This window comes from Hyaena hyaena, unplaced genomic scaffold (assembly GCF_003009895.1).
Source record: "Hyaena hyaena isolate Hyena2069 unplaced genomic scaffold, ASM300989v1 scaffold_488, whole genome shotgun sequence".
In the NCBI taxonomy this organism is placed as follows: domain Eukaryota; kingdom Metazoa; phylum Chordata; class Mammalia; order Carnivora; family Hyaenidae; genus Hyaena; species Hyaena hyaena.
This window is the reverse complement of record NW_024081122.1, coordinates 1,379,601-1,451,689: the sequence shown is the minus strand read 5'-3', so window position 1 is coordinate 1,451,689 and position 72,089 is coordinate 1,379,601. Positions and strand designations below refer to the sequence as shown.

Here is a 72,089-nt window from a genome sequence, read left to right as displayed (position 1 = left end):
GTCATCTCACTTAACTAAGTCATTGCTAATTGAGCATTTAATGGGCAACTCTAAACAGCCAAGCTTTTGCATATCGGCTCTACAAGTTCATCTTGCTATACGTACAAATATACTTTCAAGGTCTAGCCCCCCCTTTAATCCAAGCTAAAAGATCTTGATTATGTCTTTTATCTGGCACCAAATTAATTATAAAAGCCCTATGTTAATATTAATATTGCTTCACTGTAAATCAATAGCTTGTATTACCTTTGAATCAAACGTTTCCATCTTATAACAAAACTTCACAGGGAAATTCAGAAAATCCAAGCAGACAAATGCATGTAAAGATTTAAACAGAAGTGTTTTATCTTTTAATCATTCAACCAAGCTCCAGTTCAGTGGCATAATCTGCTTAAGTGCACAAGTCCTCACATCCATGGGAATCAAATGAAAGTAAGGTTTATGACATTTTTCTCTCATTTTCTCCAGTAATTCCCCTTGATGGATTGTTGGAATTCACAGGGCTGGGGGGTGGGGATTACTGCACCCCCCCCCCCCCGCAACCATTCAGCCAAATCTAGAATGCATTAGTGCAATTCCAGGATGACCCTCTTCCTTCATGGTTGGGTGATAGCAAGGACTGGGAGTTTCCCATGAATTCATCATACTGTTCTCCCAGAAGGAGAAGGAATAAACAGTACCACTTTAAATAAGTGCAATCTGATGTACAACCTTACCCCACTTTAAGAGGAGCAGTATTTGACTAGTTGGAGGTGGATTTTCCTACATGGTTTTTAGTTTAAGGACTGTTAGTGACAATGTGGCTCTGCTGAGGTCACTTCCATTGAGGGCACCAAACCCTCAGAACGATAGAGATGGATGTCTAGACTTTCTCCCTGCTGAAAGCTCCTTCGGAGGAGAGCAGCAGAAGAGCTCTGGAGGTTGCCCTGCTTGGGGCAAGCACTTCTTTGCTGTACTGCTTATTACAGGCAGGTTCGCATGTGGTGGGTAAAGGATCATGCAAGAGGGTCCTTGTTATAAATCCCTCCCAGTGCTAACAGGTCAGCTGCAAAACAAGTGCCGAAGGATTACCTCTTGGGAATCAATGAGGCAAAGTTTTAGGTATGGCTATGGCTTGGGGCTTCAGGTGGGTCCAAACTAAGTCTCATTTCCAGGCTTGAGTCAATGGCCAGCAGGCTCATGTGGGTCATGCAAACATGAAAAGGAGCACTAACCTATCTTCTTTTATCCTCTTTATTTCTGTTTTTCCTTTAGTTTGTTTTGTTTGCCTTTCTATCATTGCATTTATTCCTTTCTTGTTTATCTTGTATCCAGTTTAGTTTTCCTTTTATTTTCAATTTCTTTATCCTTTTTGGCCACAACTGGGAGTTTTATGAAACATTCCTTTTCATTATAAAGCTACAGATATATTTTCATTTGGTTTTTATTTTTATTTTAAATTTATTTATTTTTGAAAAAAGAGAAAGAGCAAGGAAGGGACAGAGGGAAAAGAGAGAGAATCCAAAGCAGGCTCCTCATTGTCAGCTCAGATTCTGATGTGAAGCTTGAACTCATGAACCACGAGATCATGACCTGAACCCAAGTCAAATGCTTCAATGGCTGAGCCACCCTGGCACCCCTAGTTTTGTTCCTTTAACAGTGGCAAAGAGTGCAGATAGCACAAATAGCTTTTGTCTCACTGAAGATTTAATGGCCAGAAACTAATTTTTTTAAAAGACAGATTAGGGAATATCTGCTTTTGTCTCTGTATCCAGAACCCTTGTTGTTAGACCCGTTCCTGAGATTAGGTTCGAAGACAGTGCAAATTAGTTCCAGTGTTTTAATTATCAATCTGTCACTTTCAACAGCAAAAACAACAGTAATGGAGGCACAGAAGACAGCATACAAAGATCCCTTTGGTTACTAAGGGTACTCTAATCCTTGATTGAGCTCCTTTAGTAAGAGTGCAGGTGGGTTTCACATGCAAATGGTACTTCACACGTGTTTCCCTACTGATCAACGTATCCCTATTCAGAGGCTCAATTCCTTCTCATGAAACTGGTATTTGTGGACTCATCTTTGAAAAATAAGTAAAACAAAACAATAATATGTGCTCTGGGACATAGACATTCCGCTAGTCTGCAAAAAGAATACGAGGCAGGAAGTATATTTTCAGTATGCCAGAATGAACATCCGACTGCCATTTATAAAACTCTTGTTGGTGTAAGTGATGGATTTGCCATTAACTAATTTGGGGAAAGACAATTCATCCTTTTAGGCCTCAATTCCCTTAGTCATGAAAGGCAGCGATCAGGATAAGTCATCGTTTAAATTCCTTCTAGCTCTAACATTCTGACTCTAAGAGCAAACTGATATGTACCCCAGACCATTATAACTTCACTACTTTCTTTTTTTTTTTTTAAATGTTTTTTATTTATTTCTAAGAGAGAGAGAGAGAGAGACAGCGTGAGCAGGGGAGGATTAGAGAGAGAGGGAGTCACAGATTGAAACAGGCTCCAGGCTCTGAGCTGGCAGTCAGCACAGAGCCCGACGCGGGGCTCGAACCCACGAACCGCGAGATCATGACCCAAGTGAAAGTCGGATGCTTAACCGACTAAGCCACCCAGGCGCCCCATATAACTTCACTACTTTCTTAAGGCACTAGGTGGCAGAGACTTTGAACACAAACTCATTTCTCTACTGTTTTGACTGTTCATCAATGGTGACTGTTCACCATTGTTAAGGATAGTTTTTACTCAGTTACTTTCTATCTTTACTTGGGTCATATTCTTGGTCTGGGCTGACAGAAAAAGAGGGGTTGCCACAAAATAAGAAAATAAGAATTTTTAGTGTTTACCCTGAGCCTTACTCTGGCTAGAGATGTATACATTTCACAGTAATTTGTGAGTAGAGCATTATTAAATTGAATATATCTATGAGTCAAAGGTCAGCTAACTCAAGACAGTGATGGATTTCTGGCAAGAGCAAACTTCTAATGAGCTAACCTTGCCCAGTAAGTTAACAACGAAATCAAACTTTAAATTTCCCACTCCTGTTTTCACTTTAGGTTCTACTTCCTTTCAGCTAACCACAAAGACACCAAGAGCTTTCAGGGAGGCAGCGCACAGGAAAGGTCTGTACAGTTGAGCTTGTTTATGTGTCACGCAAAAATATTTGTCTCTCAGCAGCAAAGAAAGCCACCATATTGAGGTCACTCTAATTATTCATCTGTATTCAAGAAACAGTCTTCCAAATGAATCTTTTCCACCTCTCTTTTAATAATGATTTGTTCTCCAACACTTAAGAGATTAAATTGAATGTGCCAAATCAAGGTAGAGAAATGACAGCCTTAACGTACATTGAGCCAGTGCTTGAAATTATGATGATAGTTTATCTTTTACCATGAATAAGCTAAGAATTGAGGTAAGAATTTAAAGAGATATCATTTCTGCTATTTTAAAATAGCTTAAACTCATAGCTGCTTCTTATGCCACCAAACATTCCAAAGAGTGATGAAACAGACTTTTTTTATGAATTATGAAAGACAACTTAAGCTACAGAGAGGTTGCAAAATTTTTTCAATGACATATACAGTGAGTTTCAGAAAAACTGGTGTTCCAAAATACAAACTACCATTGTGAAATATCAATAATTATTCTTAAGAATAAAAGGCACTTCACACATACAAATTTTAGGAGTATAAAGCTTCTTAAACTGCATTATTTCAAGGATCCTCTTTGCAACTCTGGAAGACAGATATAATATTTTTTCTAAATGAAGGAATTAGTAGCCCTTTTCACATGAGTTGACTTCTAATATCTAATATCTATAAAATTCTATAACAATTTCATAGATAAGTCAAAATTTGTGACAGTTTGAAGTGGTTGTGTTTTCTTTTACTAGAAAAATATATTTTCCCTCCCAAGGAAATGAGTTGTATAAACAAGACTGTTAATAGAATGGTTAAATTACCTCTTAGAAGGAACACTATTTAACAAGTGTCTTAAAGTACTTGAAAACACTCATTGACTATGCCAAAATTCATGGGCCAGTTGAAAATTATACTAATTAATTGAACAAACTAGTTTTTTGTTTTTGTTTTTTTAGATTTCAATTAAGATATAAACTGTGTGAATGTTTTTCTACTATTTGGACATTTTAGGTATTCTATTCATAGCGTTATTTACTTAGCTATCAGTTAGGGATAGTTTTGCACACATACTATAAGGACAAAGAATTATCTTCTTGATTAGCAACAGCCTATAGAAAACTAAAAATTGAACAACCTGTTTCCACACTTCCTATCCCTTGTGTAAGACACCACTAACTCTAACCATCATATTATTTGACTTTTGTTTAATTCACTGAATGATATGACATTTTTAGGGTGACTTTATCACAACAAACAAAACAAACCTCCATGTTATCCACAATCTTCTTTCTTTTTCTTTCTTTTTTTTTAAATGGTACAGAGATTTCCCATATACCCTTTTCCCACACATGTGTAGCCTCTCTCATTATCCACATTCACTACCATATTGGCATATTTGTTACAACTGATGAACCTACATTGACACAACATTATCACCAAAAGTCCATAGTTTACATCAGAGCTCACCCTTGGTGTTGTACATTCTATAGGTTTGGACAAATGTGTAAGGACACGGATCCATCATTATAGTATATAGTATTGTCACTCTTAAAAGTAAAACAGCCAGTATTTTTACCAGCAAATTTTCCCCCCAGGAATAACACAAGTGACTTAATTTTAGCCATTCTGATTTGCATATAATGATACCTCCTTGTACTTTTTAACTACATCTAATGATGTAGAAAATCATTCTGTGTGCTTATTACAATACCTGTATCCTCTTTGGAGATATATATGCTTTGCAGTTTTGAATATATATATATTCATGAATATCACAGATATATACATATATACACACATGCATATATATACACATACACATTTTATATACATAGTATACATACATATGTGTATATATATACACACATTTTACCTATTTAATTTTTTACTATTGAGTTTTGAATATATATGTATATATATTCATGGATATATATAGCATACATACATATGTGTGTACACACACACACACACACATTCAAGTATTAGTGCTTTGTCAGATATATGGTTTGCAAATATTTCCTCCCACACTTTAGCTGGTCTTGTCATACTCTTAACAGGGTCTTTCATGGAACAAACATTTTTTTTAAATAGGAAAATATTTTAATAATATTTTTGTAGCACAAAATTTTAACTGATGTTAAGAAGAATGTGAGGGAACCTACAAAAGCATTAAATTATGTTGCTTTCAATCTTGAGATAAACTGAATACTGGGCATGAACACGTGTCCTATCTGTAGAGGTTCCATTTCTCCTCTCAAAGGCAGAGTCTGAGTCTGGGTGATATATTAATTATGATCAAATCCAATTTGTTCTTTTTCTTTTTATGACTATAGCTTTCGGTATTAAGTCAAAGTGCTCCTTGCCTTCTCTTAGATGCCGAGGACATTCTCCAACTTTTTTCCTAAAAGGTTTAGAAAACTACATATTACATTTATGTCTATGAACCATTATGAGTTAATTTTTGTATATGGTGTGGGATTAGGTCAAGGCTTAGTTTGTTCATTTGTTGACATTTGGATGTCCAATTGATCCAGCATCATTTGTTGATCTTTCAGTAAATTACTTTTCCTTCAGTAATTACTCTTATACCTCTGCCAAAATTCAGTTGGGAATATTTGTTTTGGTCAATTTGTAGATTCTCTATTATATTCCATTAATGCATATTTCTATCCCTCCACTGATAGCAAACTTGATTTGCCTTGATAACAGTAACTGTATCAGTCTCAATTTGGTAGTCTGATTATTCCCAATATATTTTTTCAAAATTGTTTTAGCTATTTTAATTCTTATAACCATAGAAATTTTAGAACAATATTGTCTGTTAATACCAAATGAAAGCAAAAAACAAAAACCAAGACCTCTCTAGGGTTTTGAAAAAATTTGCCAATTTGAGGAGAGCTGACAGCTTTACTACATTCGCTTTTCTAATCTATGAATATAGTATATCTTTCCATTTAGATCTACTTTGATTTTTTGGTCAGCATTGTATAATTTTCAGCATGCAAGTCCTGTACATGCTTTGATAGGTATATACTCAATCATTTCATATTTTTATCCATTGTAATTATTGTATTATTTTATATTTTTAAAATCCTTTTTAATGTTTACTTTTGAGAGACAGAGAGACAAAGCATGAGTGGGGGAGGGGCAGAGAGAGACACACACACAGAATCTAAAGCAGGCTTTAGGCTCTGAGCTATCAGCACAGAGCCCCGATGTGGGATGTGAACTCACAAACCACGAGATTATGACCTGACCTGAAGTCAGGTGCTTAACCAATTGAGCTACCGAGGCACCCTATAAATATTATATTTTAAATTTAGTGTCCATTTGTTTATTACCAATAAATAAAACATAATTTTTCTATGTTAATCTTGTAACCTATCTTGTTTAACTCACTTATTAATTCTAGATTCTGTTTTTTTTTTTTAATTGTGGAGCTTTTATCTAGGCAATTATGTTATCAGCCAATATGAACAGTTTCATTTCCTCCTTTCCAATCCTTTTATTTACTCTTCCTGTCTTATGGTACTGGAAAGACTTCCAGGACATTTTGGGACAAAAGTGGTGAGAGTGAACATCCCTGTCTTCTTCCTGAATTAGGAGAAAATCCTTCAGTTTTTCATCATTAAACATAATATTAGCTGTATGATTTTATAGATACTGTTTACCAAGTTGAAGACATTTGCCTCTCTTATTACCTTTATCATGAACATGTATTAAATTATGTCAAATACATTTCTGCATTGACAGATATAATCATTTGATTTTTTTCCTTTAACAAATTAACATGTTGAATTACATTGTTTATTTTTTTTTAAGACTGATCCAGTCTTGAATCTGTGGAATAAAATCTACTTAGTCATGGTGTATAATTCTTTTTCTATGTTGCCGAAGTCTATTTGTTAATATTTCATTAAGAATTTTTTGTTTAAAACTAGTAATCAAAACAGTGTGGTACTGGCACAAAAATAGAAACATAGATCAGCAGAACTGAATAGAGAGCTCAGAAGGAAACCCACAATTATATGGTCAACTAATGTTCAACAAAGGAGGCAAGAATATCCAATGAGAAAATGACAGTCTCTTCAACAAATTAGGTTGGGAAAACTGGACAGCTACATGCAAAAGAACGAAACTGGACCACTGTCTTACACTATACACAATAAACTCAAAATGGATTAAGGACCTAAATGTGAAATCTGAAACCATACACATTCTAAAAGAGAACACAGGCAGTAACTTCTTTGACATTGGTGAGGGCAAGTTCTTTCTAGATGTATCTCCTGAGACAAGGAAAACAAAAACAAAAGTAAACTATTGAAATTATCTTAAAACTAAATGCTTCTGCACAGCAAAGGAATCAACAAAATTAAAAGGCAACCTACAGAGTCAGAGAAGATATTTGTGAATGATATATTCAATACAGCGTTAGTTTACAAAATATATAAAGAACATATACAACTCAACACCAAAAGACCAAGTAACCCAATTTCAAAAAGGGCAGAAGACACGAACAGATATTTCTCCAAAGAAGACATACAGATGGCCTACAGACATATGAAAAGATGCTCAACATAACTCATCATCAGGGAAATACAAATCAAAACCAGAATGAATTATCACCTCACACCGATCAGAATGAATAAAATCAACAACAAAAGAACAGAAAGTGTTAGCAAGGCTATGGAGAAAAAGGAACACTCCTGCACTGTTGGTGAGAATGCAAACTGGTGCAGCTACTATGGAAAACAGTATTGGGTTCCTCAAAAAGTTAAAAATAGAACTACCTTACAAATCAGCAATCACAGTACTGGGTATTTACACAAAGAATATAGGTATGCTAATTCAAAGGGATACATGCACCTCTATGCTTATAGCATCATTATTTACAATAACCAATGTATGAGAGCAACCCAAGTGTCCACTGATTGATAACTGGATAAAGAATATGTTATGTATATATAATGGAATATTACTTAGCCATAAAAAACAATTGCCATTTGCAAAGACATGAATGGAGCCAGAGAGTGAAATGATAAGGAAACAAGTCAGTCAGAGAAAGACACTTTATGATTTCACTCATATGTAAAATTTAAAAACCAAAGAAATAAACAAAGGAAAAAAAGACAACCAAACAAAAAAGCCCCCACAATTCTTAAATATAGAGAACAAACTGATAATTACCAGAGGGAAGTGGGAGAGTTACTAAAGGGGTCGTGGGGGTTGGGTGAAATAGGTGAAGGGGATTAAAAGTACACTTATCATGATAAGCACTGAGTAATGTATAGAATTTGTGAATCATTATATTGTATCCTGAAATTAGCATAACACTCTTAGTTACAATGGAAATTTTAAAAATCCAAAGTTAAAATAATTGAAATTATCTATATCTAGATATTTTATGACAACATTGGACTTATAAGAGAAAAATAACATAAAAATCTTCAAATACATGGAAAAATTTAAAAAAAGTAATAATAACAGTCTTTCACATAGTCCATGGATCATAGGGGAAATCTCATGGGAAACTTAAAAAAAATACATTGAAAAGAATCAAAATGAAATTAAAACATGTCAAATTTGTGGGACATAGCCAAAGCCATGCTGAGAGGGACATTTATGCCACTAAATGCATACATTTAAGAAAAAAATTCAAATCTCAAATTAATAATCTAAATTCCCACCCAGAGACCATAGAAGATGAATAACAAAATAAGCCCAACACAAACAGAAGGAAGGATAAAGATCAGAACATAATATAATGGAATTTACAACATAAAAACAATTTAAAAATCAATGAATCAAAGGAGTGGTTCTTTGAAAAGATCAGTAAATTTGATATCCTTCAAGTAAAACTCTCAGAAAAGAAGACAAAAATTATCAATATCAGGAATTCAAAAGGGGATATCACTACAGATCATGCATAAATAAATAGGAAAATAAGGGTGTACTACATACAACTCTACACACATTAATTTGACAACTTAGAAGAAATGGATAAATTCCTCAAAACACACAAACTACTACAACTCATCCAATATAAAATAGATAATCTGAATTGACCTACAAATATTAAGGATATTGAATTCTGAATTTTAAAGTCCCCAAAAGAAATTTCGAGCATCTGATGATTTCACTGGAGAATTCCATTCAATATTTAGATAATAATTAGCACCATTCCTACACAATCTCTTCCACAAAATAGAAGAGGAAGGAAACCTTGCCAATCCATTTCACGAAGCTAGTATTACCTTGATAACACAACTAGAGAAAGACTGTACAAAAGCTAAAACTACAGACGAGTATCTCCTATGACATAAATGAAAAATACTTCTTTTAAGTGTTTACTAAATTCCAGTTAGTTAACATATAGTGTTATATTAGCTTCATATACAATATAGTGATTTGACACTTCCATACATTACTCTGTGCTCATCACATCAAGTTCATTTCTTAATCTCTATCAGCTATCTGACCAACCCTACCACTCTACTCCCCTCCAGTAACCATCAGATTGTTCTCTAGGATTAAATGTTTCTTGCTTTGTCTCTCTCTTATTTCTTCCCCTTTGTTTGTTTTTTAATTGCACATATGAGTGATATCATATGGTGTTTGCCTCTCTCTGAGTGATTTATTTTGCTTAGCATTTTACTCTCTAGCTCCATCCATGTCTTTGCAAATGGCAAGATTTCATTCTTTTTTATGGCTGATAACAATGTTGAATTATCCTATATCCTTGTTGATTTTTTGTCTAGTTGTTTTATCAAGTGCGGATAGAGGTGCTGAATTCTGTAACTCTAATTGTGGCTTTGTCTATTTCTCTTTTTAGTTCATACGTGCTTCAAATACACTGCAGCTCTGTTTGGTTCACTCACATCTAGCATTCTATATCTTCTAAGTAGATTGACCATTTTATCATTCCATTGTAACTTCTCTGGTGTTGTTTTTTTTTTTTCCTCTGAAGACTACTTTTTTGATATTAAGATAGCCATTTCTTCTTTCCTTTAGTGTTCATATGATATATATTTTTACAAATTTTTACCTTCAACTTCCTGTATTGTTATATTTGAAGTAAATTTCTTACACACATAGACAGCATATTGTTGGGTTACATTTTATAATCCACTCTGCCCATCTCTTTTTCCTTTTAATGTAAGTATTGATATCTTCAGGCTCACAACTGATCTTTTAATTTTCCTTTTTTGTTTGGTTTTTCATTTCTCTATTTTTATTGTGATTCAGTAGGTTACTGGAACAGATTTAGTATTCCATTTCAATGAGCCTATTGTGGTTTTGCATATATTTCTTTTTATGACATTTCAGTAGTTCAAACACACAAAGGTGTATGAGAAAGAGAGAGAAAGAGAGAGAGATAATAATTGTAACTGGTACAATTATTTTACCGTTTTAAGTAAAGTACAGAAATCTCATTTCTGTAATTATATCCTAGGGCTGCCGTAACAAAGTACCAAAAACTTGGTAGATTAAAATAATAGAACATAAGTTTATTCACTCATAGTTTGGGAACCTGGAAGTCTGGTTTCAAGGTGTTGAATGTTCCCTCTGATGTTCCTGCTCCCTCTGATGGCTTCAGGGAAAATAACTTCCTTGCCTCTTAGAGCCCCTGGTGGTTGTTGGCAATCTTTGGTGTTCTTTAGTTTGTGCCAGCATAACTCCAGTCTCTGCCTCCATCTTCATATACTCGCTATCATTCCCCTATGTTTGTGCATTTCTATTTTCTCTTTTTATAAAGATTATTTGTCATTAGAGTCTATCCTAATGCAGTGTGCCCCTATGTTGACTTTACTAATTATATCTGCAAAGGCACCATTTCCAAATAAGGTCACATTATGAGGTTCCTGGTGGACATGAATTTTGGGAGGACATTATTCAATCCATTACCACTTGCTTTACATTCTTTCTTCCTCCCAAATCATAACTGCTCTACTATTTTTTCTAAACTTAGAACCCCATCAGACCATGTTATTTTTCAACCATCAAACATAATTTAGTAAATTCAAAAGGTAAAGGAAATCCTACTGTATGTATGTATTGAAAATTATATATACATTTTATTTTACATTTTTATTTATATATTTTTATATGTATCGCATTTCATTTCATTTTTCCTTTCTCATGTCCCAAGTTTCCTTCTTTCATCATTTATTTTCTGTTTAGAGAACTTAAGTCATTTCTTTGTAGTACATTCTACTGGTGACACATCTTTTTAAATAGATTTGCTTCATCTGAAATGTCTTTATACTCCCTTTAAACCTGAGGATGTTTTCACTGGGTATAGAATTCTACATTGTAGCTTTTCTTTCAGCACTTGAAAAGAATTCTGCCACTTTTTTTGTTTGTTTGTTTGTTTTTGTTTCCATGGTTTCCAGTTAAAAGTGCAGCATCATTTGAATTGATCTTCTCATGCAGGTAAAGTGTTTTCCCTTGACTGCTTTCAAGATTTTTTTCTTGTCTTATTTTTCAGAAGTTTAATTATACTTGATCTTGTAGTAACTTCCTTTAGGTCCTATCCTATTAAGTGTTTGCTCAGTTTCTGTAGAATTATATCTTCTACCAAATGGGAAAACTTTCGGCCTATATTTTTAAAATTACTTTTTCAGTAATAATCTTCTTTCTCTGCTCCTTCTAGGGCTCTCATGACATGAATGCTAGCATTTTTGTTGTAGTGTCAGGTTTTTTAAAGCTTTGTTCATTTAGTTTTCCAATAGATTTTCTTTTTGTTGTTCTTATTAGGAAGACTTCATTGTTCTGTATTCTAGTTGTTGGTTTCCTCTGGTTCCACCACTCTACTGTTGAACTCATCAATTGAATTTGTTGCTGTTTTGTTTTTGTTTTTATGGCTATTACCTTTTTAACGCCAAACTTTTCTATTTTTATATCTTGTATTTATTTGCTAAGACTTCCTAGTTCTTTGCTGAGGTTTTTTAGCTAGTTTGCTTTGAGCAAGCATGTCCAAAATTGCTTGTTGCAGCATTTTTGTCTTGACTGCTTTAAAATTTTTGGCAGGTGAGGTGCCTGGGTGGCTCAGTTGGTTAATTGGCCGACTTTGGCTCAGGTCATTGTCTCACTGTTTATTAGCTTGAGCTCCACATCAGGCTCTGTGCTGACAGCTCAGAGCCTGTAACCTGCTTCAGATTCTATGTTTCCATCTCTCTCTGCCCTTTCCCTATTCACACTGCCTCTCTCTCTCTCTCAAGAAGAAATAAAACAAATTTTATAAATAAATAAATCAAACCTTTGGCAGATCATTTTAACTTGTCGGTTATCTCACTGATGGCATTTATGGATTGTTGTTTTTCATCCTGTTTCAGACTTTTCCCATTCTTGGTATGATGAATGATATTCAGTTGAATCCTAGTCACTTTTCATTATGTATGAAACTCTGGATCTTACTTAAGTCTTCTGTTTAGACTGGACTTTTTTGGACACTATTCTGATAGGGGAAAGTGCCTCCCCTTTTTACTGTCCAATGTCAACAGAAGTCTAGATTTCCCAATTAGCTACTGTTTGTAGTCAAAGGAAGGCAAGTTTCCTAATTACTGCTGGATGTGAGTGGGAATTCAGGCTCCCTACATAGCCTCCACAGACACTTCCATGGGGATGGTCTCATATTTACTGCTGGCCAGGCATTAACGTACTATCTACTAACATCAAACCAGAAAACCCAGGGGACCCAACACCATGTGGCTCCTCATGTCCTGAGGTCCCTAGCTGGTATGCTTTCTCTCCCTTTTCAAATCATCCTAAACTTTTTTTTTTTAATGTTTATTTATTTTTGAGAGAGAGACACTGAGAGCCAGGGAGGGGCAGAGAGAGAGAAAGAGAGACACAGGCTCCAGGTTTGGAGCTGTCAGCACAGAGCCTGATGGAAAGCTTGAACCCACAAACTGTGAGAACATGACCTGAGCCAAAGTTGGATGCTAAATTGACTGAGCCACACAGACACCCCTTCTTTTCAAATCATTCTTAAGCTTGCGATCATAATTTTTAGTTGCATTTAGCAGAAAAAAATAAGAGGAATTATGTCTGCCCCATCTTCTCAAAAGCAAAAGTCTTATCCATCTTTTTTTTTTTTTTTTGATTGAACAGAAGTTTTCGAACCTATATGAGAACTCACTTTGAGTTGTCTTTGTCATTTTTTAATATCAGAGTTCCTTCCTTTCTAGTGAATGTTTCTGCATTTCCCATGGACTAGCTAATAGTTTTCAGCAACCGCTTTTATAGCTTTTTTATTATTTTGTGTTATATTCTAAAGAATAATTTTTTGATGTTTTGTTATTATGAAGTGTTCAAATAAAATTCAACCCATAAACCTTTTTATTTCTCTACCTAGATAAACTTGTGTGATGTGAAATGGTTTTAATATTAGATTTTTGTGTGTTGTTTTTGCAAAGCCAGTTCTACAGCATAACAGGCTATTACTATTTGAATCACATATAAGTCATGGAAGCCAAAGTGAGACACTGTTTAAGGTGTGCACACTTGTGATCAGATGTTAAGTGCTTTTAATATGCTCTAAAATGTTATAGTTAATTAATTCAACAACTTGTTTGCTCTAAGTGGTGACAATATATGTAAGCTTAAGTCTAAGTGGTGCTTTCTGGGCCTCTTTGATTTTACATGACAAGTACATTCCTAAAATGTTAGGATTATTGACTCATGAACTATTAGAGTTGGAAAATCACTCTCAAATTTTGGTATATGTGTTTGGGCACAAGAAAATATACCTGGATTATGTAAAATCAAAATATTGACAGAGAATAGTTTTACATGGGACAAATAATGTCAGAAAATATGGAGAATACTATTTTGAACTTTTATGTTCTTACAAGAACATGCTACTCTGTATAAACAAAATCAGAAGATACTGTTTTTCTACTTTGTCTTGTCTTTTTTAAAAATATTTTTTAATGTTTATTGATTTATTTTGATAAAGGAGGAGGCACAGAGAGAAAGGGAGAGAAAGAATTCCAAGGAGGCTCTGTGCTGTCAGTGCAGAGTCTAATGAAGGGCTCGATCTCACAAACTGTGAGATGATGATCTGAGCTGAAATCAAGAGTCTGATGCTTAACAGAACGAGCCACCCAGGTGCCCCTAATTTGTCTTGTCTTTAAGTATTGCTGTTAATCTCCCTTTTAAAAAAGGCTCAGGGGACACCTGGGTGGCTCAGTAGGTTAAGCATTCAATCTTGATTTCAGCTCAGGTCATGATCTTATAGTTCCTGAGTTCAAGCCCTGTGTCAGGCTCTTCACTGACATTGGGATTCTGTTTCCCTCTCTCTCTGCCTCTCTCTCTAAAAATAAATAAACCTTAAAAAAATTATTTACAAAAAGCCTCAGAAAACTGAACTGTTGTATGTAACCTCAGCTTTTGTGATAATTTGATATCTTGTTATTTTGATGCTAACAAAATCCATTATTTCTGGTGCTTCCATCTGTTCAAAGCAAATAGGATTGATACTGAAGTGAGAGTTTCAGTATGTTGATGTCATTTACAAACAGTACTTATTTGTGACCTTATATAGGTGCCTTACAGCACATATTTTTCAAAAATGTGTCATTTTATGAGTCACTGTTTATTTGCTTTGAGTTATTAAAAAAATCTTACTCTGAAATATAATTCCATGTGCACTCAATCATATCTTTTTATTTGTTCAATTATGCACTTACTCTTTCAAAAATATTTATTTCATGTCTAATGTGTATCAGTAAAGTGTTAGGCAATATGAATAGAGTAACATGATTCTGCTCTTACTAGACCCATTGTGCAACAGGAAAGACAAATATATAAGCAGAAATATAAAATAGAATGTAAGTTATGGGAATTTACAGTAAACTATTGGCTTTCTAACATGTAAATACTAAACAGTTTGTTGGGTGATTGTTGGTGAAATTTGCATATGTGTAATTACAGTTCATACATTTTGCTATTTGCATGTTTCAAATGTATCAATTGTAAACTACATTTTCCTTAAGAACTGTATATTTTTGTATGTACATATACAATTTGAAATACAAAAATTTAAACCAATAAAAATCAAAATGAAAACATTTAGAGCAGTTTGAAGTCAATTAGTGGAACAGGAAGGGGTTTTCCCTAAAAAATCTGGGCAATAAATCTTCCAATAGAAAAGGTTATATGATCCTATGCAGTTATTGGCACAGAGCTCTGGGTAATCCAATAATTGCAGATTATACTAAATACTTCTATGAGAAAGTAATTTTTTGTTATTAATATGAAAATGAACCCCTTCTTTTGTGAATAAACCCTAAATAATAACTCCATGAGAAGATGACACTTTCAGAGATGTTCAAAACATAAAATGAAAGTGATAGGAGAAAATTACCAGCTTTTTGCAAATAAAAATAAAAAGCTTTGTCCAGGTTCAATATAATGAAAAGCAAAATTAAGTAAGCAAGTGAAAACATGATTGAACTCCCTTCAAGGTTTTTCTGGCCTGCCCTAGGAGGTGAAACTTAGGTAACTGGAGAAAATTTGGTGATGTCTTTAACTACAGATACCCAAATCTACTTTTTGGTTAAAAGAGAAAATCAGAGAGCAAGAGTATGAAAGAAAAATAAAAAAAAGTAAGTATCATATCTCCACCCCCAAAATGTACTTTTATAGAATAGGAGCTAAAATAAATTATTATTATTATTATTATTATTATTATTTATTTAGTGTTTATTTTTGAGAGAGACAGAGCACAGCAGGGGAGGGGCAGAGAGAGAGAAGGAGGCACAGAATCTCAAACAGGCCCCAGGCTCTAAGCTTTCAGCACAGAGTTCAACGTGGGGCTTGAACTCGGGATCCTGGAGATCATGACCTGAGCCAAAGTCTGATGCTCAACCAACTGAGCCACCCAGGTGCCCCTAAAATAAATTTTTTTAATGAGCCTTCAAGGATTATTTAGATAAAGGTTTATTTTTATATTTAGGTAGTAAAAACCAGGATATTTAGAAATTACCACTGCAAAATGTTACTACTGGTTAATTTTATTGGTCTTGTTCATTCTGTTTCTAAATATGTTGTTATATTGTTCATGGAAAATGCATTAATTGAAAAATATTTTATAGAAAATTACTAGTAAATTTTTTTCTGCAGGAAAAGTGGATGGACCTGTGCAGAGGTGAAGCCAATTCTGTAACATAAATCATCAGTGGCACCTTCGTATCTTGGAAGAGCAAATCCTGAATGTGTGAACAACTAACCACTACATTCTCTGATTGCCCTTCCTTAGGGAGTCTTCCCCTTAATGTTACTGGCATGCTCAATGTGGCACCAAAATGGTAAATTTCTTAATGTGACCCATATGCCAAAAGTCTATTTAGTCTCTAGGTAAAAAAGTCTCTATTCTTGTTTTCCTTCATTTTACACTCCAGATCCATTCTCCACATTTTCTTTCCTTGCTCTGAACCTACGTCTGTTCCCCACATCTTCCAAGCTACATCCTCATTTGTTTGCGGTAAGAGGGGTGGGATTTAGTCAGTCATGGGAAGTCATATATGTTTTCATCCCTGCTTACTCTCTGCTTTTTATACTGAAACACGGGCACTAGTAGTGTTCTTCTACATTCACAGCACCTCCAGCTCAGTCGGGGCTTCAGTCAAGCATGGAGCCTTGCTAGTGCTAGTCTCTGCTTAACATAACTAACATCCCTTTGTCTTTCTCCCAAAGTACTTACTCCCTTTATGCAAGTCTCTCCATTTCAACGCTCTCACTAGAATTGATTCCTGCTGGGTTAATGACAAATATTTAACTTTCTCAATCATATTTGGCTGTTCACCGAAGACAGAAGAGTTTTTAACCTTCCCTACAGGACAAAAAGAATCTGGTCAAATAGGGAACACACAAGAATCAACATTCATTGAATGGTTACTATATATGAAGGGCCACTCCAAGCACTTCACCTATATAATTTTTTTTGGTCAAATAGCTGTATATAGTGGATGCTATTATAATTGTTAGTTTACAAGTGAGGGGGTGAACAACAAAAGTATTAACAACTTGACAAGGGTGGTAAACTTGGTGAGTGCTAGAGTCAGGCAGTTGAGAATCAGGCACTTAATTTTTGTGCCATGTTACTTCTAACGTAAGTGATTGAACATCTTAGCAAGATGTAGTAATCTATATTTCTGCCAACAGATTTTTTTCTAAGTATTTGACCTCTCATTGCTGAACCACCTCTCTGGTGACACTAAATAGGACTTGAGAGAGATAAAACTCTTACTTGAATTGACACATGTCCTGTAACGGACTTCACTAGCGTTGTGAACTGTGGCTAGCAGAACACATAACTCATTTATTATATTTGCATGCCCAATTGCCCCCTTCTCTACTACTCCAATTACTCTTCAGGGGACAGGGATTATCTCTGTATTGTTCACTGTTGTATTCTTTTTTTAAAAAATGTCTATGTTGAGAGAGAGAAAGAGAATGCAAGCAGGGGAAGAGTAGAGAAAGAAGGGAGAGAGAATCCCAAGCGGTTTTGGTTCTGTCAACCCAGAGCCTGATGTGAGGCTGGACCTCATGAACCATGAGATAATGGCCTGAGCCGAAATCAAGAGTCGCATGCTTAACTGACTGAGCCACCCAGGTACCTTCACTATTGTATTCTTAGTGACGTGTAAAGTGTCTGGCACATTTTATGCACTAAATGGATATTTACTAATTAAATGAATAAACAAATAAATGTACAAGTTTATATATCTTTGGGTCCTCACAATGTCTTAATTATAAAAAAAGAAAAACAAATTACAGAGTTGCTAAACTAATAGAAGTGCTACAACTTTTAGAAGTTAGCTCAATTTTCCAAAATTGATAGATACTAATGCAAGAGATTTTCTCATTAACTCCTGTGATAGGTAGAAACTTTATTCATCAATCATGTCTAATAATTTTTAACATTTTTTTTTGCATTTTAAGAAGAAAATATAGATTAGAATGAAATACTTTCTTGAACTTTTTTCTTACAACAGAAATTTTTCAACTATATAAAAGTTGAAAGAATTATACAGGAAATTGATATACTAAAACTGATTTCACAATGAATATTTTGCTATGTTTTTCTTATCAAAAAACTCTCCTTCTCTCTAGTCTTTCCCCCCCCACTCTCTCTCTCTCTTTTTAATATTTTATTTATTTCTGAGAGAGAGAGAAAGAGACAGCATGAGCTGTGGAAGGGTCAGAGAGAGAGAGGGAGACACAGAATCCAAAACAGGCTCCAGGCTCTGAGCTAGCTGTCAGCACAGAGCTCAAGGCGGGGCTCAAACCCAAGAACCATGAGTTCATGACTTGAGCTGAAATCGACTTCACTTAACAGACTGAGCCACCCAGGCGCCCAATCTTTTTAGTATATATAATAGTAGATTGCTGGTATCATTGAATGATACCCCTAACAACTTTGGGGTACTTGTCATTAACTGGAGTTCAATATATGTTTACATTTTTAGATAAAATTAAAAAATAAAGTAAACTAGCTTCACAAGTGAATTCTACAGACATTTAAATAAGAGTTAATACCTATCCTTCTCAAATTCTTTGAAAAAATAGAAAAGGAAAGAAAGCTTCCAAACTCATTCTACAAAGCTAGCATTACCCCAATATCAAAAGCAGATAAAGACACCACAAAAAAAAGAAAGACAAGAATGCATCCTATCTCTGATAAACTTAGATGAAAAAATCCTCAGGGGAATATTAGCAAACTGAATCACACAATATATTTAAAAAATCATTCACCATAATCAAATGAGATTTATTCCAGGTATACACAACAGTTCAATATTTATAAATCAATGTGATATATCACATTAATGAGAGAAAGGATAAAAACCACATGATCATTTCAATAGATGTAGAAAAAGCACCTGACAAAGTAAAATATCCATTCACAATAGAAAAAAAAGAAATCTCAACAAAGAATGTTGAGAGGAAACATACCTCAATATAGTAAAGGCTGTATCTGAAAAACTACAGCTAGTATCGTATTCAATGGTGAAAAAGTGAGAGCTTTTCCTCTAAGATCAGGAACAAGACAATGATACCCACTCTCACCATTTGTATTCAATATAGTACTGGAAGTCCTCACCACAGCAATTGGACAAAAAAAGAAGCAAAAGGCATCTAGATTTGGTAAGGAAGAAGTAAAGCTTTCACTCTTCACAGAAAGTATGATACTTTACACTGAAAACTCTCAAAGACTTCACCCAAAAAACCCTAGAATGGATAAATGAACTCAGTAAAGTTGCAGGATACCAAATTAATATACAGAAATCTGTTGCATTTCTTTACTCTAACCATGAAATAATAGGAAGAAAAATTAAGAACACAAGCCCATTTACAATTGCATCAAAAATAATAAAATACCTAGGAATACACTTCACCATGAAGGTGAATGACCCATACTCTGAAAACTATAAAACATTGATGAAAGAAATTGAAGATGACACAAAGAAATGGAAAAATATTCTATGCTCATAGTTTGAAGGAAAAATATTGTTAAAATGTTCATATAACCTAAAGCAATCTGTAGATTTAATACAATCCCTATCAAAATACTAAAAATAAAATAAAAGGCAATGTACAGATATCAAGTGTCTTATTTGACAAGTTTTGACAAATCCATGTAACTAAGTAACCCACCATCAATTCAAGATATAATACAATATCATTGCCCCAGAAAATTCTCTTAATGACCCTTCTCTTGCAATCTCCACCTTCACCCACTTCCAGATTATATATATTTAAATATATATAATATATTTTTTTAATTTTTAATGCTTTATTCATTTTTTGAGAGAGACAGAGCACGAGCAGGGGAGGGGCAGAGAAAGAGGGAGACACAGAATCTGAAGCAGGATCCAGGCTCTGAGCTGTCAGCACAGAGCCCAATATGGGGCTCAAACCCACAAACCATAAGACCATGACCTGAGATGAAGTCAGACACTAACCGATTAAGCCACCCGGGCGCCCCAGAGTGATTGATGTATTTCTTCCCAGTAGAGTTTAGTTGTGCATATCCTAGTTTGTCTCAATAGCCATTCTCAGTATTTCCAAATCAGAGTGTTATTTTTCCTGATGGGAATGTTACCTATTCAAACAATACAAGCCTTCCATTGCCTTCTCTTTTTCATAGAGTCTCTGACTTTCAATCTTTCTAATGGAGGTTCCAGAGTGTATTTACTGGCTTCAGAGAGCCGTTTCCCAACTAATACTGAGGTTTGTTAAATAAATATTTTAAAATAAACAACTTGGTCACCTAAACACCACTGATCATGCATGCTCAAGAATAAACATCCACCAAAGCAGAATCGCAGAGCTAATATATAGTGTGTTAATATATTTTTTCTTTGTGTCAAAGAATATCTGTTAATTGACAAACTTTGAGACCATTTCTATAGGCACAAAATGACCATAATACTTGTGTTCATTTTGACTAGCTTAATTACTGATATATATTTTCTTTTGTGATGGTTCAATCATTCCTGTTGATGTCATATTGCTATGGAAAGTAATGTTATTTAAATAAATTGACATTCTAGCCATTTTACAATTGCCTGATTTATAGAGAGACCAATTAAATATTTTAGTTAAAGATGAGTCATTAGGTACAGACCACTAGTTTAGTGAGTAGGGTAGCAGGATGGGGTGAGATAGAAATGATGGTGGGACCTAGTAATAGTGGGGATAGGATAAATGTGTTTAAGATTTCCTTAAAAAATATTTGACTTGGGGTGCCTGAGGGGCTCAGTTGGTTGGGCAGCTGACTTCAATTCAGGTCATGATCTTACAGTTTATGAGTTCAAGTCCCACATAGGGCTCTGCACTGACAGCTCAGAGCCTGGAGCCTGCTTCGCATTCTGTGTCCCCTTCTCTCTCTGCCCCTACTCAGCTTGCACTCTGTCTCTCTTTCTGTCTCTCTCAAGAAAGAAAGAAAGAGAGAAAGAAAGAAAGAAAGAAAGAAAGAAAGAAAGAAAGAAAGAAAGATAGAAAGATAGAAAGATAGAAAGAAAGAGGAAAATAATTGACTTGGGGAAAAATTATGGCAATAGATACATAGCTCCTAAACTCTCTACTTACTAACATTGTTTTGTTTTACTTTATTCCATGTATCAATGTTTTAAAAATGGGAAGTAGTCCTGGATGAATCTTGGTTAGCCATAGCATTATCTCAATAGAGACTCAAGAGAAAGTACAACACTGGGATGGCAAATTTGTGTCACACATTCTCCATGCTTAATGAAATGTATTTTTTATTCATCAGACAACTGGGACCCTCACAAGCCTTCTCTTCAACACTGGACCCTCACAAGATTTCTCTTCATAGTGTTCCCAAAAGACAAAATCAATTAGTTGACATCAACGTTTTGCATTTACAAGAACAGGAAGAAAGAGAAGGAGAAGAAGGAGAAGCAGAATATAGTCATATTATGACTATTATAGAAAATAGTCATCTTTGACTTAGATGTCTAGCAACATTGAGACTAAAGGAATAGCCTCAAGAAGACTATTGTGGAATAATTGTGAAGAATGAGACTCAAACATGGCACTAACTTGATTCAGGAGCAGCTAGAACTTGCTATGATGTGAACCAAGATCAAGTTGGGTTAGGAATAATAAAATTTAAATAGTGGAGCTGGGATCTAAGATGATATGAGAGTTGGCTACTAGTTCTTTGTTTCGGTGGTAGCCACCAATATAGAAAACTTGAAAGCCCCGAAGGTTTTAGCAGCCATTCTGATTTTCCACATCAGGGTCATTGTAATACCCGGGAACTCTTGGAGACGTGCTGGGTAGGACAGCAAGAGTTACATGACCCACAGATTTGCGGCTTGGCTATGGCTACAGAATAGAATAGTCCCTGAGAGAGACAGTGGTTTTACCTGGGAGGAGCCTTCTTTCATTCCCTCTCCTAACCTTCAAGTTACTAAAACAAAAACCTTGGTTTCTTACATCTCCAACCAAGAGATATAAGAAAATATTATCTCTTGGTTAATAGAGATTGGCTGCTTTGATTAAATTCTAAGCAGGTTTGAACAAAACATGACATAATTTCTAACCTGTGGATGGCTGTATATAACCATACTGACAGTTCGCAATGCTACACAAATATATTCGATACTAGGTAGGTACTGTTTCATTACTGCTACTTTTAATGAAACTAGTTATTTTTCACTTGCCTAGTTTCGTAAGCAATACCTCTTTCTAGACAAATTCTGGCTGTGATCAGCAGTCAGAAACATAGAAGAACTATAATTTTATATACTCTTTTCCTACCCTCTTCACCCACATCCTACATCCCTTCTCATTTTTTTCTTTTGGACATAAAGCAATTATATAACCACCACCTATGTGTCTAATTTGATAAACATAGGAAAAGAGGAGAAATAAAATTATAATCTGGCTATTAAGAGAAGTAGTACCTTTTATACCTCCACATTGACTGAGACTACAAGGGGAATATTGTCATTAAGACTTAAATTAACTAGTGTGTGTGTGCATGCAGTGTATAAATTTTATATATTTGAATTACTTTTAACAATGTCTTAATTTATTTTGAAGTGGCAAATTACAGTGGTTGGTAAGAGGTGGAAATTCTTTCCATAAGCAACTTATTGGAAAACATTATGTCAGATCACTGTCATGAATCCTTATATCTGAAAATAAAATTCACTACAAACATTTCTGGTGGGAGCAGGGTGGGGGGTGAGCTCTGATGGGGATGCTGACTCTCAGTTGCAGTCAACATAGTCTTTTCTCACGTACTCAACAGCAAGACAACTGCTGACATTTCTCAGTTTCCAATTAACTCAAATGTATCTTCCTTGAAGATAAAAATACTTCTTTCCAAAAACTGCTTTTCAAATATTTGATAAAATTTCTGTGGGTAAGCAAACATTACATGGGATGAGATAGAGTGAGAAAAACAATTAGTCACAAAATGCCACGAATTGAGATTGGAACTCTAACAAATCATTCGCATTATAGTTCAGGTAGCTTAAAACCCACACAATACTTTTCACGACATGAAGCTGTCTAATTTAGACATTCGTGTTTGCAAAATCGGGCAGAGGTGAAGGTGTGATTAAAATTAGCAAGTTAGAATTTAATTTATGGACATTTCAGGAAAAATGTTTTTTAAATATTTTTGCTTCCAACTACTTAATTTACATATCTTCTCAATTCTATTTACATATCTTCTCAATGCTAAGAATGACAATATGGAAGAAATGAAGTTTCAGTGGTCTAACAATTGAGAAATGTGGATTCTAGTGCTGAATGTGACACCAGCAGTCTAACAGGGTAAAGAGGTAAGAACCTTGAATCTTCTTTTTCTCATCAGGACAATATGAAAGTTGGATGTGATGGCCTCTAAAGTCATTGGAGACTTTGATTCATTAACTCCAGGTGTAAGACCAGGAATGTCATTTTTAAAAAAGTACTTCCAAGTAGCTAAATCTGGGCCCATTGGTCAAATTTTTTTCTCTTTCCCATATTTGATAAGTTATGATCTGAATTTTTGAGAAAGTAAAGGCTCTATACTACAGACGGAATTTTATACCGCCCAAATTCATATGTTGAACCTTAAGTCCAATGTCACTTTTTGGAAATAATGCTTCTTAGGAGGAATTAAGGTTCATTGAGGTTTAGAGATGGGGTACTGATAAGGCTGGTACCTTTATAAAAAGGAAGAAGAGACACTAGAACTCTTTCTCTCCACCATGAGAACCCAGCAAGAAGCCTGCTCTTTGAGAGCTCTCATCAGGAACTGAGTTGGCTGGCATCTTCAGCTTGAAATTCCCAGCCTCTACAATTAACTTCTGTTGTTTAAAACTATGATACTTCCTGTAGCAGCCCTAGTTAATTAGTACACTCAGCAAGTATTTGACAGATGATAGGAGTGAGAGAGGCTGAAACTGTAACAAAGAACCCTCAGATCTCAGAGGCTTAACACAATAAAGTGGATTATTTACTTGCGTAATATCCCAAGGGATGGAAGGATGAAATGTTCCGTTCAGTTATTCAAGGACCCCAAACCCTTTGGTATGATGCCATCATCCTTGACAAATTTCCTTCCTGGTCATAGCAAAAGGGTGGCCTTTTTGTTTTAATTGTTCAAGTCTGGAAGTGACACACATCATGTTCACCAGTATACAATTGGACAACAAGAGCTAAATGGCCCAACTCAACCTAGATACAGAAAACTGAGAAATGTAGTTTTTCTCTGTTTCTAGGGAAAAATAAAATGATTCAGTAAATATTTACAATTTTATCTGCCTTGGAATGGATACACGAAAAGCTTACCCATTTTTTTTTTCTAAATAGAACAAAAACACAAGCATTAAGGTAACATTACTAAACCTATTTGAAAAACTTCTCAGATTGCCTTATATTCTAATTTAATCTATTTTGGCTCTCGTAGATATTTCTCCTAGGACATAGAGTGTCAGATGGATACTAATTTTGATTAAGTTATAGTATCCTTTTCCTCCGTAGTAGGCAGACTATTGCTCCCCCCCCCACAAAGATATTCACATCCTTATCACTAGAACCTATAAATATGTCACCTTACATGGCAAAAGGAAAATAAACTTTAACATGAAATGAAGATTATACTGGGTTATGTGAGTGAGTCCAGTGCAATCACATGGGCTCTTAAAGTAGGAGACAGAATAGTTGGTCAGAGAGATGGAGGAGGAGAGTAACAGAGAAGATTCAGTGAATAAGAGGAAGTCAACTCACCATTACTGGCTTTAAAGAACGTGGAAGGAGCCATAAGCCCAGGTATAAAGGCAACTTCTGAGAAGCTGGAAATCACCTTTAATTGACAGCCAACAAGGAAATCGGGACCTAGGTCCTACACATGCAAGAAACTTAATTCTGCCAATAACCTGAAAAGCCAAGAAAATGGACTATCTCCTAGAGCCTCCAGAAAGAAACAGCCCCCCTGACATCTTGATTTTCACCCAATAAGACCCATGCTAAACTTCTAACCTATATAACAATAAGACAGTAAATGTGTGTTGATTTGAACTGCCTAAGTTTATGGTAATTTGTTATGGCTGTAATAGAAAACAAACACACTCCCTCAGCATACATATTCCTTTTCTTCTTGTCAACTAACAAGCATCAAGGTTCCTGCAGTTCTAGGAAAAAAGAAAATAAAACACTGAAAATCTTTGCCACAGTAAATTATTAATAACATCATGCTATGAATGTCATGATAGTATGTGTATTTTAAAATGAAACTTCCTAGAAATGATAAAGCACATCCAAAATAAAAATTATGGTCACAATTATGATCAGACTCATTTATGGTCAAATATTTTTATAAAAGCTAGGTGGGGCTACCTTCTCACTAGTTCTCCAACTATATTTCTATAAGAATGTCTATACTTTGAGCATAGGACTAATAGAAGCATGCATTCTAAAAAGATACATTTAACACCTAGGTTAGAATGAGAAATAAGAGTAGAAAATGTGAAAATGATCACATGTCAGAAGTAATTGAGAGGATGTGAGGTCTCAGGGAAAGAATGGGATAGGGTATCTATATTCAATTTTTTTCCCTATTACTTCAGAAGTTGTATTTGAGAGGTACATATAAAATGAATTAATGATAAGATTTATGAGAATAATATTTGCCTATATGTGTTAGCACAGCTTTCCCCAGACATATCTGTCTTCAGATTGTCATGTGACTCTCCTTTCTACTCAGATAGATTTTAGGATATTTGATATTATGTCCCAGAAAAAGGGTGATAGGGGATAAGCTAAAAATGGAGATTCAAGGGCTCAGCTTTTGGGCATCAAATAAGATTTTAAGAAATGTGGAAAAGATACTAATTTTGAGCAAAAGCTTCTGAACTTCAAAAGCACTGATTTAGCAGTATCAAGATCCAAACCTACAAGAGATTCACAGCCTGGAAAGGCTGAAGGAGATTAGAAAAACACACATGGGTTCCAAGAGTACAAATAATTTTAAGAACTGGAGAAGAAAATAAATGATGAGATGAGATGTAAAGCAAAGACTCCTGGGTTTAGGATGAAGGAGCAAAGAGGGCAGAATGAATCACCATACAGAGGCATCCCCGCCTTTTAAACAAATGTGGGCCATTCGATGCCCTTCTGAGAGCATGTGGGAATAGATTCAACATCCACTATTTTCTAGTCTTCATGTAATTAAGCATTAGAACCCACCTATTGCAAAGAGTTTTGATAATCTGCCTCCGTTTTGGCATCTACTCTCTGTCATGAAAAACAATAATCTTATTTCTCATTGACCATCTAAGAGGGATTATGCTTATGTGAGAAACTTTATTTTTTTCCAACATCATTCAACTTGTATTTCATATATTTTATAAGCCCATCACAAAGACACGTCCAACAGTTAGGATAATCCAGTAATGGAAAGTGAAAAGCCATGGAATGCCTTGGTATTAGACATCTCTTAGTAGGAGCTAGATATAATATAAAAGATGCCATGTGGGGTGATACCAAGAATTTATCTGTGTTTCACAATGTTTGGTGGAATGCCAGCACTTCTCAAGTTATTGAAATGTGCCCTATTTAAAATGAGTATAATAATTATATGCATTTGAGAAATACTCAGTTATTGTAGGATTTTACAAAACCTTTGATATCCTAATATATTCTGTAAATCTTTGGAAGAGAAAAGCAGTACACAGAATGTCCAAAACTTAATTAATCATAGAAACTCTTTGATTTACTCTTTATTTTTAGAAAAATATCTATTCTTAACCTGCAGACATTATTATTTTTTTAACAGCCAGGAAATTGTGGACCAAATGGCCACTAAGTTCCACTAAGCTCTGAGATTCCCTGATTCTTTGGTCATACATTTTTCTTGAGCTTAAGAAAACAAAAGTGGGGCACCTGGGTGGCTCAGTCCGTTAAGCGTCCGACTTCAGCTAAGGTCATGATCTCATGGCTTGTGGGTTCGAGCCCCACGTAGGACTCTGTGCTGACAGCCAGCTCAGAGCCTGGAGCCTGTTTCAGATTCTGTGTCTCCCTCTCTCTCTGACTCTCCTCTGCTCACGCGGTCTCTCTCTCTCAGAAATAAAGATAACATTAAAAAAATTTTTAAAGAAAAAAGGGAATGAAACATATCAGAGTAGCATAGATAACTCAGAAAAATACATTCGAATATATAAGATTTTAATATATCAAAGCTGGAAATTCAAAAGAAGGAAATTCAATTTATACTGCCTAACAATTTCATTGGCTCTGTAGGAGAAAAATCAGTTTGCTTTATAGAACATAGTAGTTGGAGTAAAGAATAAACTACTGTAACAAACAGTCCCACTACTCCAACAAAAATAAAACAATCAGTTAAGGAATCAAGGACTCACAATTTTCCCATTGTCTGTCTCCTGGAATTTGTTCTTATTTGATTGGACAAAGCTTGGAGTATTAATATTCTTACATTCCTATCTGCTAGTTCATGGAAAGGGAGAAGGACACACATGAGGAAGAATGCATTCACAGACACAGGGAGTTTGGATATGGGACCCATCACCTCTACCCATCATCCATTGGTAATGACTTAGTCACATGGACAAAGCTGATGCAAAGCACACTTAGAAATGGATTCTCTAGTTGAAAAGCTATGTGTTTTCTACAATTATGCACACATATGGGTGGATATGGGTATACAAATAGCAGTTTCCAACACACACATATCAAAATATTTTTAAGTAGTCCAAAGAATTAGCAACACACACACACACACACACACACACACTTTTAAATTCTTTTTAAAAAAATTTAAAAACATTTATTTATTATTGAGAGACAGAGCATGAGCTGGGGAGGGGCAGAAAGAGAGGGAGACACAGAATCCAAAGGAGGCTCCAGGCTCTGAGCTGTCAGCACAGAGCCCTACACAGTACTCGAACTCACAAACCGTGAGATCATAACCTGAGCTGTAGTGGGACGCTTAACAGACTGAGCCACCCAGGTGCCCCACACATTTTTAAAATTAGAAAAAATATGTGATGATCAACCTGATCTTTAAATGGGGGGGGGGAGGGGAGGAAAGGACAATTTTTCAGTATAAAAGTAATGAAACATTGCAAATGAGAGCATTATTTTTTTAGAATTCCTTAATGCTCTAATATATTTTTGGTTATTCTTCATTCTTGTTCCTAAATTTATTTTTCTTTTCTTATTTATTTAATACTATGATAAAGTAAAATCTTTACTTCTAAATATTTGCTAACATATTTTTTGTCAATTATGTGATTGATATGTCTTTTCAGAAATATACATAAAACCATACATTTTCTTTTCAAGACATAAACATTCTCTATGTACTCCTTAAATTGAATTTGCTAATATTTTCATTCAATTTGTCTATCTTTCTCTGTTTTGTTTCTTGTTATGCCTGATAATTCTGAAAGAGGTGTTTTTAAAACTACCAATATAATAATATTTTATGATGATATAAAAATTGATGACATTCTTTTTCTATTTAGTAGGGTCAACTCGAGAAACAGAAACCGTGTCAGGTATTTCAAGTTGGGCAAGATTGAATAAGACTAATTGGGTAGCGACACAACTATCAGAAAGAACAAAAGTCGGGTCATCGCTAATAACCTCTCAGCCGGTTGCTGGTTCACAGAAGCTTGAGAAAATTCACTAACTTCACCAAACCCTTAGTATTGACCATAGATTCCTCCAGGACTAAAGCAGGTGTTTCATAAGAAAGTGTAGAAAGGCCACGGAAATTCTCATGCTTTTAAAGCTGAACAGAAACAATGTGACTTCAACTTCCTTCTTCCTTTCAAACCTTTTCTGTTTCTTGGAAGGAAAGTCTCTGACGACTGCCTCTGCAAGTCAGAGGAGATCCTAAAGGAAAGAGAATTTTGGAGAGTTATAAATAAATAGGGAACCTGTCACATTGTGACTGCATTTCTATTAGTTTTAAAACCTATTTAGTTGCTATGTGGTTTTAGACATACAGTTTTAAATATATTTTATATTCTTCAGAAATTCTTCTCTGATTATGGCATCGTTTTCTCTTCATTCTCTTTGGAGCATTTAACCATAGATTTAGTCTCATGTGATTTTAACATGATCATCTTGAATTCCTCTTCCTTCCTTCCATCCTTTTTTTGCATTTGCCTAGGATCTCTTTGGATACCTACTTTAAAAAGAATTTTTGTTTTGAAAAAGCTTCACATTTACACAAGAGTTGCAAAGATAGAAGAGAGTTCATGTATATCCTTTCCCAGATTCCCATAATGTCAATATATTATGGATTATGGCATATTTAATGAAACTAAAAAAAATTAACACTGTCACAGTACTTAACTAAACTAGAATCTTTATTTGGATTTTATCACTTTTCCATCACATATCCTCTTTATATTCCAAGATCCAATCCAGGTTACCATGCTACACTTAATTATTAGGTGTCCTCATAGACCAATGAAATAGAAGAGAGAACCCAGAATTAGACCCACAAATGTATGGTCAACTAATCTTTGATAAAGCAAGAAAGAATATCCAATGGAAAAACGAGTCTCTTTAACAAATGGTGCTGGGAGAACTGGACAGCAAAATGCAGAAGAATGAAACTAGACCACTTTCTCACACCATACCCAAAAATAAATTCAAAATGTATGAAGAAACTGAATGTGAGACAGGAAACCATCAAAACCCTACAGGAGAAAGCAGGAAACAAACTCCTTGACTTCAACTGTATCAATTTCTTACTTGACACATCCCCACAAAGGCAAAGGAATCAAGAGCAAAAATGAACTATTGGGACCTCATCAATATAAAAATCTTCTGCATGGAAAAGGAAACAATCAAGAGAACTAATAGGCAACAGACGGAATGGGAAAAGATAGTTACAAATGACCGATCAGATAAAGGGATAGTATCCAAAATCTATAAGGACCAAACTTCACACCTGAAAAACAAATAACACAGTGAAGAAATGGGCAGAAGCCATGAACAGACACTTCTTCAAAGAAAACATCCAGATGGCCAACAGACACAGGAAACGATGCTCAGTGTCACTCATCATCAGATAAATGCAAATCAAAACCACACTGAGATACCACCTCACACCAGTGAGAGTGGCTAAAATGAACAAATCAGTAGACTATAGATGCCTGTGAGGATATGGAGCAACAGGAACCCTCTTGCACTGTTGGTGGGAATGCAAACTGGTGCAGCCTCTCTGGAAAACAGTGTGGAGGTTCCTTAAAAAATTAACAATAGAACTACACTATTACCTAGCAATAGCACTGGTAGGAATTTACCCAAGAGATACAGGAATGCTAATGCATAGAGGCACGTGTACCCCAATGTTCATAACAGCACTCTCAACAATACCCAAATTATGGAAAGTGTCTAAATGTCCATCAACTGATGAATGGATAAAGATGTGGTTTATATATACAATGGAATACTACATGGCAATGTGGAAGAATGAAATCTGGCCATTTGCAGCAACACGGGTGGAACTGGAGGGTATTATGTTAAGTGAAATAAGTCAGACCAAGAAAGGCAGACACCATATGTTTTCACTCATATGTGGATCTTGAGAAACTTAGCAGAGACCATGGGGAAAGGGAAGCGGAGAAAAAAAGTTACAGAGAGGGAGGGAGGTAAACCAGAAGATACTCTTAAATACTGAGAACAGACTGAGGGTTGATGAGGGGAGGGTGGAGTAGAGGGGAAAGTCGGTGAGGGGCATTGAGGAGGGCACTTTTTTGGGATGAGCACTGGGTGTTGTATGAAAAATAATTTGACAATAAATTATATTTTAAAAAATAAATTAAAATTCTGTTATTTTAAGAAGTATAAAAAATTATCAGGTATCTTTACTCTCCAATCTGTGACATGTTTCCAGTTTTTCCATGTCATTTATGACCTTGCAACTTTTGAGGAGTACTGGTCAGGCATTTTTAAAATGTCCCTCAATTTTTGTTTGTCTGATATTCTCTCAAGATTTTACTGGACTTACTGATTTTTAGAAAGAATACCACAGAGATTAAATGTCATTCTCATCACATCATATCAGGAAGTTCATGACATCCACACAATTTATTATTGATGATGTTACCATCAGTTAAGATGGTGTCTGCCTGATTTCTGCACTATGAAGTTACTTTTTCCCATTCCATATTCTGTCCATTATATTTTCATTGCTAAACCTAGTTCACGCTTAAGAGAAAGGAAATTAAACTCTTCATTGAGAAGGGAAGAATAACAAAGAATTTGTAGATATGTAATAAAACTCTTACAATAATTAGTAATTTGGGGCAGTTACACCGGGGCTAGGCAAATATTCTGTTTCTCTTTTACTTTTACCCAAAAATTTTGGCATTCATTGTTGATATTGATAGGGTGTTCTAATTGTGATTTTCTATTTCTCTCAATGTTTCTGCATTAATTATTTGGAAATAATCCACAAGCAAGATTTGTTCTGTCTCTTCCAGTTATTTGAACAATTATTTATTTATATTTGTACATACCCGTCAACATTTAATTTATCCTTTGAGTTCTAATCCAATATTAGATTTATTTATTCTGTTGCTCAAATTAGTCTAGCTTTGACCATTGATAGCTCTTTCAAATAAGCTCTTATGCCCTTTTGATATTCTCCCTCCCTTTTATTCAGCACTTTCTTACTTTCTGGAACTACAAAACATCTCCAGGCTTATTCTCCTTGTTCCAAGCCAGAATAATCTATTTCTCTAAGGAGTGCTGGCTTATTCTATTGGGAAATGGCAATTAGTAACCAATATCTGGACCCTGGTTATGTTAATTACTATTGGACATCTCAGTGGACCTAAATAGAAAATATGTATATGTATACTAACCCGTGTATAATTTCCCTTCCTGTTTCCCTCCCTCTTTTTTTTCCTACCTCCCTCTTTCCCGCTCTCTCCATGTGTGTGTATGTGTGTGTTAAAATAAACAAGAATTTATACTAATATGTCCAATTTTACTGCAACATCATTTCAACATGTGAATTTTGGAAGGACAAAATTCAACCGATAATACAAGAGAAATATGAAGAAATCAATAGCGCTTTAAAATTTTGGTCGTAATAATGACATAGAGAAAAATTATTCCTTTAAAAATAACAAAAAATATAAAATATTAGGAATAAACAAGAAGTAACATAACTGACCTAAATAAAAAATAATTAAAAACTTACCAAGGTATACAATTGTTTCAATTATTTGAAGGAAATATTTTGTTTTTGAGTGGATTGTTTCTAATTCATCCAACACTGCTATCTAAATGAATGCAACAGTAATGGGTTGAATTGTGTCTCCCCCAAATTATGTCCAAGTACTAATTCCTGTTGTCTGTGACTGTGACCTTATTTGGGTATAAGGTGTTTAAAGATACAATTAAATTAGGGATCTTATGATGAGATCATTCTGAGCAGCCTAAATCCAATGACTGGTGTGTTTATGATGGAAAGGTGGAGATTGGACACACAAAGACAGGGAGAAGGGCAAGCAGGGAAATCCTTGTGAAGATGGAGATGAGGATCAGAAAAATACTTCTACAAGCTCAGGAACACCAAATACTGGTAGAACCACCAGAAAGTTAGGATAGAAGCATGGGAGGAATTCTCTCTCAGATACTGTGTAAGGAAACAACCCTGCTGACAATTTGTTCTAGGAATTCTGGAATTTGGAACTGTAAGATAATAAATTGCTGTTGTCCTAAATCACCAAGGTTGTGGTAGTTTCTTACAGCAGCCCTAGGAAACTAATATAGTAATTAGAATATACACAGAATTAGATGAATTGGATATAATTATATTAAATTTATGTAAGAATAAATTCCCAAGAACAATAAATATTATTATGAAAAAGGAGTATCATAAAGCACCACATGTTTTACAAGATGTTATAAAGTATTATAAAGCACTTGTCATTAAATAATTACAAAATAATTATGGTTATGACATAGGTATTTTTCATAGTACATGAAATTGAAACAGACCCAGAATATATGAAAAGTATATGTCTAAGGTCCTAACTGGGTTCAGAGACAAAGGTAAATAATTCACAGATAATGCTGGCACAACAGATTTTTATCTGGAGAAGAGAATATTTGGACTCCTACCAAAACTATGCCAAAAATTAAATACAGATGTAGTAAAGATTGAATTTTTTTAAATTTCTGAAACAAAGAACTCTGATATTACATGTAAAATCTATGACATTGAGGGAAATAAGACAAAAATTCCAGCAGCTATCAAAGAAAATATTGACATATTTGAAGATGAAAGTTTAAAACAAATAAAACTTTTGTAGATCTGTAGACATTTGAAACAAAGTCAACAAATAAATATTAAAATGTTATTTGTAAAGCTCCTGCGTGATAAAATATCAACATGTAATATACATACAATACATGTAATAAGACCTCTTCATAATAACAAGAGACAAAATAGTCTAATAGAAAAATGGACAATTTATGGAAGAGAATATTTATTTTAGAAAGCTGACAATTTATGGAAAAGTGCTCCAACTTTCAACTAGAGAAATGCAAAGATGAGTACTAACAAGATAATAATGTATATTCATCAAACTATTAAAAAAATTAAAGGGCAAAAATTTCTACGTCTGACATCAACAAGGGGAAATTGTAACAGGTTCACTGGGAAATTTGATGAGATATGATGAGCACTGGGTGTTGTATGTAAGTGATGAATCACTGGATTCTCTTCCTGAATCTGATATTGCACTGTATGTTAACTAATTAAAATTTAAATTAAGAAAAACTAACTTTTAAAAAGAGTATTCCTTGACTCAGAAAGATCACTTCTTAAAAATATACCTCATATATATATATATATATTTCCTGTGTATGAGGGAAGAGTGTCTTTATTTTAACAGTTTTAGAGTGGTAAGACACTGGGAAAAAGTAAATGTCCATTATCATGTTAATGGTTTAATAAATCATGATGTATTTCTATTACATAATACCACATCACAATTTTAAAAGAATATAGTACAACCATGACTGTGGATTTAAGTGATTTTCCATGATATAATACTAACATCTTTAAAAATCCAGTGAGACATATCTTTATATGAGTGAGAAGAAAAAATGGAAGACTTGATTTTAGAAGTCACCTGAGACAGGATTTGGGGTGTTTGGAAGAGAAGAGAAAGAGGATAGGAGAAAGGCAAAGAAATACAAGAGTGGGGAAATAAAGACTACATTAAAAATAAATGCAAGTTTCTTTCATCTAATAATATAGATGGGTACATTTGCAGGAGAAACTTGAAATAAATCATCTGTAAACGTGTAGACTTGTCCATAAGAAAGTGTTGAGAAAAAAATAGAGGCAAATTGCAGATAGATAGATAGATAGATAGATAGATATAGATAGTACTATTCAGTTTTGTTTAAATTACACAAGCAAAGCACCCTGAATATGTGCATATATGTGTGTATGTACTTGTATCAGAAAAAAAAAATTGTGGAAAGAACAAGGGGCTATTAATATGGGAGGTAGAAAACAATGTATTTCGTCTTCATTCATTTTGTATTGTTTGTTATGCTGGGACCCAGGACACACTACTCCAATAGCATATGCATCTTGGCATATGGAATATCTTAAGCTAAAGAAGTTTGAGACAACAGCAGAAGCAGAAAAATCAACCTAACTCCTCCTCCCCTGCGCATCTTCCCTGAAACAGGTCATGTTCTGCTCTGTGGAATGTACCCTTCTTGTGCCTGGAGGAAGGAAGACATCCTTATCACCAGGCACAGGGAATTAGGGCTAAGAAGCCTGTAGAAACAAACCATGTTAAACTAACCTTTTCTTCCCGGTTACTTCTTCACCATTTAATACCCCTAGCCCAAACGCCTTTGTCTTTTCAAGTCTTCACAAGTTAATTGTTTCCTTGTCTATAAGATATAAGTTTCCTAGCTCTGGTCACTTTTTCAGATCTTCATTCCCTTGTGAAGGCTCCCATGTGCCCATAAAAATTCAACAAATGTGTCAACTTTTCTCCTATTAATCTGTCTTTGTCAATTTAATTTTCAGACCCAGCTAGAGAACCCTAAGAGAGACTCAAAGGGACTCAAAGAAAGCTTTTTGCCCCTCCCCCGCATTATGCATATATTACAGTTACAATGATGAGGAAAAAAATCTCAAAAAACTAATTTGATGATATAAACATTTTAAATTACTTACAGGAAATATAAAAAAAAACCCCAATCAACAAAATGCAAAGAAATGTTTGCTGCAAATAAGACAAAATGTTAAAATTCTTAATGTTTAAGGAGGCAAACTCAATATGCAAAATGAGATCAGCAATAGATAAATCAGAAAAGAAACATTTTCTGACAATTCAGAAAAGAAGAAATATCTAAGTAAATGTTCAAATTTATTGTAAATCAGAGTAATCTATATTATAATACAAAGATATTACTTCTCACTTTTCTAATTAGCAAAGATATTAAAAAATATATTGGTGAGAGCACAGAATAAAAAATGCTATAATATTCTGCTGATAGAATTATAAAGTAGTCGTTATTTTTGGAAAAATGGACAATCCTTTTTAATAATATAAAATATTAATATTCTGTGACCAAATGATTTTAACTTGAAAAAATTATACCTATCTTGAGAAAAAAACAGAATGTAAAAGAAAGCATGAGTAAAGCTAGTGAATAATTACATAACCACTTTGTATAATTATAAACAAAACATGCAATAATGTGGTGGTAAGGAAATAATCTATATCCAACAACATAAAATATACAACATTAACAGAGATACTTCACTGTTTTTAATGACATGGAAATTTTACAATAAAATTAGAAGCATATAAAATAGGATATTTTTTATGTACTGTTGTGGTTTTAGTTATAAAATATTGATGATTACTGAGAGTAAATGTGCTTTATATCACTGGAGTTAGAGATAGAATGTTGTTTTATAAACTTCTATACATTCTACCTGTTTTAAATGAACACATACATTTTATTATAATACAAAATAAAATAATTTGCAAAAGTAAAGGAAAGTTACTGCTTAAATACATATTTGCTTTGTATGGTGTTTACTTATATTAATGTCATCTTCGAAATAACCCTAGTTGATTGATTTAATGATTGTTGTTTTCTGAGTTCAAGAATTTAGTATATATCAGATGCAATTGTACCCAGATCTCCTAGGTCAAATCCCATGCTCTTTTCTTTCTTCTACACCCCTCGTGTGTTGGTTGGGCAAGGACAGTTCCTTTCCTATCTATGTGGGTATCTTACATAGCAATTAAAATCTTTATTCTGATATGCCTACCTGCTTATGGTTATGGATTAAATCACTGCTGCTAGGAAGGCAAAATTAGCTTTGGAAAATGGAGACATTCACAATATCAGTTTTTCATGAATGAGGTAAGAATTTTGTTTTTAAATAAAATTTTGCTAATTACATTAAGAAACTGATCAAAACTTTTACGTTAGGCAAATATGGACATTAGGCATCATTATAATTATGAATTCAGAATTCTTCAAACTCAGGGCAACTTTTCACGACTTTCAAAATTAAATAATGGATCCTAAGTCAAAGGCTACCACAGTAGAGATAAAAACAGAATGTGTCTTTAACTGTGTGAATTGTATGGTGTGAAAATAACCTCTCAATCAAACTTCTTCAAAAACAAAGCAAAATGTGTAACTTTTTAGCGAAGACAAAGAACCATGAATTGGCAATGGAAATGAAGAAAGAAAGTAAACAAAAATATGAAAAAATGATGGGAGAAATAAATTCTAATATAGCACTTAGTGCAAAAACATAAATGGAATCAAAGGCAACATTTCTCAGATTAGATTTATTTTATTTTATTTATTTATTTTATTAGATTTTAAAACATAATAAAATGTTCTCTAAACAAGGAATATTTTTATAAAAGAGACAAAGTTTGAAAAGTAACTAAAATACTGTATAAGGACAATGTGTCACAAGTCATATTCTGTCAAAATAAAATTAAGAATGAAAAATATAAGAGGCAATGAATGATGTGACGTACAGTCAAAAAGAAATACACCACTGTGAACATAATCTCATGATAGAGCCTCAAATTATATTGAACAATTGACAGAACTACAGAAAAATATATAGATCAATAAGTTTAGCTAAAAACCTCAATTCATCTTTCTCAGAAGCTCATTCTCAGAAAAGAGAAGAAAAAAGTAAGCAGAGAGGAGACTTCTAGCTTCAGCTCTGAAATGTAAAAAGCTTGGGAGCTGCCACTCCCAATCTGACAACAGGAAAAGGCTGAACCAGTCAAGCAATGGCTTTTCTTAGACCCATTAGGAGATTGAAGTTGGAGGGTAACCGGCCACCACGAAATCTAGGGAGACAGGTGGATCCAGAAAGCCACAGCCAAGAGTGGCTTATCTGGAGCAGAAACCACTAGAACATAAGGTAGTAGGAACAATTGAAAGGGTAATTTTGATGAATTGCTGGGGACTCAGTGTAGACTAGCATCAAAGCAAGAAAACTTCTGGGAAGCCTGCAGCATTGAAAGAATCCAAACATTTTCTTGGGTTTTACCTACATTATCCCTATCATATTTTACACTGAAACATCAAGAGATCTTAACTGGCTCTGGAGAGAAAAATGGCATTGGCTAGGGCAGAGACACCCATAACAAAGTCATATTTTCCAGTAGAAAAGATTTTAACAGAGCTTTATCCCAGTAAGGAAGGAGTGTTCCTCATACTCAAGTTCACTTATTGTCTTCCTGTCTCTCCTAAACAGAGAGGAGCCATGCCACTGAAGAAACATTCATGAAGGTCCCAAATGGAAGACACAGGCCCACTAAAGGACAGATATTTTCTTGAGATTTTATGATAAGATCATAGAAGTTGTTCCCTCCTCCACAATTTTACAACCACAAGAAAAGGGTTCTAGGGTAATAATGGTGGATTACAGGGGTGCCTGGGTGACTCAGTCGGTTAAGTATCCGACTTCGGCTCAGGTCATGATCACACAGTTCGTGGGTTCAAGTCCCATGCCGGGCTCTGTGCTGACAGCTTGCTCAGAGCCTGGAGCCTGTTTCAGATTCTGTGTCTCCTTCTCTCTGACCCTTCCCTGCTCATGCTGTCTCTTTCTCTCTCAGAAATAAATAAAACATTAAAATAATCTTTAAAAAAATAATAATGGTGGATTACAGTTGAAAAAGTTCCAAGATGCAGATCTATCTGAGAAAAGCACTGAGGAGAGGAGACAAAAACAAGAGCACTAAAGAAATGTGAATATTCTAGTCCTTACAGCTACAGCAAATGTTCTACACAACACAACTCAGCTAAATTAACCTCTACACCTAAAGGCCTATTACCTAATACATGACCAATTTTCTTTATTTTTAATTTTTAAAGTTTATTTGTTTTGAGAGAAACAGAGACAGCATGAGTACAGGAGGAACAGAGAGAGGGGGAGAGAGAGAGAGAGAGAATCCCAAACAGGCTCTGCACTATCCGCACAGAGCCTGATGGGAGGCTTGAACTCATGACCTGAGCCGAAACGAGAGTCAGGAGCTTAACCAACTGAGCCACCGAAGGCCCCCATGACCAATTTTCAACATAAAATAGGAAAGCTGAGGAAAGTGCAAGAAAAGAAATATCTGTAGAGACACAACAAGTATCAGAACTAGACTTACATATAATATACCTGTGGAATTATTGGTTAGGAAACTTAAAATAACTGTGATTGATATGTTAGGGGCTCTGTAGAGTCAGGGTTCTCCAGGGAAGCAGAATTAACAGGGTGTGTGTTGGGGGTGGGTGGGTTTATTTTAAGGAACTGGTTCACATGATTGTGGGGGCTGGCAAATTCACAATCTATAGGGTAGGCCAACAAGCAGGAGACTTAGGAAAGATTTGCAGCATGAGCCTGAAGGCAGTCTGAAGGCAGAATTCCCTCTTCTCTGGGTGGATCTCAGTATTTATTTTTAATGCCTTCAATTGATTAAATAAAACCCGTCCACATTATGGAGAGTAATTTGCTTTATTCAAAGTCAACTGATTTAAATCTCTAATCCTTAGTCTTTATTTTAATCCATAATTGGAATATAAAATACCTTCACAGTGACATCTAGATTGGTGTTTGACCAAATATCTGGGTGCTGTGGCTCATCCAATTTGACATAAAATTAGGCACAATGGGGTCTAATGGCAAAAGTAGATGGCATGCATAAATAGCTGAAGAATCTAGACAGAAAGACTGAAGTTGGAAAAAAGAATAAAAAATAAATGCTGAGGGGAAAAACACTAACAGAAATGAAAAATGTCTTTGATAGGCTCATCAGGACACAAGATAGCTTAAGAAAGAAAGAGTGAGCTTGAAGATAGGTCAACAGAAACTTCTTAATCTGAAATGTAAAGAGAAGAAGAAAAGAATGGTGAAAACAGAATAGAACAGCAAAGACATATGGACAACATCAAAAAGTATACCATACAGGCGAGCCTGGGTGGCTCAGTCGGTTGAGTGTCCTACTTCAGCTCAGGTCATGATCTCACAGTTAGTGGGTTCGAGCCCCATGTTGGGCTCTGTGCTGACAGCCAGCTCAGAGCCTGGAGCCTGCTTCGGATTCTGTGTCTCCCTGTCTCTCTGATCTGCCCCTGCTCGTGCTCGCTCTCTCTCTCTCTCTCAGAAATAAATAAAAAACATGTTTTAAAAAAGTATACCATATATATAATTGTATCAGAAGAGAAGAAGGTAAAAACAAAGCAGAGGAAATATTTAAAGAAATAATGAATGATACTTTTGCAAACTTCATGACAGACATCAAACTAAAGATCTACAATGCTTGGAGCATACCAAGCAAGATAAATACAAACAACAAAACATGACAAAACAAAAATGTATACCTAGATATATTATGTTCACATTGCATGAAACCAAAGACAAAGTTTTATTTTTAAGTTTAATTATTTATTTTGAGAGACAGAGACAGTGCGAGTGGGGAAGGGGCAGGGAGAGAGGGAGACACAGAATCCCAAGCAGGCTCTGCACTGTCAGGGTGGAGCTCAATATGGGGCTCAAACCCATGAAACCATGAGATCATGACCTGAGCTGAAACCAAGAGTTGGACGCATAACTGTCTGAGCCATCCAGATACCCCCAACAAGGAAATTCTTGAAGTAAATTAGGAGGAATACAGCACATTATAAATAAAATAATATGAATTATAGCAGGACGCTCATCAGAAACAATGCAATCAAGACAAGTGTAGAGTAAAAGATTTCACACTTGGAGGTGGGGAAGAACAAGTTGGAATTCTAGATCAAATGAAATTATTCTTTAAAATGAAGGGAAATAAGAACTTTTTTATAAAACAAAAACTGAGGAAATGTACCACCTGAAGACCTACCCTGAAAGAAATGTTAAAAGCAGTTTCTTTAGGTAGAAAGAAATGATATAGATTAGAAAGTCAGATCTACATTAAAAATATAAGAGGATCAGAAAAGGAATCAATGAAGGAAAATAATTTCTTTTGCATTCTTATTATTAAATATTATTTTATTTAAAAATTTTTAATGTTTATTTATTTTTGGGAGAGAGAGAGAAACAGAGCATGAGTGGGGGAGGGGAAGACAGAAGGGGAGACACAGAATATGAAACAGGCTCCAGGCTCCAAGCTGTCAGCATAGGGCCAGAGGCGGGGCTCAAACTCACAGACCATGAGATCATGACTTGAGTGTAAGTTGGACACTTAACCGACTGAGCCACCCAGGCACCCTGATTTTAAAGGTAAGTGTTACAAGCATGTACGTAAGTGAAATAAATTATAGCAGTGTCATAGGGACAGGAAATAGGGATTGGTAATACTGTTATAAGTTTCCTAGATTAGAAACGAAGTTGTATGGTATTATGTGAAGGTGGACCTAGATTCGTTTAAAATTTATATTGAAAACTCTAGAGCAATAATTAATAATTTCTTTGAAAAATAACTATATTGATAGGCTAAGGGTGGAGACAAAACAGAACTGTATAAAATGGTCAAGAGAAACCAATGAAGACAGAAAGGAGGTGGCATCATTGGTTGTAGAGAAAAAAAAAACTGTAATAATGGAAAACAAAGGCAGACATGATGGATAATAATCCAAATGCTAGAGACTGAATTGTATACCTTAATTTTATTAGGTTGAAGTCCTAATCCCCATTATGACTATATTTGGAAATGGGGCGGTTAGGAGAGAATTAAGGTAAAATGAGGTCATAATGTTGTGGCCCTGTTCTGATGGTATTAGTGTCCTTATAATACAAGGCTTCAGAGAGAACTAGCATGCTCAGATGAAAAGCCACATGAGGACAAACCTGCCATCCGAAGGCAAAGAGGTCTCATCAGATGCTAAACCCTGCTGGAATTTTTATCTTGGACTTTTCTACCTCAGAACTGGGAGAAAATAAATTTGTGTTCTGGAAATACCCAGTTTGTGGTATTTTCTTTTTCTTTTACAAATAGTTTATTGTCAGATTAGTTTCCCATTAACACCTAGTGCTCATCCCCACGAGAGCCCTCCTCCATTCCCCTCCCCCCTCCCCCCTACATCCATCAGTTCTCCGTTTTTGTCAGCATTCAAGAGTCTCTCATGGTTTGCCTCTCTCCCTTTCCCCCACCATTTCCGCCCTTCTTCTCCCCCTTGTTCCTCCGTCAAGTTCCTCCTAATCCTCCTATACGTGCAAACATATGATATTTGTCCTTCTCTGCCTGACTTATTTCGCTCAGCATAACACCCTCAAGGTCCATCCATGTTGCTACACATGGCCAGATTTCATTGTTTCTCATTGCCATGTAGTATTCCATGGTATAGATAAACCACATCTTCTTGATCCATTCATCTGTTGATGGACACTTAGGCTCTTTCCATGTTTTAGCTATTGTGGAGAGTGCTGCTATGAACATTGGGGTACATGTGCTCCTATGCCTCAGCATTTCTGTATCCCTTGGGTAAATTCCTAGCAGTGCTATTGCTGGGTCATAAGGGAGTTCTATTGTTAGTTTCCTGAGGAACCTCCACACTGTTTTCCAGAGGGGCTGTACCAGTTTACATTCCCACCAACAGTGTAGGAGGGTGCCCGTTTCTCCACATCCTCGCCAGCATCTAGAGTTCTCTGATTTGCTCATTTTAGCCACTCTGACTGGCGTGAGGTGGTATCTCAGTGTGGTTTTGATTTGTATTTCCCTGATGAGGAGGGATGCTGAGCATCGTTTCATGTGTCTGTTGGCCATCTGGATGTCCTCTTTGGAGAAGTGTCTGTTCATGTCTTCTGCCCATTTCTTCACTGGGTTGTTTGTTTTTCGGGCGTGTAGTTTGGTGAGTTCCTTATAGATTCTGGATATTAACCCTTTATCTGATATGTCATTTGCAACTATCTTTTCCCATTCCGTTGGTTGCCTATTAATTTTCTGGGTTGTTTCCTTGGCTGTGCAGAAGCTTTTAATCTTGATGAGGTCCCAACAGTTTATTTTTGCTCTTGATTCCCTTGCTTTTGGGGATGTGTCAAGTAAGAAGTTGCTGCGGTGGAGGTCAAGGAGGTTGTTTCCTGCTTTCTCCTCTAGGGTGTTGATAGTTTCCTGTCTCACGTTCAGGTCCTTTATCCATTTTGAGTTGATTTTTGTGCATGGTGTGAGAAAATGATCTAGTTTCATTCTTCTGCATGTTGCTGTCCAGTTCTCCCAACACCATCTGTTAAAAAGGCTGTCTTTTTTCCATTGGATATTCTTTCCTGCTTTGTCAAAGATCAGTTGGCTGTATACTTTTGGGTCCACTTCTGAGTTCTCAATTCTGTTCCATTGGTCTATGTGTCTGTTTTTGTGCCAATACCATACTGTCTTGAGGATGACAGCTTTGTAGTAGAGGCTGAAGTCTGGGATGGTGATACCTCCCGTTTTGGTTTTATTTTTCAGTATTACTTTGGCTATTCGGGGTCTTTTGTGGTTCCATACAAATTTTTGGATAGTTTGTTCTAGTTTTGAGAAGTATGCTGGTGCAATTTTGATTGGAATTGCATTGAATGTGTAGAGTGCTTTAGGTAGTAATGACATCTTAACTATATTTATTCTTCCTATCCATGAGCATGGAATGTTTTTCCATTTCTTTGTGTCTTCTTCAATTTCCTTCATAAGTTTTCTATAGTTTTCATCATACAGATCTCTTGTATCCTTGGTTAGGTTTATTCCGAGGTATTTTATGGTTTTTTGTGCAATTGTGAATGGGATCAGTTTCTTGATTTCTCTTTCTGTTGCTTCATTATTGGTGTATAAAAATGCAACCGATTTCTGTACGTTGATTTTGTACCCTGCAACTTGGCTGAATTCTTGGATCAGTTCTAGTAGGCTTCTGGTGGAGTCTGTCGGGTTTTCTATGTAGAGTATCATGTCATCTGCGAAGAGTGAAAGTTTGACTTCCTCTTTGCCAATTCTGATGCCTTTGATTTCCTTTTGTTGTCTGATGGCTGATGCTAGGACTTCCAGCACTATGTTAAACAACAGTGGTGAGAGTGGACATCCCTGTCGTGTTCCTGATCTCAGGGGGAAAGCTCTCAGTTTTTCCCCGTTGAGGATGATGTTAGCTGAAGGCTTCTCATAGATGGCTTTGATGATGTTTAAGTAGGTTCCTTCTATCCCAACTTTCTCGAGAGTCTTTATTAAGAAGGGATGCTGTATTTTGTCAAATGCTTTTTCTGCATCTATTGACAGGATCATATGGTTTTTATCTTTTCTTTTATTGATATGATGGATCACATTGATTGATTTGCGAATGTTGAACCAGCCCTGTAACCCAGGAATGAATCCCACTTGATCTTGGTGGATGATTCTTTTGATATGCTGCTGGATTCGATTTGCAAGGATCTTGTTGAGAATTTTTGCATCCGTATTCATCAAGGATATTGGCCTATAGTTCTCTTTTTTTGCTGGATCTCTGTCTGGCTTGGGAATCAGAGTGATGCTGGCTTCATAAAATGAGTCCGGGAGTTTTCCTTCGACTTCTATTTTTTGGAATAGCTTGAGAAGAATTGGGATTAATTCTGTTTTAAATGTCTGGTAGAATTCCCCAGGGAAACCATCAGGTCCAGGGCTCTTATTTGTTGGGAGATTTTTGATCACTGATTCGATTTCTTCACTCGTTATGGGTCTGTTCAGGTTTTCTATTTCTTCCCGTGTGAATTTTGGTAGTGAGTGTGTGTTTAGGAATTTGTCCATTTCTTCTAAGTTGTCCAATTTGTTGGCATATAATTTTTCATAGTATTCCCTGATAATTGCTTGTATTTCTGAGGGGTTGGTTGTAATAAGTCCATTTTCATTCATAATTTTGTCTATTTGGGTGCTCTCTCTTTTCTTTTTGATAAGCCTGGCTAGAGGTTTGTCAATTTTGTTTACTTTTTCAAAAAACCAACTCTTGGTTTCATTGATCTGTTCAATTGTTTCTTTGGTCTCTATGTTGTTTATTTCTGCTCTAATTTTTACTATTTCTCTTCTTCTACTGGGTTTAGGGCGTTCTTGTTGCTCTGCCTCTAGCTCCTTTAGGTGAGCTGTTAGATTTTGGACTTGTGCTTTTTCTAATCTCTTGAAATAGGCCTGGAGAGCAATGTACTTTCCTCTTAGGACTGCCTTGGCCGCATCCCATAGATTTTGAATTGTTGTGTTTTCATTTTCATTTGTTTCCATATATTTTTTAATTTCCTCTCTAATTGCCTGATTGGCCCATTCATTCTTTAGAAGGGTGTTCTTTAACCTCCATGTTTTTGGCGGTTTTCCAGACTTCTTCCTGTAATTGATTTCAAGTTTCAAAGCATTGTGATCTGACAGTGTGCATGGTATGATCTCTATTCTTTTATATTTATTGAGGGCTGCTTTATGTCCCAGTATGTGATCTATCTTGGAGAATGTGCCATGCGCACTTGAGAAGAAAGTAAATTCCCTGGCCTCAGGATGTAAAGTTCTAAATATATCCGTCAGATCCATCTGGTCCAATGTGTCTTTCAAGTCCATTATTTCTTTAGTGATTTTCTGTCTGGTTGACCTATCCATTGCTGTAAGCGGAGTATTAAAGTCCCCTGCTATTAGCACATTCTTATCTATAAGCTTGTTTCTGTTTGTGATTAATTGTTTTAGATATTTAGGTGCTCCCATATTCGGTGCGTAGACATTTATGATTGTTAGTTCTTCCTGATGGATGGACCCTGTAATTATTATGTAGTGCCCTTCTTCATCTCTTGTGATTGTCTTTAATTTAAAGTCCAGTTTGTCTGATATAAGTATCGCTACTCCGGCTTTCTTTTGATTTCCTGTAGCATGATATATATTTCTCCATCCCCTTACTTTTAATCTGAAGGTATCTTCCCGTCTAAAATGAGTTTCTTGTAGACAGCATATTGATGGATTTTGTTTTTTAATCCATTCTGCTACCCTATGTCTTTTGATTGGAGCATTCAGCCCATTTACATTCAGTGTTATTATTGAAATATGTGGGTTTAGAGTCTTTGTATCTTTTGTAGGGTTCATGTTTGTGGTGGTGTCTCTGGTATCTTTGTTCCTTGCAACCTTTCCTTCAGAGCATCCCCCTCAGGATTTCTTGTAGGGCTGGCTTCGTGGTGACAAATTCTTTCAATTTCTGTTTATTTGGAAAGGTTTTTATCTCTCCTTCTATTTTGAATGACAGGCTTGCTGGATAGAGGATTCTTGGCTGCATATTTTTACCGTTCATCACATTGAAGATTTCCTGCCATTCCTTTCTAGCCTGCCAAGTTTCAGTAGATAGGTCTGTCACCACTCTGATAGGTTTCCCTTTGTATGTTAGGGCCCTTTTCTCCCTAGCTGCTTTCAAAATTCTCTCTTTGTCCTTGTATTTGGCCATTTTCACTATGATATGTCGTGCAGAAGATCGATTCAGGTTACGTCTGAGGGGAGTCCTCTGAGCCTCTTGTACTTCCACATTTACTTCCTTCCCCAGGTCGGGGAAGTTCTCTGCTATAATTTGTTCCAGGACTCCTTCAGCACCTTTCCCTCTCTCTTCCTCTTCTGGGATTCCTATGATACGGATATTGTTGCGTTTGACCGTATCGCTGAGCTCTCGAATTCTTCTTTCCTGTTCCTGGATCAGTTTGTCTCTTTTTTTGTCAGCTTCTTGTTTTTCTATAATGGTGTCTTCTAAATCACTTATTCTCCTTTCTGCCTCTTCAATCCGTGCATTGGAGGCCTCTAATTTATTATGGATCTCATTTATCGCATTTTTTAATTCTTCATGCCTATTTTTATTTTCCATTCTGTCTGTAGCCATAGTTTCTTTGATGTCCCCTATGTTTTTTTCAAGCCTGGCTATTAATTTTACCATTATTATTCTAAAATCTTGTTCAGTGATGCTGCTGATATCTGTTTTGAGCAGTTCATTAGCTGTCATTTCTTCTTGGAGTTTCTTTGGAGGAGAGCTCTTTCGTTTCGTCATTTTAGTTAGCTTTCCGGCTCTTGTTGGTTTTAAAGACCTGTTATGCTCTCTATTTCTATGAGCGCTGCTATATCCAAGAAGACTCTTTGACTTTCCAGGGCCTACCCTTTCAGAGAGTGTTTTTTGAATGGTATCCCTTGGTCTCTCTTGTTGGGACCTTGGTTATTTTATTTTCCTATTCGTAGTGATATTTGGGACTCTCCACCTTGTGTACTCTAGCTTGTTTCTTGAGGTAGTCCTGGAAAAGAAAACAGACAGACAAACACACAGGGAGCAGGAGCACACAAACACACAGGCTAATTCAACTAACATGCAAAGCGATATTTGGGACTCTCCACTTTGTGTACTCTGGCTTGTTTCTTGAGGTAGCCGTTAGAAGTCTTTCTCAGTGGAATCTGCGTCCTTTCTCTCCCAATCTCTTGGGTGTGGTACGGTGTCCTATGGCTTCAGATCTTTTCCGTGTGATGCCTGGGCGCAAGTGTAGGTACGGAACTCCCTACTTCTCCGCCATCTTGCCCCTCCCCTCCTGTGGTATTTTGTTATCGCATTTCATGTAGACTAACACGCCAACTATATCAATGATCACTTTATATTCAATACTCTACACAAATTAAAAGATGGAGAGCCTAGGCATGGAATAAAACAATAATAGAAACTGGAATATACCTGCAGTCTATTAAAAAAAATACACTTTAGGGGCATGTGGGTGGCTCAGTCGGTTAGGCGTCATGATCTCACAGTCCGTGGGTTCAAGCCCCGCGTTGGGCTCTGTGCTGACAGCTCAGAGCCTGTAGCCTGCTTCAGATTCCATGTCTCCCTCTCCCTCTGCCTCTCCCCCACTCACTCTCTGTCTCTGTCTCTCTCAAAAAAAAATACAGACATTAAAATTTTTTTTAAAAATACACTTTAAATGGATTTTTGATGGAGGAAAATATGCCACGTTAATAGTAATCAAAAGAAATCGGGGCAACTATTATATTCCTTTTGCAAGAAACAGACTCCAGAATAAGAACACTTAGGAGAAATAAAAAAGAGCATTACATAATGGTATAGTAGTCAATTATCCATGAAGAAAGACATAACAATCCAATCATCTATACATCTAAAAACAAAACATCAAAAATATGTCAGGCAAAAACTGTTAGAATTGAAAGAAGAAATATACCCATCTAATACTTTAGAAACTCTAAGACCCCTCTTTTAGCAATTGACAGATCAGCAGGCTTAAAATCAGTTAGGATACAGTTGATCTGAACAGTACTATCAATCAACTTGTTTCAGCTGACAGTTGTAGAATACTCCATCCAATAAACAGAATGAGCTAGAATTCTATATCTAATAGATATAGCACATTCCTCAGGGGAGATCACATACTGAGCTACACAAGACACATAACAAACTTAAAAAGGGGAAATCATCAGAATAAATTCTCAGACCAGAGTGGAATTCAACTAGAAATCAGTAACGAAAGAAAGGTGAAATATCACTCAAATAATTTGAAATTAAAAAACACATTTCTAAACAACACATAGCTATAGAGGTCTCAAGAAACATATTTAATATTTCACAACTAAAGGAAATGAAAATACAATTTACAAAATTTATTTAGAGGGGAATGGGTAGCATTAAAGGTATGTATTGGAAATATCTAAAATCAATACCTTTGCTTCACCTTTAGGAATGTGGAAAAAGAACAATTTAATTTAAGTCTAAAGCAAGTAGAAAAGAAATTATAATAATTAAAGCAGAAACCAATGAAATTGAAAACAGGGAAACAATAGAGAAAAATCACCAAAGACAAAAGCCGGATCTGTGACATGGGGCTGTTTGTTACCTTTATGAGCCTTGAAAAGAGAATATTAACTGGAAAACATCTAGTCAGGCTACAAGAGAATAAGATCGATGGCACAAATGTAAAATACCGTAAATGAAAGAACGGCAATGTTCTCATTGCCATTTAAAAGATAACAAAGAATACTACGAAAACCTTGATGTCCCCAAATTTGGTGATTTAGATTACATTGACCAATTTTTTTGAAAGCTAAAAATAGGTAAAACCCACACAAGGAGAAATAGAGTATCTTAATAAACCAGTATCTGTGCAGGAAATTAAATCCAAAACAGAAAAATTCAAACTCAGATGGCCTTACTGGCAAATTCTACCAAACATTTAAAGAATAAACGATTCTAAATCATTAGTATCTCATTTAGAAAATAAAAGCATTCTAGAAGGCTAGCATTGTGTTAATACCAAACCTAAAATCAGACATTACACAAAAGGGAAACTAAACATAAACATGAGGACAAAATCTGTAACAAAATATTAGTAAGTTAAATCCAACAATGTATAAAAATTATTTATACCACCATTAATTCATATCAGCTTTGCGTAAAGCTGACTCAATATTAGAAAATCAATATAATTCACCCTATCAATAGACTAAAGAAAAATTAATTATGATCATATCAACAGATTTAAAATTTTGATAAAATCAAATATCCATTCATGATAAAAATTCTCATCATACTAGAAACTGAGGGGAAATAGAAGTGAAACTTTTTTTTTATGTTTATTTATTTTGAGAGAGAGGACATGTCAGCATGTGCATTGGGGGGAGGGGAGAAGGAAAGGGAGAGAAATCCCAAGCAGGCTCCGCCGCACCCCTACAGGGTTCAAACTAAGAAACAGAATCATGAGATCATGAAATAAGGAGAAATCAAGAGTCCAATGCTTAACTGACTGAGTCCCTAGATGGGCAACTTAACCAGTGAGAAATATCTACAAGAAATCTACAACTAACTTTAAAGTTTAATGGTGAGAACCTGAATGTTTTTCACTTATGGAGCAAGGATTTTTAATTTTTTACCATTTCTACTTAAATCTCAGTGGCAATTCTAACTACTGTGAAAAGACAAGTAGAGGAAATAAAATAAATGTATACACACTAAAAAGAAAGAAAGCTGCCTTTATCCACAGATGGCATGACTGTGTATGAGAAAATCCCAAAGAATTAACCAAAAAAGTACTGCAACTAGTGAGTATCACAAACTTACAGGATACAAGTTTAATAGTGAAAAATTAATAGCTTTCCCCCATAATTCCATTAAAAATTATAATATAAAATAAAGATGCCATTAACAATAGCACCCCCAAAATGAAAATTTGGTTATAAATCTAACAAAATATTTATAGGATTTATATATGGAAAACTACAAATCTCTGATGAAAAATAAATCAAAGTTCAAAATGAATGGGGTGGTATTTTTGTTTCCATGGACTGTAAAACTTAATACTGGTAAGATTCAATTCTACCAATCATATCTATAGATTAAAAACAGTGCCAGTTGAAATGTTATCTATTTTATAGATACGAACAAATTAACTCTAAAGTTGATATGGAAAAACAAAAGATCTAGAATACTCACCATAATATTGAAAAGAAGAAAAAGGTAGAAGAGAAAACTGATTTCAAAATAGTGTATTTGGGTGCAAAATCAGGCATACAGATCAATGGAACATAATGGAGAAATCAGATATAGATGCATACAAATATAGCAAACTATTCTTTGACATAGTGCAAAGGAAATTCAATAGGGAAAGGATTATCTTTTCAATAAATGGTGCTAGAACTGGACAACAATATGCAAAAGCATGAACATAGACACAAACATTATATCTATGAATAAAAACAAAAGTCAATCATATACCTAAATCTAAAAAGCAAAACTAATATTTTTAAAGGAAAATAGGAGAAAACATAGGTGACTTTATATTTGGTGATGAAATTTTAGATACAACATCAAAAGTATGATACATGAAAGTGGAAAGTGATAAATTGGACTTAGTAAAAGTAAAAAAAAATCTGCTCTATGAAAGTGAATGAAAAGTCAAGGCACAGACAGGGTAAAAACATTTGCAAAATGTATCTGATACAGGAATTGTATCCAAAATATTCAAAGAACCATTAAAACTCAACAATAAGAAAACAAACAACCCAATTTAAAAATGGGTGCAAGAAACCAATTTGACAATAAACTATATTATTTTTTTAAATGGGCAGAAGATCTGAACAGATAACTCATCCAAAAATAAATAAATAAATGACAAACACATGAAGAGATATTCAACAACTTGTGACATTAAGGATTTACCAATTAAAGCAAAAATGAGATGTAACTACAAACTATTATAATTACTAATATCTAAAAAAATCTGATAATACAAATTGCTGGCATGGGTTCAGGTCATCAAGAACTCTCATTCATTGCTGATATAAATACAAAATGGTACAGACAGTTTGAAAGATAGTTTGATTATTTCTTACAAAGCTAAGTCTTTCTATATGATCCAGTAATCACACTCCTAGGTATTTACATAATTGATTTAAGAATTTATACCCACAGCCTGGGTGGCTCAGTCAGTTAAGTGTGCCACTCTTGATTTTGGCTCAGATCAGGATTTCATAGTTTGAGTTCAAGCTTACATTGGGCTCTGTGCTCTTGACTTGTCTGCCCCTTCTCCATTCATGCTCTCTTTCTCTCTCTTGCAAAATAAATAAATAAATAAATAAATAAATAAACTTTAAAAAAAGGAACTTATGCCCACACAAAAACCTGTTCACTAATATTTTAGCAGCTTTATTTATAATGCAAAAAAACTGGAAGCAACCAAAATGTGCTTCAACAGGTAAATTAATAAATAACTATGGTTCATCCATACAATAGGGTTGAGAATTTTTAAAAAGTTAAAGTGCCTTAACTCAGTTAAGTGGCTGCCTTCAGCTCAAGTTGTGATCTTGTGGCTTGTGAGTTCGAGCTCCATGTCAGGCTGTGCTGACAGCTGAGAGCCTGGAGCTAGCTTCAAATTCTGTGTCTCCCTCTCTCTCTGCCCCTACCCTGCTTGCACTCTGTCTCTTAAAAATAAATAAACATTCAAAAACTTTTTTTTAAAAAACGTTAGCTATCATACCACCAAAATCCATTAGTGAATATTAAATGCATATTTCTTCTATTCAATAAAGGAAGCTTTGAATAAAGTTTATGGATAGATACCAGTGTATGCTGTATATAAAATTGACAGAAGAGATAAAGCAATTCAGCACACCAACATGAAATATGGTACCTCAATAGAATAATTAGGTAAAATATAAAAATATATTAACAGATAATTCATACGAGGAAACCCAGATGGCTAACATGTTAATACAAAATATGCAAGCTCGTTAACCATAAGAAAAATGTAAATAAATCCAACAATGAAATATCACTTTATATTTGAAAACTTGATACTCCCCAGAGCTGACAGTGATGTGGGACTATTGGAAGTTTCCTACACTGCTGATGGGAACGTGCATTGATGCCTCCATCGGGCAGTGTGGGAAATACCCTGGTAATAGTCATTGAACTGCATATAGAATTGGAAATATAGCAATTCTGTAGAATTCTACTCCTCTATACACCTTATGGGAAAAGTGTATAGATACATGAAGGGACAAGTATGTTTATCAGTGTTATTTGCGGTGGCAAGCATTTGGAGGAGGAAACCTAGTTATCCATCATCAGAAATGTCTAAGTGTAGAATGTAGTAGAGGCAAACTAGGGTACAATGCGGCAGTTAGAGGCAATAGGAAACGTGCAGATATAGCAACGTGGATGGATCTCAAAAGCTAAGTTTGAGTGAGAAAAAAAAAAAAGAAACAATACCATTGTGTAAATAAAATTTCATGCACACAAAATAACAATTCATAGCTTGCAAGAATGAATAATTCATAGTATCTCAGGTTGAAGATCTTGTAAAACAGAGTCAGAAGCAAGTTGTAAGAGCTAGTTCTTTATTGGAAGGTACAATCCCAGAGGAAACTGATGTGAGGTGAGGAAGGATAGGATGCTAATGTACGGTATGGGTTAAGGTATGGCCACTGATCTATGATGAGCGACAAAAAGACACAGTTCGGGTCTCCTGTTACTTGTGCATATGGTGGCCACATGACACATTTCTGGATAGACTCTACAGAAAAAAACTGTGCTTTGAATGAGTTAATGGGAGCTTGGTATAGAGAGAGGGTATATTTCTCTCATCTTTTGTCTCCATTGGTCAAAATATACCCCACAGGGAAATAATTCTACTTTGCTTTAGGTTGAGGAAGAATGTTGGCCCCTTGGGAAGTCAGACCCCATGTCTTGTGCTGTGGTGGGAGAAAGGAAAAATCCTAACCCTTGCGTGTCAGATACATATGGGTGCTCTTGGACTCAGTGGGCTGCAGTAAAGACTAAAATGGAACAAGTGGGCAAAAATTCAAGAAAGAAGTAATTGTAGAAGACATGTGTAATATTTGGCACACCTAAAAACAAAAAGTTCTATATTAAATGGATTAAAATGGTTGCTTATGGTGAGGGAAGTAGAAAGAGTGAGGAATGTGGATAAAAAGGAATTAATAAAACAAGAGACTGCTTGCCGGAAACAAGGTTATAATGGGTCATGAAGCAGAGTATAATTAACTTTACCTTCTTCACCTAAATTCAAAAAGAAAGGAATGCAAAGAAAATCCAATAGGTTGTGTCATAATCATCACCAAGTAACTGGAGTATAAAATCCCAAATGAAAGACTTTACCTGGTAAATTGTTTAAAAAGCACAAGATAACATGTGTCATAGAAGATAATAAGCAAGGGTTTTTCTTATTTTTAATACAGAAAACTAAATCAATATTGGTTTTGTTTAATTAAAAGTATGAATAAAATTGCATGATAAAAGTAACATTTTCTATATTACAAATATTACCAAGAGTACTGGGAAAGGCCAGTCAGGATTAGTAAATCGGTGAATCAAAATAGAGAGAAATTGTTTACTAATGCATTGACAAAAGTGTTTAATTTAAAAAAATATTACTTACAAACTATAAATTCATTGGGTCTTGAGTAGGTGAAAAATTACCTTTGTAATAGAGAAATGCTTAGTATTAGAGTGAATTGAATGTTTGTATTCCCTCAAAATGTGTACGTTGAAAACCTGATCCTGGATGTGATTGGATTAGGAAGCAGGGGGCTTTGTGAAGCAATGAGGTTTAGCAATGAGATCATGAGGAGCTCTCAGGATTAGTGCCCTTATACATGGAGGAGGGGACATTAGAGCTTCCTCTCGCTACCATGTGAGGAGGGTACAATGAAAAGGGCATCAGCAAACCATGAAGAGGGCCACACCAAGGGCCAAATCTGCTGGAACCCTGATCTTGGACTCTTCAGCCTCCAAAACGATGAGAAATAAATGCCTAGTTTATAAGTCACCCAGTCTATGGTGTTGTGTTATGACAGCCAGATTAGACTGACACATTCTGTTAGGTCTCTTTTGCTGCAAATGACAGAAACTGAACTCAAATGAGCTTCAATTCAATGAAAGAACAGACCAGAGACATTTACTATCACGCTTTACAAAGTAAGGGGTGCAATTGGCCTCCTGCTCAACAGAATCTATAATCTCAAATAGTCTCATAAATGTGGGGTCTGATTTCATATTCTCTCTTTTTCAGTTTCTTGCCACTCCTTTTGTCACTGTGTTGACCTCTCTCTCCAGATTTTCTTCATGGCCAGTGGAGGTAATGTAGCACAATACAGAAGTTGAAAGAGAAAACCGTGCCTCTGGAATTCAGGAAATTCCAGAGAACTCTGAGTAGTCAAGCCAAGATCTCGTGACCAGTTTTGTAGCCACAGGGAGTAGGAATTTAATTCATATTGGAACAACATGACACAGATGAACAGTAGAAGCAAGTCTTTGAATGAAGACTAGAGCACTATTACTAGACAATGGAGAAGTTGGTCAGAGTAAAATAATAATAATAAGTTATCATTAAAATTTCTTAGTGTTTGTGGGGCGCCTGGGTGGCTTAGTCGGTTAAGCGTCCGACTTTCGCTTAGGTCATGATCTCACGGTTCATGGGTTCGAGCCCCGTGTCGGGCTCTGTGCTGGCTGCCAGCTCAGAGCCTGGAGCCTATTTCAGAGTCTGTGACTCCCTCTCTCTCTGACCCTCCCCTGCTCACCCTGTCTCTCTCTCTCTTTCTCTCCTAGAAATAAATAAAACATTAAAAAAATTTTTTTTAATTTCTTAGTGTTTGCATACCTTAACAAGCATTAATCCTTGGGATTTTAGACAAATGAAAATTCCAGGGATTTTATCAGAAATCTCCAAAATCATGTTATTTTCTAATGTTTATAATTTTATTTGTATTTTTAAAAATGATTGATCATGATAATATGAAATGAATCATTTTACTGTGATAGAAAGTTTCTGTGATATGTTTCAGTCTTTTTCTGCTAAAATTCAAACTAATAATAAATGTATGATTTATTTTTTGTTATCAACAAGTGGATTTTGAGAAGATTATGAATTTTAATATCATGTACAAGTAATTAGTACCTGACACAGATCATTGATAATAGAAAATTCTAGAAGAAGGGACCATGATTATAAAATGCCAACTAGAAATCATTTTATAAATTGAAAAATAACATCAGAAAAATTTATCATTCTTAAAATGAAATTTTAAAACATTCAAAGCACTGATTGCCCTATCTTATAGTTTTGATCTTAACAAAGATACTTGATATAGAAAGATGTCTTTCAGTTTGCAGTGAAATCAGCAGAATTATTTAGTGTCCAAAACAGCTTCATGGATATTAGGAGAACAAATGGTTTCATAAAATCTTTTTTTAAATTTATGATTAAGATTTTCTTTTGCTTGCTTTGATTTTGGTTGACAATGTTGATACTATTTTTGCCAACTGAGATTTTATATTAATTTTTAATTTCATGCACACATTTTTTCCTTTGCATGCCTTCTGCTAATGTGTCTACAAAGAACAGGAGTCTATATCAAACATTCAAACCTGAAGAATGTCAGTGAATGTTTTTGCATGATATTCAAACAATACAACATTAGTATTTTTTGCAAGGATATCATCACTGCACATAACCACATGTTAAATTGTCAATTTAAGGCTTATTTTTGCTTCCAAACTCATTAGTTCTTGGAACATCATTTATAGGATTAGTATAAAGAATACGATGAGTACAAACATATTAATATGTTTTCTATTTGCAAGAATGAACATATCACTGTTAGCAGAAGACAAGGCACAATTTGTACTTACAACATGACAATGGCTATGAGTCAGGACTAGGTCTCTCCTGACAGTTTATTTCCTAATTTCCAGAAATATTGGCTATCGCCTTTAACTTCTCCTGCTGGGACTTTTGTTTTGTTTTGTGGGTTTTTTTGTTTGTTTCTTTTTTTTAAAATTCTCATTTCAATTTGACATGAATGGGTATTTTCAAAGGATTACTATTTCTCTGTTGACAGTTTATTTTTTATACTTACAGGAGAATTATATTTTCCTATTTCCTGATGTCTGAATTCATTTGTCCCAGAATATGGGATTACTAAGGACATATAAAATTCCTACAAAGTACTGAGAAGGGATTCCCAAATGTAGATGCTAAGTTCTTATAAATCTCTTAAATACTTCCTCTCAAAATAAGAAGCTTGATTCTGAAGCATACAATGACTTTTTACATTAACAAATGAGATTAGGTTCATGAAACAATCTCATATCTGGTTGTTTTTCCCTTCTCTTACCCTAAAAATGTACTCTATAATTCCAATTGCTATCACCACAGTGGAGAGGTGCTGTTTAGGGTAACTTAGGCTCAGCAGAAAACCCTAATCAATGCATGGATATTTCCATGTTAAAGTTTGTTTGATATTATTCTCTATTCAAAATTGCCTTTGATAAAATGGTATAAATTTAATAACTGATTTTCATAAGATATGAAAAGTACAAGAGAAATAGAACTAAGAGCAAGTTAAACAGTTTAAAAGGAATAAACTATTAGTGTCTCCTTATATATCTATTTTTCTCTATTTTATTTGTATTTTTTATTTATATTAGACAAATCCTAAATGCCTTGACTAAAACAATTCCTCTAACTTTTTGTATTACTTAAAAACATTTTCTTTCACTTATCTCAGTCAGTTCTTCTTCCAACCAATAATTACCATTTTAGGAAGATTTTATTCACCTCTTCCACTGCTACAAGTTTTATGCTTGATTTTTTTCTGGCCTTCCAAATGATACATGTTTTGTGATAATTTCTCTCCAGGTAAAACCCAAATCTTGCCATCTGCAATGATGTGGATGGAGTTAGAGAGTATTATGCTAAAGGAAGTCAGTCAGTCAGTCAGAGAAAGACCAAACCCTTATGATTTCACTTATATGTGGAATTTAAGAAACAAAACAGATGAACATGAGGAGGAGGAAGAGAGCAAAGCAAGAAACAGAGTCTAAACTATAAAGAACAAACTGGTGGTTACCAGAGGGGTGATGGGTGGGGGGATGGGTTAAATGGGTGATGGGGATTGAGTTCACTTCTTGTGATGAGCACCAGGTGTTGCATAGAAGTGTTGAGTCACTATATTGTACTCCTGAACCTAATGTTATACTGTATGTTAACAAAAATAAAATTCAAATAAAATTTTAGAGAAAAAAATAAAAAGAACTCTTTCTCCTTCCCAAATTCACATCTGAAAATCTACAAGTGAAAATCAGGATTTTGTTACCCAGTAACTAGGATCCCACAGAGAATGTTCTCTGGCTTTTGTGCTTTTCTTTCTCCACTTGGTCAATAGTTAATTACTTAAAAAAAATCTTTTATGGAGCACAGGAGTCCCCAGTAGCCCAAATGTTTTATAATTCTTTTTCCATAGGTCAACTCCTATGCTTTCCTCACATTGACTTAAATTGGTGTCCAGGACCCAGGCTGAAGGCACACAATGCTACAGGAGAGTAAAAGGTTATATAATCAATCAACAGGCTGTTGGAAAAGGTCAGTAATATTACAATTATTAAAAAGTACATTTTCTTTGGGGATCAGAAATGAAGATCCTCAATGAAGAACTAATGAAGTTCAAGTTTGCACTTCTGTGTTTACACATTGCAGGTGGTGCCTGACCTTCAGAAATGGCACATTGTCTCAGATCCTGCATGGAAATTTTAATTTCCTTGAATTGCAGTAGAGCTGTGATACTGCTCTTCCCATCTGTGTACTTAGATTTATTAAGGTTTAGTATTTCAAACATGTGTTTCCCTTCTGGTTCTGAAAATTTCAGGCTTGTAAACAATTTTAAAAAATAAACAAAAATATGCAAAATGCTAAATTTGGTTTGTGATCTCCTTTTTCTAGAGTTGTGATTGGAAACCAATTACAAATAGTTGACAAGGTGCATCACAATAGGAGCCCAATGTTGCCAAATGACTTATTTCTATCTTCATGAGATACAGACGTTTTGGAGACTGAGTGAAAGAACTGGATTTCTGCATTTTTTCTTTTGGTATTTGACCATATATTACAAGATACTATAATGAGTATAATACATTTTTTTAAAAAACTATGACAGCAAACCTTAATGAAAAATAAATAAAAATCCTGTGAAGTAAAATTTTTTTATCTGTCTGTGAATGTTCAATATAATTCTGGTTAGCGTATGCAAAATGAGAGAAGGTTATTGTTCTATTTTACCAGCTCAGAGACAGTTTTTCAGTCTACAGTTCCTAGTGCTAACACAGCTCTTAGAGAGAGTTCTAGGCCATGTGTTCTGTTCAAGACAAAGTAAACTAGTGGAAAATGCTTTTGTAATCACACTAGTAGTAAGAGAGAAAGCAAATATCTGAGACCAGCATCTTTCCTAGGTAAAAAGTATAATGAATCTATATGCTTTATCAAAAAATCAAAGGGTTTATGAGAACCATTGAAAGATTTTGATTCCAGAGAGATGGGGAAAAAATGAAGTGAACCCTATGAATGTCCCAGCTTAGTGACCTGATGGAGTTGTCAGGCTTTAGCACAGGAAGAGGGAAACAGACTCTAATGAATTCCTTAGACTGAGAAGGTGGAGTTAAAAACCCAGTGAAACAAAAGCACAGTTTATGGGATAAAGCACCAGAGGAAAGAGAACTGTGCAGACAAAACTACACTGGGTTCATCTCAGGTATGCAGCAAAATACTAGCACACCTCTCAGGTAGCGAGCCAATTACTGATTGGCACATATCCCACATGTATGAGGAAAATACTCAAGGTCAGAGAAAGAGCCACTCCTCGAAAGGATCAGAGGAAATGAGTACTTGGTGCTCACAGTGGTTTCGTCTGACAGACTGGAAAACATTAAAATTTAGGGAATACTGGATAGAACAGTCAGAAGCATTCTACTTTAGTGGTGAGGCAAAATTTCACCACTAGCAATGCCTAGTAAATCAGACGTGAAAAGAAAGATTACTCTTTCCAAGTAACTTAAGAACAAAGCTCCAAAATAGTTAAAGGAATATAAAAAGATCCAGCATCCAAAAAGATAAAATCCACACAAAGTATGACATTCATCAAAAATTAGCATGCATGCTGAGAAACAGGAACTTACAACCAACTGAAGAGAAAAATCAAGAGTCATCAAAACTGACCCAGCACACATGTTCTATAAATATATTAAAACTAGTATTAAAACTGCACATCTATTTAAAAAAAAACTAAGTAAAATATAAAAGGTATTTTAGAAAGACATAAATTGAACATGAGAGATGAAAACTAAAATGTGTGAAATGCAAAATTTACTCAATGGAATTACTGGCCAATTAGATGGTGTAGAATAAAAAATAAACCTAAGGCATAGAAATATAAACTGTCCAAAATAAAACAGAGAAAGAAAATAACTTAAAAAATGGAAAGATTACTCATGACATCTGGTATGACTTCAAGTACCCTAATTTACAAATAATTGGAATCAATATGGGGACAAGGTCACAAAAATATTTGAAAAATAATTGCTATTTTTTCCCCAAATTTTATGAAAAGTACAAGTCAACAACAGATTTAAGAAGTTTAATGATTCCCCAGCACAGGGAAGCATGGGAAAATCTGTACTAATGCATATCAAATAAAATTACTCACAACCAAGGTCAAAGAGAAAATCTTAAAAGCATTCAGATAAAAAAAAAGACACCTTAGTAATATATGATCAAAGATAAGAATGACTACAGACTTTTCTTCAGAAAAAAAAAGAAATAGTGAAGCAATATTTTTTATTTTTTTTAAATATTTTTTATTTATTTCTGAGAGAGAGAGAGACAGCATGAGCAGGGGAGGGTCAGAGAGAGGGAGACAGAATCTGAAACAGGCTCCAGGCTCTGAGCTGGCTATCAGCACAGAGCCTGATGCGGGGCTCAAACCCACAAACTGGGAGATCATGACTGAAGCTGATGTAAGACGCTTAACTGACTAAGCCACCTGGGCACCCCAGTGAAGCAATATTTTTTAAAATTTTGAAAACGACAACAGAAAACCCTATAAGCCTATAATTCTATACAGAGTAAAAATATCTTGGAAAATCAAATCAAAATAAAGGCTTTATCAAGCACACTAAAGTTAAAGAATAATTGAGTGGCAAATAAAAAACCACTATAAGAAATAGGGGCGCCTGGGTGGCTTAGTCGGTTAAGCGTCCGACTTTCGCTTAGGTCATGATCTCGCTGTTCGTGGGTTCGAGCCCCGTGTCGGGCTCTGTGCTGACTGCCAGCTCAGAGCCTGGAGCCTGTTTCAGAGTCTGTGACTCTCTCTCTCTCTGACCCTCCCCTGCTCACGCTGTCTCTCTCTCTCTCCTAGAAATAAATAAAACATTTAAAAAAAAAAAAAGAAATATTAAAGATAATTCTTCAGGCAGAAGGAAAAGTGATACAACATGGTAATGTAGAGCTACACAAAAGAACTATATGTACTAGATATGGCAACTATATGACTGAATATTCAAGATTGTAATCATACTATTTAAATATCTTGAATATATAATTGTTTGAAGATGAATAATAATGTAATGTGAAGTTTATAACATATGAACAGTTCACGACATACAGAAAAGTAAAATATTTGACAACAGTAGCAAATGCAGGGTGAGGAGAAAATGAACTATATTTTTAACATGTTTCTAATGCTATATTTGAAGTAAAATCATATGTGAAGGTAAACATGAAAAGTTAAAAACATGCATTATACAGCGTTTATCAAGCACTAAAAAGACAAAGCAAAGAAATATAGCCAATAAGGTATGTAGAATGGAATTGTAACAAATACTGGATTAATCCACGATGAGGCAGAAAAAAGGACATGGGAAAAAGAACAGATTTCTCACTAGCAACAAAAAGATAGGCCATTCAGAAAATGTCAATAAGTACATTAAATGTGAGTAGTCTAACTATCCAAACTAATATTTAAAGATCAATATTATAATATTGAATTAAACAAAAGCAAGACTTTAAATATGCCAACTACAAGAAATATTTAAAATGTAAAAGCACAAGTGATTTACAAGAAAAAGGACAGAAAAAGATACACTACGCTATCACTAACCAAAGAAAGTATAGTGACTGTACTAATATCAGACAAAGTAGGTTTCAGAAGAAAGAATATTATAAGAGATAAAGAAGTCAGTGTCATAACGCTAAAGGGGTAAATCCATAAAGAAACTATAACAATTCTAACAATCATGTGTCTAATAATGGCTTCAAAATACATGAAGGAAAAAAAAACCTGATAAAATTTCAAGGATAGAGAAACCCACAATTAAGATGTAGAGATTTTAATACCTCTTCCTAAGTAACTGTTAGAACAAGCAGCTAAAAATTCAGGAAGAAATTAGAAGACTTAAATAAAATACCCAATAACAATCTAATTGAAATTTATAGAATAGTTCAATCCAAAACACCAGACTTCAGATGCATTTGAAATATACACTATAATAAACCATATTCTGTGCTGTAAAACAAATCTCAATAAATGTAAAAGGTTCCAAGTCAAAGTATCTTCTTTCACTACAATGGAATTACATTAGACATCAATAATAGAAAAATCTCCTTCAACTTCCCCAATACTTGAAAACTTAAGTAACGTACTTCTAAATAACTTCTGGGTCAAAGAAGAAAGAAAATGAAAATTAGAAAATATTTTCTATTGAATGATAATAAAAAAACATATCAAAATTTGTAGAATGCTATTAAAGCAGTGGTTAGGTGAAATTTCTAGCACTAAGTGACTATATCAGAAAATAACATCAGGCTTCCTTCTACTTTAAGACAATGAAAGAAGAACAAATTAAATGTGAAGAAACAGAAAAAAGAAATAATAAAAATCAGAGTAGATACCAATAAAATAGAGGTATAATATTGAAAATCAATAAAAATGAAACCTGGATCTTTGAGATGTATAAAATTGATCTAACCTGATTAAGAAAAGAGGGACAAGATACAGATAAACAATGTCAGGAATTAAAGAGCTGATAACATTGGAGATTCTACCGATATTAAAAGGAGACTAAGAGACTATCAAAGGTAACTTTATCTCAATAAATTCAACTCTTTAGATGAAACAGATACATTCCTTGAGAAATATCAAGTATAAAAGTTTGTTTAAATATAAATAGTCTGAGTCACCTTGTATCTGTTTAAGAATTTGAATTGGTACTTCTCACAAAGAAAATTCCAAGCACCGATGACCTCACTACTGAATTCTACCAAACCTGAAAGAAAGAAAGAATACAAACACCATAGAAACTCTTACTGAAAATTAGGGAGAGAACACTTTGCAAATCATTCTATGTAGTCAGCATTACCATAATACCAAAACCAAGCAAAGAGTTTATAAGAATGGAAAACTGAATACCCATATTTCCTATAAATGTAGATTAAACACCTAAGCAAAACTTATCAAAATGTTTCAAGCCTATAAAAAGTTGAATTATATAAAAGAGAATACAAGATGAGAGTGGTTGGCAGAATTTTTTCTCCTCTAGAATCTCTGGAAGGAAAGGAGCCCTGCCAACAGGGGGAGAGAGACTGAGATTTGAAAATACTATGTGGCTGGTTTCAAACATAGAAGGGCTTGAACCAGGAGAGGGAGGTCAAGATGGCGGAGAAGAAGGGAGCTCCGTACATTTCACTCGCCCCCATATCTCACATGGAGAAGACCTGAAGGAACCCTTACAGAATCCAGGAGTTTGGGAGGAAAAGGAGACAGAGTCCACTGAGAAAACCTTATAGCATGAGTGCGAACTGGGGAAGATAAAATCGGGCTGGAACGGGAGACACAGAGGGAGGGGGGAATCCCCCTTTTCTGGGAGCTGCGGTGAGTATAGGGGAAAAAAAAGAAAGAGTGGCCGAAACTGCCAAGACACTATCCCTGTCTCTGGAGAAAAGAAAAACCTCCACTTGGGAAACAGAGGGACCGGGTTTCCTGCTGTCCAGCTGGCCCCAGGCAGGATGCATTGGTCCCAGGCAACACCTGGTGAAACTGCTCCTGGCTCGCCAGCCCGACCTGGGGGAGACAGGAGCAGCGGCTTCCGGCTCGATCCCCAGGGGGAAGGCGAGGGGCTTGAAACTGCCCTGAGGGGCTCGCCTGCAAGTTTATATTTCGGGCAATTTCAATGGGGTGTGCGGACTGAGATCTGGAAATGAGGCCCGGCTTGGGATATAGAGCACGGCCCACCTTGGCTATGCCCCTGGCACAGGGAGTTTACACACCCAAAAAAGTGAGTTGCAACGCTTGGTTCAAGAAGGGAGTGGGGCACCGCCACTCTTCTTCCCGCAACCGTCAAGACAGGGCTCCCGTGGGTCCCACTGGACCAAACCACACCCATCCCTGCTAGAGAGCTGTCTTCTTTTCTTCCTTCTATTTTTTAACCAGAGCCGAGGCAAGACCAACATGGACGCATTGCCCTGATTAATTCTGGTCACTGGTTTGCTTAAGCGGTCACATTTAATCCATTCTCTAGATGCAAATTCTACACCTACCTACATTTTCATCTCTTTCTCTCTGGAGTAATCAGACTATATAGTTTCTCTGGAAAGCATCATCGTCATTTCTTTCGCCTCTTCTCCAACCATATTCCACTCTTTCACTCTGAAAAAAGCCTCTTATTCCTTCTGTCTGCTCATTTCATTTCCAATTTCACTTCATCCCCGCCCTGACATTTCTCTTTCTCTATGCTCTTCCACCAGCACTGCATACACCCAGCTATTTATTTGTAGCTGGGAAATATGGTTACATGCTTTAGACTGTTCTTTGCCTATTGGGTTTCTTCTTTTTTCCTTTTCTTTTCTTTTTTTTTTTCTTTTCTATGTATTTTTATTTCTTATTATTCACCTTCCCTCCTTCCTCTTTTCTCTTTTTCGTTTTCCCTTTCAGTTTGCGTGTTTGTTGCATTTGTCTGTGAGTTTGTGTGCCTCTGTTTCCTGTGTGTTTGTCTGTCTGTTTTCTTCTCCAGGGCTACCTGAAGAAACAAGCCAAAGTACACATGGTGGAGAGTCCCAAATACCACTACGAGTAGGAAAATAAAATAACCAAGGTCTCAACAAGAGAGACCAAGAAATACTATTCAAAGAACACTTTCTGAAAGAATAGGCCCTGGAGCCTTCTTTGGTACAGCAGCACTCACAGGTGCAGAGTGCATAACAAGCTTTTAAAACTAACAAGAGATAGAAAGCTAACCAAAATAATGAAACAAAATAGCTATCTCTCCTCCAAAGAAACTGCAGGAAGAATTGACAACTAAAGAACTGCTCAAAACAGATATAAGCAAAATAACTGAACAAGAATTTAGAACAATAGTCATAAAATTAATCTCTGGGCTTGAAAAAGGCATGGAAGACATCAGAGAAACTATTGCTACAAAGACTGGAGCTTAAAAATAGTTGTGATGAATTTAAAAATGCTATAAATGAGATGCAAAATAAAATGGAGGCATCCAATGCACAGACTGAAGAGGGAGAAAGGAGAATAAGTGATTTAGAAGATACAATTATAGGGGCGCCTGGGTGGCTTAGTCGGTTAAGCGTCCGACTTTCACTTAGGTCATGATCTCACAGCTCGTGGGTTCGAGCCCCGCGTCGGGCTCTGTGCTGACTGCCAGCTCGGAGCCTGGAGCCTGTTTCAGTCTGTGACTCCCTCTCTCTCTGACCCTCCCCTGCTCACGCTGTCTCTCTCTCTCTTAGAAATAAATAAAAATATTAAAAAAAAAAAAAAAAAAAAAAGAAGATACAATTATAGAAAAAGAAGAAGCCGAGAAAAAGAGACATAAACTGATACAGGAACACGAAAGGAGAGTTTGAGAGCTCAGCGACACAATCAAACGGAATAATATCCGTATCATAGGAATTCCAGAAGAGGAAGAGAGAGGGAAAGGCACTGAAGGAGTCCTTAAACAAATTATAGCAGAGAACTTCCCCAATCTGGGGAAGGAAGCAGACGTTGAAATCCAAGAGGCACAGAGGACTTCCCTCAGACGTAACTTGAATTGATCTTCTGCACGACATATCATAGTGAAATTGGCAAAATATAAGGACAAAGAGAGAATCCTGAAAGCAGCCAGGGATAAAAGGGCCCTAATATACAAAGGGAAACCTATCAGACTGGTGACAGCCCTATCTACTGAAACTTGGCAGGCCAGAAAGGAATGGCAGGAAATCTTCAATGTGATGAACAGAAAAAAATATGTAGCCAAGAATCCTCTATCCAGCAAACCTGTCATTCAGAATAGAAGGAGAGATAAACGTCTTTCCAAATAAACAAAAATTGAAAGAATTCGTCACCACTAAACGAGCCCTACAAGAAATTCAGAGGGGGACCCTCTGAGGGAAGTGTTTAAGGAATGCAAGGTACCAGAGACACCACCACAAGCATAAATCCCACAAAGGACACAATGACTCTAAACTCATATTTTTCAATAGTAACACTGAATATAAATGGACTAAATGCCCCAGTCAAAAGATATAGGGTAGCAGAATAGATAAAAAAAAAAAAAAACAAAAACAAAATCCGTCTATTTGCTGTCTACAAGAAAATCATTTTAGACTGGAGAACAACTTCAGATTGAAAGTAAGGGGATGGGGAAATATCTATCATGCTACAGGAAGTAAAAAAAAAAGAAAGCTGGAGTAGCTATACTTATATCAGACAAACTGGACTTTCAAGTAAAGACAGTAACAACGGATGAAGAAAGGCATTATATAATAATTACAGGGTCTATCCATCAGGAAGAGCTAACAATTATAAATGTCTACACACCAAATATGGGAGCACCTAATACACAAAACAATTAATCACAAACAAAAACACTCTTATTGATAAGAACGTGCTAATAGCAGGGGACTTTAATACTCCACTTACAGCAATGGACAGATCAACTACACAGAAAATCAAAAAAGACACAATGGATTTAAATGACTCATTATACCAGATGGATTGGACACATATATGTAGAACTCTACATCCTGAGGCTATTGAATTCACTTTCTTAAGTGCACATGGCACATTCTCCAAGATAGATCACATACTGGGACATAAAGCAACCCTCAATAAATATAAAAGATTTGAGATCATACCATGCACACTTTCAGATTACAATGCTATGAAACTCGAAATTAATCTCAGGAAGAAGTCAGGAAACCCTCCAAAAACATGGAGGTTAAAGAACACCCTACTAAAGAACAAATGGGCCAATCAGGCAATTAGAGAAGAAATTAAAAAATATATGGAAACAAATGAAAATGAGAATACAACAATCCAAACTCTATGGGATGCAGCGAAAGCAGTCCTAAGAGGAAAGTACATTGCACTCCAGGCCTATTTGAAGAAATTAGAAAAAGCGCAAGTGCAAAATCTACAGGGCACCTAAAGCAACTAGCGGGAGAGCAACAAGAGCACCCCAAACCCAGTAGAAGAAGTGAAATAATAAAAACCAGGGCAGAAATAAACAATATAGAAACCAAAGAAACAGTTGAACAGATCAATGAAACCAAGGGTTGGTTTTTTGAGAAAATAAACAATATTGACAAAACTCTAGCCAGGCTTCTCAAAAAGAAAAGAGAGGGCACTCAAATAGACAAAATCATGAATGAAAATGGACTGATTACAACCAACCCCTCAGAAATACAAGCAATTATCAGGGAATACTATGAAAAACTATATGCCAACAAACTGGACAACTTAGAAGAAATGGAAAAATTCCTAAACACACATTCACTACCAAAATTCACACAGGAAGAGATAGAAAACCTGAACAGACCCATAACAAATGAGGAAATCGATTCAGCTATCAAAAATCTCCCAACAAATAAGAGCCCTGGACCTGATGGCTTCCCTGGGGAATTCCACCAGGCATTTAAAACAGAATTAATACCCATTCTTCTCAAACTATTCCAGAAATTAAAAATCGAAGGAAAACTCCCAGACTCATTTTATGAAGCCAGCATCACTTTGATTCCCAAGCCAGAGACCCAACAAAAAAGGAGAACTACAGGCTAATATCCTTGAGGAATGCAAATGCAAAATTCCTCAACAAGATACTTGGGAATTGAATTCAATAGCACATAAAAAGAATTATCCACCAAGATCAAGTGGGATTCATTCCTGGGTTACAGGGCTGGTTCAATATTCACAAATAAATCAATGTGATACATCACATCAATAAAAGAAAAGATAAAAACCATATGATCCTGTCAATAGATGCAGAAAAAGCATTTGAGAAAATACAGCATACCTTCTTAATAAAGACCTCGAGAAAGTTGGGATAGAAGGAACTTACTTAAACATCTATAAACCATTTGTGAGAAGCCCTCAGCTAACACCATCCTCAACGGGGAAAAACTGAGAGCTTTCCCGCTGAGATCAGGAACATGACAGGGATGTCCACTCTCACCACTGCTGTTTAACATAGTGCTGGAAGTCCTAGCATCAGCCATCAGACAACTAAAGGAAATAAAAGGCATCAGAATTGGCAAAGAAGTCAAACTCTCACTTTTCGCATATGCATGATACTCTACATAGAAAACCCGACAGACTCCACCAGAAGCCTTCTAGAACTGATCCAAGAATTCAGCAAAGTTGCAAGGTACAAAATCAACGTACAGAAATCGGTTGCATTTTTATACACCAACAATGAAGCAACAGAAAGAGAAATCAAGTAGCTGATCCCATTCACAATTGCACAAAAAATCATAAAATACCTAGGAATAAACCTAACCAAGGATACAAGAGATCTGTATGATGAAAACCATAGAAAACTTATGAAGGAAATTGAAGAAGACACAAAGAAATGGAAAAACATTCCATGCTCATGGACTGGAAGAATAAATATAATTAAAATGTCATTACTACCAAAAGCAATCTACACATTCAATGCAATCCCAATCAAAATTGCACGAGCATACTTCTCAAAACTAGAACAAACTGTCGTAAAATTTGTATGGAACCACAAAAGACCCCAAATACCCAAAGTAATATTGAAGAAGAAAACCAAAACGTTTGGTTTTGGAACCACTAAAGACCCCGAATAGCCAACGTAATATTGAAGAAGAAAACGATGACAGCCTCTACTACAAAGTGTCATCATCAAGACAGTATGGTATTGGCACAAAAACAGACACATAGACCAATGGAATAGAATAGAGAACTCAGAATTGGACCCGAAAGTATACAGCCAACTAATATTTGAAAAGCAGGAAAGAGTATCCAATGGAAAAAAGACAGCCTCTTTAACAGATGGTGCTGGGAGAACTGGGCAGCAACATGCAGAAGAATGAACCTAGATCATTTTCTCACACCATACACAAAAATAAACACAAAATGGATAAGAAACCTGAACGCGAGACAGGAAACCATCAAAATCCTAGAGGAGAAAGCCAGAAAAAACCTCCTTGACCTCCATCGCAGCAATTTCTTACTTGACACATCCCCAAAAGCAAGGGAATCAAAAGCAAAAATGATCTATTGAGACCTCATCAAGATTAAAAGCTTCTGCACATCAAAGGAAACAACCCACAAAACTAATAGGCAACCAACGGAATGGGAAAAAAATAGTTGCAAATGACCTATCAGATAAAGGGTTAGTACCCCAAATCTATGAGGAACTCACCAAACTCCACACCCAAAAAACAAACAATCCAGTGAAGAAATGGGCAGGAGATATGAACAGACACTTCTCCAAAGAGGACATCCAGATGGCTAACAGACACATGAAACGATGCTCAGCATCCCTCCTTATCAGGGAAATACAAATCAAAACCACACTGAGATACCACCTCATGCCGGTCAGAACGGCTAAAATAAACAAATCAGGAGACTATAGATGCTGGCGAGGATGTGGAGAAATGGGCACCCTCCAACACTGTTGGTGGGAATGTAAACTGGTGCAGCCCCTCTGGAAAACAGTGTGGAGGTTCCTCAAAAAGTTAACAATAGAACTTCCCTCTGACCCAGAAATAGCACTGCTAGGAATTTACCCAAGGGATACAGGAGTGCTGATACATAGGGACACATGTACCTCAATGTTCATAGCAGCACTCTCAACAATAGCCAAAACATGGAAAGCGCCTAAGCGTCCATCAACTGACGAATGGATCTAGAAGATGTGGTTTATCTATACGGTGGAATACTACATGGCAATGAGAAAGAATGAAATCTGGCCATGTGTAGCAACATGGATGGACCTTGAATGTGTTATGCTGAACAAAATAAGTCAGGCAGAGAAGGAGAGCTACCATATGTGTGCATGTATAGAAGGATTAGGAGGAACTTAATGTGGGACCATGGGGGACAAGAAGGGAGGAAATAGCAGGGGAGAGGGAGGGAGGCAAACCATGAGAGACTCTTGAATGTTGAGAACAAACTGAGGACTGATGGGTATGGACGGGAGAGGAAGGGGGGTGATGGGCATGAAGGACAGCATGGTGGGGGAATGGCACTGGGTGTTATATGGAAACCAACTTGACAATAAACTATTTAAAAAAAATAAAACATTATAAACACTGTGGGGAAAAAAAAAGAAGGGCTTGAACCAAGAAATGCAGGTAAGACTCTATAGGCTGGAGAAGGCAAGTCATTTTTTACCCCTACAGTCTACAGAAGGAATGTAGTTTGCCAACAACTTGATTTTAGGACTTTTGACCTTCAATGAATTTGTGCTAATTTGTTACAGCAGCAATGGGAAGTAATATAATAATTAAGTGGAGTTTATGCCAGAATATAGCTGTTTATCATTTGAAATTCATTCAATTTACCATATTAACAAACTAAAGAAGTCAACCATATTATCATCTCAGTAGAAGCTTCCTCAGAGCAAGCACTTGACAATGTGCAACATTTATTCCTAATAAAAACCCTTAGCCAACTAGAAACAGAAGGGAACTTCTTCAATATAACAAAGAACATACATAAAAAAAAATTTACAGGGAACATTATATTTGATAATGAAAGAATGAAAGAGTGTTTTCCCCTTAAGATTAGGATTAAGATAAGGGTATCTTCTCTCAAAACCTCTACTTAACCTGTACTAGATGTTCTAGGCAGTGTAATAAGGCAAGAAAAAGAAATAAAATCATCCAGTTTGGAAAGGAAGATGTAAAATTGTCTTTATTCACAAATAACATGATTGGCTAAGTGGAAAATAGAATATAATCTATATATAAAGCTGCTAGAACTAATAAGTGAGGTTAGCAAGGGTGCAAGGTACAAGATAAAAATACAAAAATCAATTTATTTCTATATACTTAAGCTGAATAGCTAGATATTGAAATTTTTAAAATAACATTTATAATATGATCCAGTACATTAAATGCTTAGGGATAAATATGAATAAATAGAAGTAAGACTTATACACTGAATACTATAAAACATTGGTGAAACAAATTTTTAAAAATCTAATAAAGCTTGAGAACTCCATTTGTTCTCACAGTTCAGAGCAATCAATATTATTATATCAATTTTCCCCAAGGTGATCTATGGTCTCAATGTAATCTCAAAATCTCAGCCAAACTTTTGGTATAAATTGACATAAGTATTCTAAAATCCATATAAAAGGCAAAGACAGATAATAACTAAAGTCAACTTTTAAAAGAAAAGCAAAGTTGGAGGGCTAACATTACCTGATTTCAAGAATTATTATAAAGTTATGATAATAAAACACAGTACTGGTTTAGTGATAGAAAAACAGATTAATGGAAAAGAAAACGGAATCCAGAAATCAACTCACACCTATATGGAGAACTAAATTTTGAAGAAAGCACCAACATAAGTCAGTAAAGATAATCTATATCAACATTCAGTGCTTGAATAATTGAAAAATTGTATTCAAATCATTCAACTTTGAATCAAAATTTATACCATATTCAAAAAGCAACTCAACTTCAGCATATAACTATTAGGAGACCCAGAAAATGCACTAAAAAAAATACCAGTGAGTAGATAATACTTGAGAATTCTTCGGAATTGAATACATGACTCTTCACACTTAAACCACACACACACACACACACGCACGCACGCACGCACACACACATACACAAAACAACAAAAAATAATCTTCCAGGAATCAAGATAGGTTAAGTAAAAATAAGTCCATCCTTAGCTTCACTGTTGTGAGTTGGAGAACATCAACAAGGACAATAAACAACAGAGAAAAGGTAGAGAGAGACAGACTAAGTCAAATGAGCTACAGACTGACAGTGCCACCTTGGCAATGATACACACCAGAAGGAAATAAAGTGATATCTATGATTTCTATGAATAATTAACTCTGAATCTAAAATTCTATATTGAGCCAAACTATTTTTTAAAGAGATAGTGATGACAAAAACGTTTTCAGATACACAAATAGCAAGGGAAAAGCCCAAGGAAATCTGAACTAAGAAGGAAGGTAAGCATTCAAGAAACAATAGTGGATATGGAAATCAATATGTATTTTGATAAATGTAATTAATCATCAATTGTTAAATTAATAACAAATGTATGTATTTACAATAAAAATGGTAGAACCAAAGCTCTGACAACATTAAAATGATAGAGAGGGCTTTTTGTTTACTGGATAAATCATGCTAATAACATTGTCATCTTTGAAAGGAGAATAGAAGTTCTGAATAATTTCTTAGAAAAGTTAGAAGGGATACCTGGGTGGCTCCGTTGATTAAGCGATTAAGTGTCCAACTCTTAATTTCAGCTCAGGTCATGATCTCACAGTTTGTGAGATTGAGCCCCCCACCAGACCTGCTTGGGATTCTCACCCCGTCTCTCTGTCTCTTCCCTGCTCATGCTTGCCCTCTCATGCTCTCTTTCAAAATAAATAAATAAACATAAAAAGGAAAACCCTTTCTTTAAAAACAGATAAAATTTTGGGGCGCCTGGATGGCTTAGTCGGTTAAGCGTCTGACTTTCGCTTAGGTCATGATCTCGCGGTTCGTGGGTTCGAGTCCCGCATCGGGGTCTGTGCTGACTGCCAGCTCAGAGCCTGGAGCCTGTTTCAGTCTGTGACTCCCTCTCTCTCTGACCCTCCCCTGCTCACACTGTCTCTCTCTCTCTCTCCTAGAAATAAACAAAAAATA

General features: G+C 35.5%; 1 long non-coding RNA gene across 1 annotated transcript; it reads left to right on the top strand.

Annotated features, from left to right (window-relative positions):
* Nucleotides 1-23,370: 23,370 nt before the first annotated feature.
* Nucleotides 23,371-57,503, top strand: LOC120246810. The gene is made up of 3 exons (XR_005532155.1): nt 23,371-23,463; nt 54,159-54,224; nt 57,391-57,503. It is a non-coding gene; the product is annotated as an uncharacterized LOC120246810 (long non-coding RNA).
* The last annotated feature ends 14,586 nt before the right edge of the window (nt 57,504-72,089 follow it).